Source organism: Carcharodon carcharias, unplaced genomic scaffold (genome assembly GCF_017639515.1).
Source record: "Carcharodon carcharias isolate sCarCar2 unplaced genomic scaffold, sCarCar2.pri scaffold_885_ctg1, whole genome shotgun sequence".
In the NCBI taxonomy this organism is placed as follows: Eukaryota; Metazoa; Chordata; class Chondrichthyes; order Lamniformes; family Lamnidae; genus Carcharodon; species Carcharodon carcharias.
Window position 1 is genome coordinate 80 of NW_024471144.1, and position 71,672 is coordinate 71,751.

The following is a 71,672-nucleotide window of genomic DNA, read 5'->3' on the forward strand; positions in this document are numbered from 1 at the left end:
CTCTCCCAGACCCCCGATGTTTAGCACCGTCTGCGCACACCTCTCTCCCAGACCCCCGATGTTTAGCACCGTCTGCACCCTTCTCTCTCCCAGGCCCCCGATGTTTAGCACCGTCTGCACCCTTCTCTCCCAGACCCCCGATGTTTAGTACCGTCTGCACCCTTCTCTCTCCCAGACCCCCAATGTTTAGCACCGTCTGCACCCTTCTCTCCCAGACCCCCGATGTTTAGCACCGTCTGCGCACACCTCTCTCCCAGACCCCCGATGTTTAGCACCGTCTGCACCCTTCTCTCTCCCAGACCCCCGATGTTTAGCACCGTCTGCATCCCCTCTCTCCCAGACCCCCGATGTTTAGCACCGTCTGCATCCCCTCTCTCCCAGACCCCCGATGTTTAGCACCGTCTGCACCCTTCTCTCTCCCAGACCCCCGATGTTTAGCACCGTCTGCGCACACCTCTCTCCCAGACCCCCGATGTTTAGCACCGTCTGCATCCCCTCTCTCCCAGACCCCCGATGTTTAGCACCGTCTGCATCCCCTCTCTCCCAGACCCCCGATGTTTAGCACCGTCTGCATCCCCTCTCTCCCAGACCCCCGATGTTTAGCACCGTCTGCATCCCCTCTCTCTCCCAGACCCCCGATGTTTAGCACCGTCTGCATCCCCTCTCTCCCAGACCCCCGATGTTTAGCACCGTCTGCACCCTTCTCTCCCAGACCCCCGATGTTTAGCACCGTCTTCACCCCCTCTCTCCCAGACCCCCGATGTTTAGCACCGTCTGCGCACACCTCTCTCCCAGACCCCCGATGTTTAGCACCGTCTGCGCACACCTCTCTCCCAGACCCCCGATGTTTAGCACCGTCTGCACCCTTCTCTCTCCCAGACTCCCGATGTTTAGCACCGTCTGCATCCCCTCTCTCCCAGACACCCGATGTTTAGCACCGTCTGCACCCTCTCTCTCCCAGACCCCCGATGTTTAGCACTGTCTGCACCCTTCTCTCTCCCAGACCCCCGATGTTTAGCACCGTCTGCACCCTCTCTCTCCCAGACCCCTGATGTTTAGCACCGTCTGCGCACACCTCTCTCCCAGACCCCCGATGTTTAGCACCGTCTGCACCCCCTCTCTCCCAGACCCCCGATGTTTAGCACCGTCTGCGCACACCTCTCTCCCAGACCCCCGATGTTTAGCACCGTCTGCACACCCCTCTCTCCTGGACCCTGGCTCGGGGTCGAGTGTTCTCAGGAATGTTCCTGTGAAGACCCTCAGGACGTCTCGGTGCGTTACAGGTGCTATATAAATTCAGGTTGTCTTCCTGGAGGCGAGTGATTTGTAAACCGTGGACACGCTGACACGAGTTTGCACTCGTGACTCCAGCTGACCTTTCCCATTTAGCCCCCTCCCTGCATTTGGGAGACTCCAGAGTGAGTTGTGTGCACTTGGTATGAGGGAGGCCTAACAGCTCCCAGGCCAGGATATCCACCCGGGGTTTCCAGTCAGGTTGGACGGCTGCTGTTGACGGGTGGATATGTGCCACATGGTTTAGCGGCCTTGCTTCCTGCTGCAGCGTGTTCCACAGGTGACCACGTTCTGTCGCCGTGTATTGATACATCGATATAATGAGGCGAGTTCATGGACTGGCTCTTCTGCGCGGTTTGCTAGAACTCAGGAGCGCGGGCTGTTCGCCTGTGGAGGCGGCACTGACTCACACTGGCCGGTGTGTTCCCTCTGCTTAGTCCACAGACGCAGACTACGAGTCGGTTCCCGTGGGTGCGTACGGCCTGGCCATGCTGCGGGGCATGGGCTGGAAGGAGGAGGAGGGCATCGGGCGCACGTTCAAGCAGTGAGTGCTGCGCGGGGGGGTGGGGTGTCCCTGCCTGTGGGAGGAGGGAGAAGGTTTGCCCCCCCCCCCCCCCCCCCCCCCCCCCGTGTTGAGAGGGGGAGGGGTCCCTGTGTCGAGAGGGGGAGGGGTCCCTGTGTCGAGAGGGGGAGGGGGCCCTGTGTCGAGAGTGGGGGGGAGGGGGCCCTGTGTCGAGAGTGGGGGGGAGGGGGCCCTGTGTCGAGAGGGTGAGGGAGGGGTCCCTGTGTCGAGAGGTGGGGAGGGGGCCCTGTGTCGAGAGGGGGAGGGAGGGGTCCCTGTGTCGAGAGGTGGGGGAGGGGGCCCTGTGTCGAGAGGGGGAGGGGGCCCTGTGTCGAGAGTGGGGGGGAGGGGGCCCTGTGTCGAGAGTGGGGGGGAGGGGGCCCTGTGTCGAGAGGGTGAGGGAGGGGTCCCTGTGTCGAGAGGTGGGGAGGGGGCCCTGTGTCGAGAGGGTGAGGGAGGGGTCCCTGTGTCGAGAGGTGGGGAGGGGGCCCTGTGTCGAGAGGGTGAGGGAGGGGTCCCTGTGTCGAGAGGTGGGGAGGGGGCCCTGTGTCGAGAGGGGGAGGGGGCCCTGTGTCGAGAGGGTGAGGGAGGGGTCCCTGTGTCGAGAGGTGGGGAGGGGGCCCTGTGTCGAGAGGGGGAGGGGGCCCTGTGTCGAGAGGGGGAGGGGGCCCTGTGTCGAGAGGGTGAGGGAGGGGTCCCTGTGTCGAGAGGTGGGGAGGGGGCCCTGTGTCGAGAGGGGGAGGGGGCCCTGTGTCGAGAGGTGGGGAGGGGGCCCTGTGTCGAGAGGGTGAGGGAGGGGTCCCTGTGTCGAGAGGTGGGGAGGGGGCCCTGTGTCGAGAGGGGGAGGGGGAGGGGGAGGGTTCCCTGTGTTGCAAGAGGGGGAGGGGGAAGGGGGTCCATGTGTTGAGAGGGGGATGGGTCCCTGTGCGTTGGTGGAGTGAGTGGGGTAGACACATAGAAAATGGTAGCAGGAGTAGGCCATTCGGCCCTTCGAGCCTGTTCCGCCATTCAGTATGATCATGGCTGATCCTCTATCTCAACACCATACTCCTGCTTTCTCCCCATACCCATTAATGCCCCCAATATCGAAAACATCTTCAGTTCCTTTCTTGAATACACTCAGTGACCCGGCCTCCACAGCCTCTGTGGTAGAGAATTCCACAGATTGACCATCCTCTGAATGAAGAAATGTTTCCTCATCTCAGTCCTAAATGACCTGCCCCATATCCTGAGACTGTAGCCCCTGGTTCCAGACCCTCCAACCAGGGGAAACACCCTCCCTGCATCCAGTCTGTCCAGCTCTGTTAGAATTGTAAATGTTTCAATCAGATCCCCTCTCATTCTTCTAAACTCTAGTGAACACAGGCCCAGTCAAACCAATCTCTCCTCATACGACAGTCCTGCCATCCCCGGTATCAGCCTAGTGAACCTTCGCTACACTCCCTCTGTGCCAAATATATCCTTTCTTAGGTAGGGAGACCAAAACTACACACAATGCTCCAGGTGTGGTCTCACCAAGGCCCTGTAAAACTGCAGCAAGACACCCCTACTTCTGAACTCAAATCCTCTTGCAATGAAGTCCAACATACCATTTGCCTTCCCAATTGCTTGCTGCACCTGTCTGTTTACTTTCAGTGACTGGTGTACAAGGAAAACCAGATCCTTTTGTACATCCATATTTGCCAATTTATCACCATTTGAATAATACTCTGCCTTTCTGTTTTTCACACTGAAGCGCATAACTTCACCTTTATCCATGTTATACTGCATCGGCCAAGTGTTTGCCCACACACACACACACAACTTGTCTGAATCACCCTGAAGCCTCCTTGCATCCTCCTCACAACCCCACCCAGTTTGGTGTCATCAGCAAACTTGGAAATATTGCATTTGATTTCCTCATCCAAGTCATTTATATATATTGTGAAGAGCCGGGGTCCGAGCACTGATCCCTGCGGTACACCACTAGTCACCGCCTGCCATCCGGAAAAAGACCCATTTATTCCCACTCTCTGTTTCCGGTCTGTCAACCAATTCTCAATCCACGTCAGTATATTACCCCCGATCCCATGTGCTTTAATTTTGCCCAGTAGACTCTCATGTGGGACCTTATCAAAAGCCTTCTTGAAATCCAAATACACCACATCCACTGGGTCTCCCTTATCTATTCTACTAGTTACATTCTCATAAAACTCCAGTAGATTAGTTAAGTTAAGCATGATTTCCCTTTCATAAACCCGTGCTGACTTAGTCTAATCCCGTTAATGCTTTCCAAGTGTTCTGTCACCATGGCCTTTTATAATAGACTCTCACGTTTTCCCCACTACTAATGTTGGACTAACTGGTCTGTAATTCTCTGTTTTTTCTCTCCCTCCTTTTCTAAATAGAGGGGTTATATTTGGCACCCTCCAATCTGTAGGAACTGCACCAGAACCTATAGAGTTTTGAAAGATGACCACCAATGCATCCAATATTTCCAGGGCCACTTCCTTTAGCACTCTGGGATGTAGGTTATCAGGCCCTGGGGATTTTTCAGCCTTTAACCCCGTTAATATCTCTAGCACCATTTTTTTTTTTTACCAATACTGACTTTCTTCAATTGCTTCCTCTCACTCGACCCTTGGTTCTCTAACATTTTTGCCCCATAATGATTTATTTCAATTCAAAGTACCCTATAAAATGGCAAGTTCTTTGTCTAAAACGTGGGTTGAAAATCTTGCCTTCAATGAGATTCGCCTGCTAGAGACCCTGACATGCCCCTCAGTTGGGGGGGGTGTCACCGATCGGAGTTTGAGGTGCCTGGTTTGGTGCAATGTGTCCAGCCTGTGGGACAGATCCCCTGTTTGGGGAGGGGGATTCTCCTGTGTGTGTGTGTGGGAGGGGGGTCGGTGTCTGTTCCCTTTGGGAGGTATTCCATTCTGTGGTGGCAGGGGTCAGGGTGGGGGTTGGCAGGGTCCCCTATTGGAGAAGCTTGTTGCCCGGGGAGTGTGGGGAGTCGGCTTTGTAACGGAGCCCCATCTTAACCACCTGTCACTCCCTGTTCAGGAATGTGAAACCTCTGGAGCACCAGCTGAGGCCCAAAGGCCTGGGACTGGGTGCCGACAGGTCACTGATCCGAGATCTCGAGGAACCTCGTCCTCAGAGAGCGCTGAAGCCGGGTGAGGAGCGGAGGGTGGAGGAGCCAACAGGCCTAGTCTCGGGGAGTTTGGTTCAGATCGTCAACGGACCACACCAGGGCCTTTATGGCAAGGTAGGCATCGTGACATCCATTGCTGTGTATCAGCAAAGGCCGGTTATATCTCCCGGTGATCTCTCTGTCTCGCTGAGAGATGGTGTAAATTCCCCGGTTATATCTCCCGGTGATCTCTCTGTCTCGCTGAGAGATGGTGTAAATTCCCCGGTTATATCTCCCGGTGATCTCTCTGTCTTGCTGAGAGATGGTGTAAATTCCCCGGTTATATCTCCCGGTGATCTCTCTGTCTCGCTGAGAGATGGTGTAAATTCCCCGGTTATATCTCCCGGAGATATCTCTGTCTGGCTGAGAGATGGTGTAAATTCCCCGGTTATATCTCCCGGTGATCTCTCTGTCTCGCTGAGAGATGGTGTAAATTCCCCGGTTATATCTCCCAGTGATCTCTCTGTCTCGCTGAGAGATGGTGTAAATTCACCGGTTATATCTCCCGGAGATCTCTCTGTCTCGCTGAGAGTTGGTGTAAATTCCCCGGTTATATCTCCCGGTGATCTCTCTGTCTCGCTGAGAGATGGTGTAAATTCCCCGGTTATATCTCCCGGTGATCTCTCTGTCTCGCTGAGAGATGGTGTAAATTCCCCGGTTATATCTCCCGGTGATCTCTCTGTCTCGCTGAGAGATGGTATAAATTCCCCGGTTATATCTCCAGGTGATCTCTCTGTCTCGCTGAGAGATGGTGTAAATTCCCCGGTTATATCTCCCGGAGATATCTCTGTCTCGCTAAGAGATGGTGTAAATTCCCCGGTTATATCTCCCGGTGATCTCTCTGTCTCACTGAGAGTTGGTGTAAATTCCCCGGTTATATCTGCTGTCTCTGGCCTTGTTCTGACGATCCTGTCCTGTATCCCTCAGATTGAAGGGCTGGACCCAGACAACGCCAGGGTGTTGGTGAAACTGGCTCTTGGAGGCAAGGTTGTGACGGTCAGCCAGTACAACATCCAGTTCACCAACAAGAAGGAGTACGAGCGATACAGCAAGGACCTGAGTGAGTGCTTCCCTTTACACCACACCACAGCCAACTCAACCAACACTCATCACTCGCCACTCCCCCAACATGTCCACCTCCAGCTCCCTCCCTCTCTCTCTCTCTCTCTCTCTAAAACTCTCTCCCTCTCACCATCTCTCTCTCTCTCACCCTCTCTCCCACGCTCTCTCGCCGTCTCACCATTTCTCTCTCTCACCCTCTCTCTCGCCCTCTCTCTCTCGCCCTCTCTCTCTCGCCCTCTCTCTCTCTCTCGCCCTCTCTCTCTCTCGCCCTCTCTCTCTCTCGCCCTCTCTCTCTCGCCCTCTCTCTCTCACCCTCTCTCTCTCTCGCCCTCTCTCGCCCTCTCTCTCTCTCTCTCGCCCTCTCTCTCTCTCTCTCGCCCTCTCTCTCTCTCTCTCGCCCTCTCTCTCTCTCTCACCCTCTCTCTCTCTCTCGCCCTCCCTCTCTCTCTCACCCTCCCTCTCTCTCGCGCGCTCTGTCTCTCTCTCGCGCGCTCTGTCTCTCTCTCGCGCGCTCTGTCTCTCTCTCGCGCGCTCTGTCTCTCTCTCGCGCGCTCTGTCTCTCTCTCGCGCGCTCTGTCTCTCTCTCGCGCGCTCTGTCTCTCTCTCGCGCGCTCTGTCTCTCTCTCGCGCGCTCTGTCTCTCTCTCGCGCGCTCTGTCTCTCTCTCGCGCGCTCTGTCTCTCTCTCGCGCGCTCTGTCTCTCTCTCGCGCGCTCTGTCTCTCTCTCGCGCGCTCTGTCTCTCTCTCTCTCTCTCTCGCGCGCTCTGTCTCTCTCTCGCGCGCTCTGTCTCTCTCTCGCGCGTTCTGTCTCTCTCTCGCGCGTTCTGTCTCTCTCTCGCGCGTTCTGTCTCTCTCTCGCGTGTTCTGTCTCTCTCTCGCGCGCTCTGTCTCGCTCTCTCTCGCGCGCTGTGACTCCCTCTCTCTCGCGCTGTGACTCCCTCTCTCTCGCGCTGTGTCTCCCTCTCTCTCGCGCTGTGTCTCCCTCTCTCTCGCGCTGTGTCTCCCTCTCTCTCGCGCTGTGTCTCCCTCTCTCTCGCGCTGTGTCTCCCTCTCTCTCGCGCTGTGTCTCCCTCTCTCTCGCGCTGTGTCTCCCTCTCTCTCGCGCTGTGTCTCCCTCTCTCTCGCGCTGTGTCTCCCTCTCTCTCGCGCTGTGTCTCCCTCTCTCTCGCGCTGTGTCTCCCTCTCTCTCGCGCTGTGTCTCCCTCTCTCTCGCGCTGTGTCTCCCTCTCTCTCGCGCTGTGTCTCCCTCTCTCTCGCGCTGTGTCTCCCTCTCTCTCGCGCTGTGTCTCCCTCTCTCTCGCGCTGTGTCTCCCTCTCTCTCGCGCTGTGTCTCCCTCTCTCTCGCGCTGTGTCTCCCTCTCTCTCGCGCTGTGTCTCCCTCTCTCTCGCGCTGTGTCTCCCTCTCTCTCGCGCTGTGTCTCCCTCTCTCTCGCGCTGTGTCTCCCTCTCTCTCGCGCTGTGTCTCCCTCTCTCTCGCGCTGTGTCTCCCTCTCTCGCGCTGTGTCTCCCTCTCTCTCGCGCTGTGTCTCCCTCTCTCTCGCGCTGTGTCTCCCTCGCTCTCGCGCTGTGTCTCCCTCTCTCTCGCGCTGTGTCTCCCTCTCTCTCGCGCTGTGTCTCCCTCTCTCTCGCGCTGTGTCTCCCTCTCTCTCGCGCTGTGTCTCCCTCTCTCTCGCGCTGTGTCTCCCTCTCTCTCGCGCTGTGTCTCCCTCTCTCTCGCGCTGTGTCTCCCTCTCTCTCGCGCTGTGTCTCCCTCTCTCTCGCGCTGTGTCTCCCTCTCTCTCGCGCTGTGTCTCCCTCTCTCTCGCGCTGTGTCTCCCTCTCTCTCGCGCTGTGTCTCCCTCTCTCTCGCGCTGTGTCTCCCTCTCTCTCGCGCTGTGTCTCCCTCTCTCTCGCGCTGTGTCTCCCTCTCTCTCGCGCTGTGTCTCCCTCTCTCTCGCGCTGTGTCTCCCTCTCTCTCGCGCTGTGTCTCCCTCTCTCTCGCGCTGTGTCTCCCTCTCTCTCGCGCTGTGTCTCCCTCTCTCTCGCGCTGTGTCTCCCTCTCTCTCGCGCTGTGTCTCCCTCTCTCTCGCGCTGTGTCTCCCTCTCTCTCGCGCTGTGTCTCCCTCTCTCTCGCGCTGTGTCTCCCTCTCTCTCGCGCTGTGTCTCCCTCTCTCTCGCGCTGTGTCTCCCTCTCTCTCGCGCTGTGTCTCCCTCTCTCTCGCGCTGTGTCTCCCTCTCTCTCGCGCTGTGTCTCCCTCTCTCTCGCGCTGTGTCTCCCTCTCTCTCGCGCTGTGTCTCCCTCTCTCTCGCGCTGTGTCTCCCTCTCTCTCGCGCTGTGTCTCCCTCTCTCTCGCGCTGTGTCCCCTCTCTCTCGCGCTGGTCTCCCTCTCCTCTCGCGCTGTGTCTCCCTCTCTCTCGCGCTGTGTCTCCCTCTCTCATCGCGCTGTGTCCTCCTCGCGCTGTGTCTCCCTCTCTCTCGCGCTGTGTCTCCCTCTCTCTCGCGCTGTGTCTCCCTCTCTCTCGCGCTGTGTCCTCCCTCTCTCTCGCGCTGTGTCTCCCTCTCTCTCGCGCTGTGTCTCCCTCTCTCTCGCGCTGGTGTCTCCCTCTCTCTCGCGCTGTGTCTCCCTCTCTCTCGCGCTGTGTCTCCCTCTCTCTCGCGCTGTGTCTCCCTCTCTCTCGCGCTGTGTCTCCCTCTCTCTCGCGCTGTGTCTCCCTCTCTCTCGCGCTGTGTCTCCCTCTCTCTCGCGCTGTGGTCTCCCTCTCTCTCGCGCTGTGTCTCCCTCTCTCTCGCGCTGTGTCTCCCTCTCTCTCGCGCTGTGTCTCGCGCTGTGTCTCCCTCTCTCGCGCTGTGTCTCCCTCTCTCTCGCGCTGTGTCTCCCTCTCTCTCTCGCTGTGTCTCCCTCTCTCTCTCTCGCGCTGTGTCTCCCTCTCTCTCGCGCTGTGTCTCTCTCTCTCTCGCGCGCGCTGTGTCTCCCTCTCTCTCTCGCGCGCGCTGTGTCTCCCTCTCTCTCTCGCGCGCGCTGTGTCTCCCTCTCTCTCTCGCGCGCGCTGTGTCTCCCTCTCTCTCTCGCGCGCGCTGTGTCTCCCTCTCTCTCTCGCGCCGTGTGTCCCTCTCTCTCTCGCGCCGTGTGTCCCTCTCTCTCTCGCGCCGTGTGTCCCTCTCTCTCTCGCGCGCGCTGTGTGTCCCTCTCTCTCTCGCGCGCGCTGTGTGTCCCTCTCTCTCTCGCGCCGTGTGTCCCTCTCTCTCTCGCGCCGTGTGTCCCTCTCTCTCTCGCGCCGTGTCCCTCTCTCTCTCGCGCCGTGTGTCCCTCTCTCTCTCGCGCCGTGTCCCTCTCTCTCTCGCGCCGTGTGTCCCTCTCTCTCTCGCGCCGTGTGTCCCTCTCTCTCTCGCGCGCGCTGTGTGTCCCTCTCTCTCTCGCGCCGTGTGTCCCTCTCTCTCTCGCGCGCTGTGTCCCTCTCTCTCGCGCGCGCTGTGTCCCTCTCTCTCGCGCGCGCTGTGTCCCTCTCTCTCGCGCGCGCTGTGTCCCTCTCTCTCTCGCGCCGTGTGTCCCTCTCTCTCTCGCGCCGTGTGTCCCTCTCTCTCTCGCGCGCTGTGTCCCTCTCTCTCTCGCGCGCTGTGTCCCTCTCTCTCTCGCGCGCTGTGTCCCTCTCTCTCTCGCGCGCTGTGTCCCTCTCTCTCTCGCGCGCTGTGTCCCTCTCTCTCTCGCGCGCTGTGTCCCTCTCTCTCTCGCGCGCTGTGTCCCTCTCTCTCTCGCGCGCTGTGTCCCTCTCTCTCTCGCGCGCTGTGTCCCTCTCTCTCTCGCGCGCTGTGTCCCTCTCTCTCTCGCGCGCTGTGTCCCTCTCTCTCTCGCGCGCTGTGTCCCTCTCTCTCTCGCGCGCTGTGTCCCTCTCTCTCTCGCGCGCTGTGTCCCTCTCTCTCTCGCGCGCTGTGTCCCTCTCTCTCTCGCGCGCTGTGTCCCTCTCTCTCTCGCGCGCTGTGTCCCTCTCTCTCTCGCGCGCTGTGTGTCCCTCTCTCTCTCTCGCGCGCTGTGTGTCCCTCTCTCTCTCTCGCGCGCTGTGTGTCCCTCTCTCTCTCTCGCGCGCTGTGTGTCCCTCTCTCTCTCTCGCGCGCTGTGTGTCCCTCTCTCTCTCTCGCGCGCTGTGTGTCCCTCTCTCTCTCTCGCGCGCTGTGTGTCCCTCTCTCTCTCTCGCGCGCTGTGTGTCCCTCTCTCTCTCTCGCGCGCTGTGTGTCCCTCTCTCTCTCTCGCGCGCTGTGTGTCCCTCTCTCTCTCTCGCGCGCTGTGTGTCCCTCTCTCTCTCTCGCGCGCTGTGTGTCCCTCTCTCTCTCTCGCGCGCTGTGTGTCCCTCTCTCTCTCTCGCGCGCTGTGTGTCCCTCTCTCTCTCTCGCGCGCTGTGTGTCCCTCTCTCTCTCTCGCGCGCTGTGTGTCCCTCTCTCTCTCTCGCGCGCTGTGTGTCCCTCTCTCTCTCTCGCGCGCTGTGTGTCCCTCTCTCTCTCGCGCGCGCTGTGTGTCCCTCTCTCTCTCTCGCGCGCGCTGTGTGTCCCTCTCTCTCTCTCGCGCGCGCTGTGTGTCCCTCTCTCTCTCTCGCGCGCGCTGTGTGTCCCTCTCTCTCTCGCGCGCGCTGTGTGTCCCTCTCTCTCTCTCGCGCGCTGTGTGTCCCTCTCTCTCTCTCGCGCGCTGTGTGTCCCTCTCTCTCTCTCGCGCGCTGTGTGTCCTCTCTCTCTCGCGCGCGCTGTGTGTCCCTCTCTCTCTCGCGCGCGCTGTGTGTCCCTCTCTCTCTCGCGCGCGCTGTGTGTCCCTCTCTCTCTCGCGCGCTGCTGTGTGTCCCTCTCTCTCTCGCGCGCGCTGTGTGTCCCTCTCTCTCTCGCGCGCGCTGTGTGTCCCTCTCTCTCTCGCGCGCGCTGTGTGTCCCTCTCTCTCTCGCGCGCGCTGTGTGTCGCTCTCTCTCTCGCGCGCGCGCTGTGTGTCCCTCTCTCTCTCGCGCGCTCTGTGTGTCCCTCTCTCTCTCGCGCGCGCTGTGTGTCCCTCTCTCTCTCGCGCGCGCTGTGTGTCCCTCTCTCTCTCGCGCGCGCTGTGTGTCCCTCTCTCTCTCGCGCGCAGCTGTGTGTCCCTCTCTCTCTCGCGCGCGCTGTGTGTCCCTCTCTCTCTCGCGCGCGCTGTGTGTCCCTCTCTCTCTCGCGCGCGCTGTGTGTCCCTCTCTCTCTCGCGCGCGCTGTGTGTCCCTCTCTCTCTCGCGCGCGCTGTGTGTCCCTCTCTCTCTCGCGCGCGCTGTGTGTCCCTCTCTCTCTCGCGCGCGCTGTGTGTCCCTCTCTCTCATCGCGCGCGCTGTGTGTCCCTCTCTCTCTCGCGCGCGCTGTGTGTCCCTCTCTCTCTCGCGCGCAGCTGTGTGTCCCTCTCTCTCTCGCGCGCGCTGTGTGTCCCTCTCTCTCTCGCGCGCGCTGTGTGTCCCTCTCTCTCTCGCGCGCGCTGTGTGTCCCTCTCTCTCTCGCGCGCGCTGTGTGTCCCTCTCTCTCTCGCGCGCGCTGTGTGTCCCTCTCTCTCTCGCGCGCGCTGTGTGTGTCTCTCTCTCTCTCTCGCCCTCTCTGTCTGTCTCTCTCTCTCTCTCGCCCCCTCTGTCTGTCTCTCTCTCTCTCTCGCCCCCTCTGTCTGTCTCTCTCTCTCTCTCGCCCTCTCTGTCACTCACTCTCTCTCTCGCCCTCTCTCTCTCTTGCTCGCACTCCCGATGTCCCTGACTGGGCCCAGAGAGCAGGGCCTGGGACAGTAACCGTCTCGATGTCCCTCACTGGGCCCACAGAGCAGGGTCCCGGACAGTAACCCTCCCGATGTCCCTCACTGGGCCCACAGAGCAGGGTCCCGGACAGTAACCCTCCCGTTGTCCCTCACTGGGCCCAGAGAGCAGTAATCCTCCCGGGACAGGAAGCTGAGGGGGCTGAGTGTATTTGGAAGACGAGGGTTATCGGAGAGGGAACTTTGGGAGGGTGGGTAGGGAACTCTTCTGTCGAGTGTCTGAGCCCCCAGAGGGTATGGAGCGGGCAGTGGAGGGGGGACTGACATTCAGCAGGGGGTGTGGAGCAGGCAGTGGAGGGGGGACTGACATTCAGCAGAGGGTGTGGAGGGGGAACTGACATTCAGCAGCTCCTTATCCCAACAGGCAGACTGAGCACAGCTCACAGAGACAGCCAGCAGAGGGAGGAGGAACAGGCAGCAGCACACACACAGCCCCTGGAACAGCAGGACAAGGAGGCCGAGAGCAGCAGCGGCCAGGAGAGGAGGCGAGAGGGAGCTCACAAGGATCGGGACCGGGGTCAGCGGCAAAAACACCACAGGAAGAGGAAGCACCAGGCCCAATCCGACAAGTAAGCAGCCCTGTGTCTCCCAGCAACCCCCCACCCCACCCCCAGACCCCAACCCCACCCCCAGACCCCAGACCCAACCCCACCCCCCACCCCCAGACCCTCACCCCACCCCCAGACCCCCACCCCACCCCCAGGCCCCAACCCCACCCCCAGACCCCAACCCCACCCCCAGACCCCCCACCCCCAGACCCCCCACCCCACCCCCAGACCCCCCACCCCCAGAACCACACCCCACCCCCAGACCCTCACACCCCACCCCCAGACCCCCACCCCACCCCCAGACCCCCACCCCACCCCCAGACCCCACCCCCAGAACCACACCCCACCCCCAGACCCTCACACCCCACCCCCAGACCCCCACCCCACCCCCAGACCCCCACCCCACCCCCAGACCCCCCACCCCCAGACCCCCCACCCCACCCCCAGACCCCCCACCCCCAGAACCACACCCCACCCCCAGACCCCCCACCCCACCCCCAGACCCCCCACCCCCAGACCCCCCACCCCCAGACCCCCCACCCCCAGACCCTCACCCCCAGACCCCCCACCCCACCCCCAGACCCCACACCCCACCCCCAGACCCCAACCCCACCCCCAGACCCCAACCCCACCCCCAGACCCCCCACCCCCAGACCCCCCACCCCACCCCCAGACCCCCCACCCCCAGAACCACACCCCACCCCCAGACCCTCACACCCCACCCCCAGACCCCCACCCCACCCCCAGACCCCCACCCCACCCACAGACCCCCACCCCCAGAACCACACCCCACCCCCAGACCCTCACACCCCACCCCCAGACCCCCACCCCACCCCCAGACCCCCACCCCACCCCCAGACCCCCCACCCCCAGACCCCCACCCCACCCCCAGACCCCCCACCCCCAGAACCACACCCCACCCCCAGACCCCCCACCCCACCCCCAGACCCCCCACCCCCAGACCCCCCACCCCCAGACCCCCCACCCCCAGACCCCCCACCCCACCCCCAGACCCCCCACCCCACCCCCAGACCCCCCACCCCACCCCCAGACCCCAACCCCACCCCCAGACCCCAACCCCACCCCCAGACCCCCCACCCCCAGACCCCCCACCCCACCCCCAGACCCCCCACCCCCAGAACCACACCCCACCCCCAGACCCTCACACCCCACCCCCAGACCCTCACACCCCACCCCCAGACCCCCACCCCACCCCCAGACCCCCACCCCACCCCCAGACCCCCACCCCACCCCCAGACCCCCCACCCCCAGAACCACACCCCACCCCCAGACCCCCACCCCACCCCCAGACCCCCACCCCACCCCCAGACCCCCCACCCCCAGACCCCCCACCCCACCCCCAGACCCCCCACCCCCAGAACCACACCCCAGCCCCAGACCCCCCACCCCACCCCCAGACCCCCCAACCCCCAGACCCCCCACCCCACCCCCAGACCCCCCACCCCCAGACCCCCCACCCCCAGACCCCCCACCCCCAGACCCCCCACCCCACCCCCAGAACCACACCCCACCGCCAGACCCTCACACCCCACCCCCAGACCCCCACCCCCAGACCCCAACCCCACCCCCAGACCCCAACCCCACCCCCAGACCCCAACCCCACCCCCAGACCCCAACCCCACCCCCAGACCCCAACCCCACCCCCAGACCCCACCCCCAGACCCCACCCCACCCCCAGACCCCCACCCCACCCCCAGACCCCAACCCCACCCCCAGACCCCACCCCCAGACCCCCACCCCACCCCCAGACCCCCACCCCACCCCCAGACCCCAACCCCACCCCCAGACCCCAACCCCACCCCCAGACCCCAACCCCACCCCCAGACCCCAACCCCACCCCCAGACCCTCACCCCCCACCCCTAGACCCCAGACCCCCACCCCACCCCCAGACCCCCACCCCACCCCCAGACCCCCACCCCACCCCCAGACCCCCACCCCACCCCCAGACCCCAACCCCACCCCCAGACCCCAACCCCACCCCCAGACCCCCCACCCCCAGACCCCCCACCCCCAGACCCCCCACCCCACCCCCAGACCCCCCACCCCCAGAACCACACCCCACCCCCAGACCCTCACACCCCACCCCCAGACCCCCACCCCCACCCCCAGACCCCCCACCCCCACCCCCAGACCCTCACCCCCCACCCCTAGACCCCAGACCCCAACCCCACCCCCAGACCCCAACCCCACCCCCAGACCCCAACCCCACCCCCAGACCCTCACCCCCAGACCCTCACCCCCCACCCCCAGACCCCAACCCCACCCCCAGACCCTCACCCCCAGACCCTCACCCCACCCCCAGACCCCAACCCCACCCCCAGACCCCCACCCCCAGACCCTCACCCCCCACCCCCAGACCCCCCACCCCCAGACCCTCACCCCACCCCCATCCCCACCCCCAGACCCCACCCCCACCCCCAGACCCCAACCCCACCCCCAGACCCCCCACCCCCAGACCCCCCACCCCCAGACCCTCACCCCACCCCCAACCCCACCCCCAGAACCCACCCCCACCCCCACCCCCAGACCCCACCCCCACCCCCAGACCCCCAGACCCCACCCCCAGACCCCACCCCCACCCCCAGACCCCAACCCCACCCCCAGACCCCACCCCCACCCCCAGACCCCAACCCCACCCCCAGACCCCCACCCCAACCCCACCCCCCACCCCCAGACCCTCACCCCACCCCCAGACCCCCACCCCACCCCCAGACCCCCACCCCACCCCCAGACCCCCACCCCACCCCCAGACCCCAACCCCACCCCCAGACCCCAACCCCACCCCCAGACCCCAACCCCACCCCAAGACCCCCCACCCCCAGACCCCCCACCCCACCCCCAGACCCCACACCCCCAGAACCACACCGCACCCCCAGACCCTCACACCCCACCCCCAGACCCCCACCCCACCCCCAGACCCCCACCCCACCCCCAGACCCCCACCCCACCCCCAGACCCCCCACCCCCAGAACCACACCCCACCCCCAGACCCTCACACCCCACCCCCAGACCCTCACACCCCACCCCCAGACCCCCACCCCACCCCCAGTCCCCCCACCCCCAGACCCCCCACCCCCAGACCCTCACACCCCACCCCCAGACCCCCACCCCACCCCCAGAACCCCCACCCCCAGACCCCCCACCCCCAGACCCCCCACCCCACCCCCAGACCCCCCACCCCCAGAACCACACCCCACCCCCAGACCCCCCACCCCACCCCCAGACCCCCCACCCCCAGACCCCCCACCCCCAGACCCCCCCACCCCCAGACCCCCCCACCCCCAGACCCCCCACCCCACCCCCAGACCCCCCACCCCACCGCCAGACCCTCACACCCCACCCCCAGACCCCCACCCCCAGACCCCAACCCCACCCCCAGACCCCAACCCCACCCCTAGACCCCACCCCCAGACCCCACCCCACCCCCAGACCCCCACCCCACCCCCAGACCCCAACCCCACCCCCAGACCCCAACCCCACCCCCAGACCCCAACCCCACCCCCAGACCCCCACCCCACCCCCAGACCCCAACCACACCCCCAGACCCCCCACCCCCAGACCCCAACCCCACCCCCAGACCCCAACCCCACCCCCAGACCCTCACCCCCCACCCCCAGACCCTCACCCCCCACCCCTAGACCCCAGACCCCCACCCCACCCCCAGACCCCCACCCCACCCCCAGACCCCAACCCCACCCCCAGACCCCAACCCCACCCCCAGACCCCCACCCCCAGACCCCCACCCCCAGACCCCCCACCCCCAGACCCCCCACCCCCAGACCCCCCACCCCCAGACCCCCCACCCCACCCCCAGACCCCCCACCCCCAGAACCACACCCCACCCCCAGACCCTCACACCCCACCCCCAGACCCCCACCCCCACCCCCAGACCCTCACCCCCCCACCCCTAGACCCCAGACCCCAACCCCACCCCCAGACCCCAACCCCACCCCCAGACCCTCACCCCCAGACCCTCACCCCCCACCCCCAGACCCCAACCCCACCCCCAGACCCTCACCCCCCACCCCCAGACCCCCCACCCCCAGACCCTCACCCCACCCCCACCCCCAGACCCCACCCCCACCCCCAGACCCCAACCCCACCCCCAGACCCCCCACCCCCAGACCCTCACCCCACCCCCAGACCCCCACCCCCAACCCCACCCCCAGAACCCACCCCCAACCCCACCCCCAGACCCCACCCCCACCCCCAGACCCCACCCCCACCCCCAGACCCCAACCCCACCCCCAGACCCCACCCCCACCCCCAGACCCCAACCCCACCCCCAGACCCCCACCCCAACCCCACCCCCCACCCCCAGACCCTCACCCCACCCCCAGACCCCCACCCCACCCCCAGACCCCACCCCCAGACCCCAACCCCACCCCCCACCCCCCCCAGACCCCCACCCCACCCCCAGACCCCACCCCCACCCCCAGACCCCAACCCCACCCGCCACCCCCCCCAGACCCCCACACCCAGACCCCACCCCCACCCCCAGACCCCAACCCCACCCCCCACCCCCCCCAGACCCCCACCCCCAGTCCCCAACCCCACCCCCAGACCCCACCCCCGGACCCACCCTCACACCCCAACCCCACCCCCACCCCCAGACCCCAACCCCACCCCCAGACCTACCCTCACCCCCCAACCCCACCCTCACCCCCAACCCCACCCTCACCCCCCAACCCCACCTCCACCCCCTAACCCCACCCTCACCCCCTAACCCCACCCCAGACCTACCCTCACCCCCCAACCCTACCCAACCCCCACCCCACACCCCCAACCCCCACCCTGCATCCCACCCCCACCCAAACCCCCGGCACCCAAACCCCCACCCTGCATCCCCATCCCCACGCAATCCACACACCCCCAACCCTCACCCAACCACCCCCCAACACCCACCCCCACCCAACTCGCACCCTGCACCCCAATGCCCAACCCCCTGCACCCCAACCCCCTGCACCCCACCCCCTGCACCCCAACCCCCTGCACCCATACCCCCAGCACCCAAACCCCCACCCAACACCCAAACCCCCTGCACCCATACCCCCAGCACCCAAACCCCCACCCAACAGCCAAACCCCCAGCACCCAAACCCCCAGCACCCAAACCCACACCCAACACCCCCCAGCATCCAAACCCCGCCCCCAGTGCCAAAACCCCCAGGCACCCGACCCCCCAGCACCCGACCCCTCAGCACCCGACCCCCCACCCACCCAACACCCCCGCAGCAACCAACCCGCAGCAACCAACCCGCAGCACCCAAACCCTCAACCCCCCCACCCTCAACCATCCACTCCCCAACTCCACACCCACCCTGCACCCAAACCTCAACCCCACACCCCAACCCCACCCGCACCCCACACCCCAACCAACCCCCCCAGCACCCAAACTCCCAGCACCCACACCCAATCCCACAGCACCCAAACACCCACCCCCAGCAACACCCACCCCACCGTACCCAATCCCCCAGCACCCCCACCTCCACCCCCACCCACACCCCACACCCAAACCCCCACCCAACACCCCCCTGCACCCAATCCCCCAGCATTGCCAGCTCCACACCCACCCAACCCACCCCACATCCAAATCCCCAGCACCCAAACCCCCGCCCACACCCAACACACCCCACCATGCAAACCAACCCCTCCAAACCCGCCACCCGCAGCACGCCCCACCCAACACCCCCAACCCACACTCTCTCTTACCCTCTCTCCCTCTCTCTCGCCCTCTCTCTCTCTCTCTCTCTCACTCTCTCCCTCTCTCTCTCGCCCTCCCTCTCTCTCTCTCGCCCTCCCTCTCTCTCTCTCGCCCTCCCTCTCTCTCTCTCGCCCTCCCTCTCTCTCTCTCGCCCTCCCTCTCTCTCTCTCGCCCTCCCTCTCTCTCTCTCGCCCTCCCTCTCTCTCTCTCGCCCTCCCTCTCTCTCGCCCTCCCTCTCTCTCTCTCGCCCTCCCTCTCTCTCTCTCTCGCCCTCCCTTCTCTCTCTTCTCGCCCTCCCTCTCTCTCTCTCGCCCTCACCCTCCCTCTCTCTCGCCCTCACCCTCCCTCTCTCTCTCGCCCTCCCTCTCTCTCTCTCGCCCTCCCTCTCTCTCTCTCGCCCTCCCTCTCTCTCTCTCACCCTCCCTCTCTCTCTCTCGCCCTCCCTCTCTCTCTCTCTCTCACCCTCCCTCTCTCTCTCTCGCCCTCTCTCTCTCTCTCTCTCGCCCTCCCTCTCTCTCTCTCGCCCTCCCTCTCTCTCTCTCGCCACCGCCCTCTCTCTCTCTCGCCCTCCCTCTGTCTCTCTCTCGCCCTCCCCTTCTCTCGCCCTCCCCTTCTCTCGCCCTCCCCTTCTCTCGCCCTCCCCTTCTCTCGCCCTCCCCTTCTCTCGGCCCTCCCCCTTCTCTCGCCCTCCCCTTCTCTCGCCCTCCCCTTCTCTCGCCCTCCCCTTCTCTCGCCCTCCCCTTCTCTCGCCCTCCCCTTCTCTCGCCCTCCCCTTCTCTCGCCCTCCCCTTCTCTCGCCCTCCCCTTCTCTCGCCCTCCCCTTCTCTCGCCCTCCCCTTCTCTCGCCCTCCCCTTCTCTCGCCCTCCCCTTCTCTCGCCCTCCCCCTTCTCTCGCCCTCCCCTTCTCTCGCCCTCCCCTTCTCTCGCCCTCCCCTTCTCTCGCCCTCCCCTTCTCTCGCCCTCCCCTTCTCTCGCCCTCCCCCTCTCTCGCCCTCCCTCTCTCTCGTCCTCCCTCTCTCTCGTCCTCCCTCTCTCTCGTCCTCCCTCTCTCTCGCCCTCCCTCTCTCTCGCCCTCCCTCTCTCTCGCCCTCCCTCTCTCTCGCCCTCCCTCTCTCTCGCCCTCCCTCTCTCTCGCCCTCCCTCTCTCTCGCCCTCCCTCTCTCTCGCCCTCCCTCTCTCTCGCCCTCCCTCTCTCTCGCCCTCCCTCTCTCTCTCTCGCCCTCCCACTCTCTCTCTCGCCCTCCCACTCACTCTCTCGCCCTCCCACTCTCTCTCTCGCCCTCCCTCTCTCTCTCTCGCCCTCCCTCTCTCTCTCTTGCCCTCCCTCTCACTCTCTCGCCCTCCCTCTCTCTCTCTCGCTCTCCCTCTCGCCCTCCCTCTCGCCCTCCCTCTCGCTCTCTCGCCCTCCCTCTCTCTCTCTCGCCCTCCCTCTCTCTCTCTCGCCCTCCCTCTCTCTCTCTCGCCCTCCCCCTCTCTCTCTCTCGCCCTCCCTCTCTCTCTCTCGCCCTCCCTCTCTCTCGCCCTCCCTCTCTCTCTCTCGCCCTCCCTCTCTCTCTCTCGCCCTCCCTCTCTCTCTCTCGCCCTCCCTCTCTCTCTCTCGCCCTCCCTCTCTCTCTCTCGCCCTCCCTCTCTCTCTCTCGCCCTCCCTCTCTCTCTCTCGCCCTCCCTCTCTCTCTCTCGCCCTCCCTCTCTCTCTCTCGCCCTCCCTCTCTCTCTCTCGCCCTCCCTCTCTCTCTCTCTCGCCCTCCCTCTCTCTCTCACGCCCTCCCTCTCTCTCTCTCGCCCTCCCTCTCTCTCTCTCGCCCTCCCTCTCTCTCTCTCGCCCTCCCTCTCTCTCTCTCGCCCTCCCTCTCTCTCTCTCGCCACCGCCCTCTCTGTCTCTCTCGCCCTCCCTCTCTCTCTCGCCCTCCCTCTCTCTCTCGCCCTCCCTCTCTCTCTCTCTCTCGCCCTCCCTCTCTCTCTCTCTCGCCCTCCCTCTCTCTCTCTCTCGCCCTCCCTCTCTCTCTCTCTCGCCCTCCCTCTCTCTCTCTCTCGCCCTCCCTCTCTCTCTCTCTCGCCCTCCCTCTCTCTCTCTCGTCACCGCCCTCTCTCTCGCCCTCCCTCTGTCTCTCTCTCGCCCTCCCCTTCTCTCGCCCTCCCCTTCTCTCGCCCTCCCCTTCTCTCGCCCTCCCCTTCTCTCGCCCTCCCCTTCTCTCGCCCTCCCCTTCTCTCGCCCTCCCCTTCTCTCGCCCTCCCCTTCTCTCGCCCTCCCCTTCTCTCGCCCTCCCCTTCTCTCGCCCTCCCCTTCTCTCGCCTTCCCCTTCTCTCGCCCTCCCCTTCTCTCGCCCTCCCCTTCTCTCGCCCTCCCCTTCTCTCGCCCTCCCCTTCTCTCGCCCTCCCCTTCTCTCGCCCTCCCCTTCTCTCGCCCTCCCCTTCTCTCGCCCTCCCCTTCTCTCGCCCTCCCCTTCTCTCGCCCTCCCCTTCTCTCGCCCTCCCCTTCTCTCGCCCTCCCCTTCTCTCGCCCTCCCCTTCTCTCGCCCTCCCCTTCTCTCGCCCTCCCCTTCTCTCGCCCTCCCTCCCTCTCGCCCTCCCTCCCTCTCGCCCTCCCTCCCTCTCGCCCTCCCTCTCTCTCGCCCTCCCTCTCTCTCGCCCTCCCTCTCTCTCGCCCTCCCTCTCTCTCGCCCTCCCTCTCTCTCGCCCTCCCTCTCTCTCGCCCTCCCTCTCTCTCGCCCTCCCTCTCTCTCGCCCTCCCCTCTCGCCCTCCCTCTCTCCCTCCCCCCTCGCCCTCCCTCTCTCTCGCCCTCCCTCTCTCTCGCCCTCCCTCTCTCTCGCCCTCCCTCTCTCTCGCCCTCCCTCTCTCTCGCCCTCCCTCTCTCTCGCCCTCCCTCTCTCTCGCCCTCCCTCTCTCTCGCCCTCTCTCTCTCTCGCCCTCCCTCTCTTTCTCGCCCTCCCTCTCTCTCTTGCCCTCCCTCTCTTTCTCGCACTCCCTCTCTCTCTCGCCCTCTCCCTCTCTCGCCCTCCCTCCTTCTCTCTCGCCCTCCCTCTCTGTCTCTCGCCACCGCCCTCTCTCTCTCTCGCCCTCCCTCTCTCTCTCTCGCCCTCCCTCTCTCTCTCTCGCCCTCCCTCTCTCTCTCTCGCCCTCCCTCTCTCGCCCTCCCTCTCTCTCTCTCGCCCTCCCTCTCTCTCTCTCGCCCTCCCTCTCTCTCTCTCGCCCTCCCTCTCTCTCTCTCGCCCTCCCTCTCTTTCTCTCGCCCTCCCTCTCTCTCTCTCGCCCTCCCTCTCTCTCTCTCGCCCTCCCTCTCTCTCTCTCGCCCTCCCTCTCTGCCTCTCGCCACCGCCCTCTCTGTCTCTCTCGCCCTCCCTCTCTCTCTCTCGCCACCGCCCTCTCTCTCGCCACCGCTTTCTCTATCTCTCGCCACTGCTCTTTAAACCCATCTCCCCACTGCCTGAGGGCGGTGGGGAGGGTTTGAGATAGGGCGTGTGGGAGGAGTTGTCTGCAGGAAGGGAGTTGGATTTATTGCCTCCAGCAGCCTCCCCACAGCTGATCTGCTCTCTCTTCCCTCAGGGAATCACAAAAAAGCAAAGAGAGGAAGAGTTTGAACGGTTCCAGTGAGGCTGCCCTTCGAGAGTCCTGCTGGCTCAGGAGAGACCTGTACGTTCGATTCATCGACAAGCAGTATAAAAATGGAAAATATTACAACTCAAAGGTAACCCCCTCACTCTAGACGGAGGAGAGTAACATACCCTCAGTCCACATCAAGGGAGCTGCCACAACCCCACCCTGTGCTGTACCTGTCCTGGGAGTGTTTGATGGGGACAGTGTAGAGCGAGATTTACTCTGTATCTAACCCTGTGCTGTACCTGTCCTGGGAGTGTTTGATGGGGACTGTGTAGAGGGAGCTTTACTCTGTATCTAACCCCGTGCTGTAACTGTCCTGGGAGTGTTTGATGGGGACAGTGTAGAGGGAGATTTACTTTGTATCTAACCCCATGCTGTACCTGTTTTGGGAGTGTTTGATGGGCACATTGTAGAGGGAGCTTAACTCTGTATCTAAACCGTGCTGTACCTGTCCTGGGAGTGTTTGATGCGGACAGTGTAGAGGGAGCTTTACTCTGTATCTAACCCCGTGCTGTACCTGTCCTGGGAGTGTTGGATGGGGACAGTGTAGAGGGAGCCTAACTCTGTATCTAACGCCGTGCTGTACCTGTCCTGGGAGTGTTTGATGGGGACATTGTAGAGGGAGCTTTACTCAGTATCTAACCCCGTGCTGTACCTGTCCTGGGAGTGTTTGATGGGGACAGTGTAGAGGGAGTTTTACTCTGTATCTAACCCCGTGCTGTTCCTGTCCTGGGAGTGTTTGATGGGGACAGTGTAGAGGGAGCTTTCCTCTGTATCTTACCCTTGGTGCCACATTGTCCTATGGAATATCTTTTATTGCCCAGAATGGATATTCCTTCGCACATTCAGAGCAGGAATTGGCTGAGTTGTGGGATCCCTGTGACTAACTGTATCAATCGCCTCCAGGTGACAATTGAGGACGTACTCAGCTACGATTCATGTGTGTGCAGGACGGAGGAAGGGCGACTTCTTGAAGGTACCGTTCCCCTCTCTGCTTCCCCTTCATTTACACCGAGTGAGTTGGGACTGAGCTCAGCCATGCGGGAATTCACCACTGAGAATAATACCAGGGCGGGCAAGGGGCAATGAACACCGAGGGAGCAGAAGGAATCTGCATGTCGTTTGCATGTGATTTGCATATCCTTTGCATGTGATTTGCATATCCTTTGCATGTTGTTTGCATATCCTTTGCATGTGATTTGCATATGTTTTACATGTGATTTGCATATGTTTTACATGTGATTTGCATATGTTTTACATGTGATTTGCATATGTTTTACATGTGAATTCATGCACAAGAACCCACAGGTATTTGGAGCAGGAGTAGGCCATTCGGCCCCTCGAGCCTGCTCCGCCAGTCGATGAGCTCATGGCTGGTCTTAATTCCGTTTTTCTCTCTGTCCCCCTTAACCCTCGCCCACTTGTTGTTACTCAGCCTTGAATAAATTCATCCACTGCTCTCCGTGGAAGACAGTTCCACAGAGTGACGACTCTCCGAGAGGAAAATCAATTCTCCTCATCTCCGTCTTCAATGGGAGACCCCTTATCTTTCAACTGTGCCCCCCTCATTCCAGATTCCCCCACCAGGAGTTGGGGTGGGGGGGGGGACATCCTCTCAGCATGCACCCTGTCAAGCCCACGCCCTCCCTCAGAATCTGATATCGTTCCATAAGATCACCTCTCATTCTCCTAAACTCCAATGGGTACACGCCCAACCTGCTCTGCCTTTGCTCATAAAACAGACTCTACATCCCAGGAATCGGCCACCTGAACCTTCTCTCAGCTGCTTCAAATACAATTAAATCCTTTCTTCAGTCAGGAGACCACAAATGTACACAGTGCCCAGCATAGTGCCTCACCAAGGCCCTGTGTAACTGCACTGGATTATAACCCTTTACACTCCACCCCCCTCGCCATATACACCAACAATCCAGCTGTCTTCCTAAACACTTGCTGGACCTGCTTCCCCACTTTTTTTGATTCATGTACCAGGACACCCAGATCCCTCTGCACCTCACAGTTCTGTAATCTCTCTCCTCCTAAATAATATTCTGCTTTTCTATTCTTCCTGCCAACATGGGCAGTTGATATTTTCCCACATTATCCTCCATCTGCCACATCTTTTCTCAATCACTTCATCTTCCTATATCCCTTTACAAGCTCTCTCCCTCCTCTTTACAACTTGTCTACCTTTCTTTGTCAAGAGCAAGTTTCACTCATTGATGTAGATTGTAAATAACTGAGACCCCAGCGCTGATCCCTGTGGCAGTCCACTAGTTACAGGGGGTCTGCGCTGTCGGAGGGTCAGTGCTGAGGGAGTGCTGCACTGTCGGGGGGTCAGTGCTGAGGGAGTGCTGCACTGTCAGAGGGTCAGTGCTGAGGGAGTGCTGCACTGTGGGAGGGTCAGTGCTGAGGGAGTGCTGCACTGTCGGAGGGTCAGTGCTGAGGGAGTGCTGCACTGTCGGAGGGTCAGTGCTGAGGGAGCGCTGCACTGTCGGAGGGTCAGTGCTGAGGGAGTGCTGCACTGTCAGAGGGTCAGTACTGAGGGAGTGCCGCACTGTCAGAGGGTCAGTGCTGAGGGAGTGCTGCACTGTCGGAGGGTCAGTGCTGAGGGAGCGCTGCACTGCTGGAGGGTCAGTGCTGAGGGACGCTGCACTGTCGGAGGGTCAGTGCTGAGGGAGTGCTGCACTGTGGGAGGGTCAGTGCTGAGGGAGTGCTGCACTGTCGGAGGGTCAGTGCTGAGGGAGTGCTGCACTGTTGGAGTGTCCCCACTCCAAACTCCGTCCCTGAGCTACTGACTCCATCCCTCCCCGTATCAGCAGTTTGAGATTAATTCAGTGTGGGGCGGGTGGGGGGAGCAGGGTGCCACGTTTGACCCCAGGGTGACCCCTGAGCACATATCTGCGCCATCACTAAGACCACCTAATTGCAAACCCGTCACTTGCCTCCCCACCCCCCCCACCCCCCCCCCCCCCCCCCCCGCCGGGCATCAGCTCTTCCACTGCTGAAGCCCACGTCCGGTGTCTAGTGGAGTTCCGCAGGGGTCAGTGTTGGGACCATAACTTTTCACTTTATACATTAATGATCTGGATGAAGGAACTGAGGGCATCCTGGCTAAGTTTGCAGATGATACAAAGATAGGTGGAGGGACAGGTAGTATTGAGGAGGCGGGGAGGCTGCAGAAGGATTTGGACAGGTTAGGAGAATGGGCAAAGAAGTGGCAGATGGAATACAAAGTGGGGAAGTGTGAGGTCATGCACTTTGGTAGGAAGAATAGAGGCATAGACTATTTTCTCAATGGGGAGAGAATTCAGAAATCTGGAGTGCAAAGGGACTTGGAAGTCCTAGTCCAGGATTCTATCAAGGTTAACTTGCAGGTTGAGTCGGTAATTAGGAAGGCAAATGCAATGTTGGCTTTTATTTCGAGAGGACTAGAATATAAAAGCTGGGATGTGCTGCTGAGGCTTTATAAGGCTCTGGTCAGACCACATTTAGAATATTGTGAGCAATTTTGGGCCCTCAGGAAGGATGTGCTGGCCCTGGAGACGGTCCAGAGGAGGTTCACAAGAACGATCCCAGGAATGAAAGGCTTAACATATGAGGAAGGTTTGAGGACTCTGGGTCTACACTCGATGGAGTTTAGAAGGATGAGGGGGGATCTGATTGAAACTTACAGAATACTGAAAGGCCTGGATAGAGTGGACGTGGGAAGATGTTTCCATTAGTAGGAGAGACTAGGACCCGAGGGCACAGCCTCAGAGTAAAGGGAAGACCTTTTAGAACAGAGATGAGGAGAAACTTCTTTAGCCAGAGAGTGGTGAATCTATGGAATTCATTGCCACAAAGGGCTGTGGAGGCCAGGTCATTGAGTGTATTTAAGAGAGAGGTAGAGAGATTCTTGATTGGTAAGGGGATCAAAGGTTACGGGGAGAAGGCGGGAGAATGGGGTTGAGAAACTTATCAGCCATGATTGAATGGCGGAGCAGACTCGATGGGCCGAATGGCCTGATTTCTGCTCCTATGTCTTATGGTCCATGCCTTGCTACCCCTAGTCTTGATTCTCCCACCCCTGACTGCTCTCCCACGTTGGGAGCTGTGTATACTTGATTTTATTGGAAACTCTGCTGTCTGGGCCCTAACTCACCGTGAGCCCCATTCCCCTGTGTGGCCAGTACTCGCTAACCTGCAGTGGCTCCCAGTCCATCAGCCTCCTGATCTTTAACATGTCCACCCTTGTTTACAAACCTCCCTCTGACCTCACCACTCCTGATCTCTCTCGTCTCTCTGACCCCCTGGTACCCTTCTCTAATCCTGGCCTCTTAAACATCTCCAAACATAATAGCTCCCCCATTGCCCGCAGTTTGTACTGGGCTGAGACTCTGGAACTCACTGCCTACCCCTCTCCGTCTCTCTCCCTGTTGAAGACACCTTTTCAAAGCTGAGCTGATTGTCCGAGGGCCTTGGTCACCTGATCTAATGTCTGCTTATCTGGCTGTGACTTCTGGAAGCCTCCGCGAAGCACTGTGGGATCGCGCACTGTGTTCCAGGCACTATATAATGGCAGGTGAGCCCCGTCTTCCCAGCCCAATGAACGTCAGTGTGAGTTTCCTACAGTTGAACTCCTGGCCTGTGTCCGTGTAACCCCCTCTCACTGAAGCCGGCTTCCTCTTTCCCACATGTCCGATCGCGCTCCGTGTGGAACTGTTCCCCACTGCGAATCCCGCTGCAAACGTGGAGAAGGGGAGTCTCCAATGTAAACAGTTGCTGGTCACGCTGCACTTGTCAGCTCTGGTCTGGAGGCCCCGGGGTGGTTGTGTTGTACAGTATCCTGTCAGATACAGGGGTCAATGCTACAGCACCATCTTATCGCAACCCTTTTACTTTCCCTTCCCATGTCCCCCCTCTCCGCACCCCCAAACCCTTCCTCCTGCAGGGATCAGACAGTCGATGCTGGAAACAGTAATTCCCAAGAGGGATTCTGAACATGTCCTGGTTGTCCTGGGTCGGCACAAGGGGCAGGTGAGTAAGCACACGGGATCAGAGCTTTAATATCCCACTCTCCCCCTCACTGACCGCAACCCTTCATATCCCACCCTCCCCCTCACTCCCCGCACCCCTTCATATCCCACCCTCCCCCTCACTCCCCGCGCCCCTTCATATCCCACCCTCCCCCTCACTCCCCGCACCCCTTCATATCCCACCCTCCCCCTCACTCCCCACACCCCCTCATATCCCACCCTCCCCCTCACTCCCCACATCCCTTCATATCCCACCCTCCCCCTCACTCCCCACACCCCTTCATATCCCACCCTCCCCCTCACTCCCCGCAGCCCTTCATATCCCACTCACCCCCTCACTCCCCGCACCCCTTCATATCCCACCCTCCCCCTCACTCCCCGCACCCCTTCATATCCCACCCTCCCCCTCACTCCCCGCACCCCTTCATATCCCACCCTCCCCCTCACTCCCCACACCCCTTCATATCCCACCATCCCCCTCACTCCCCGCAGCCCTTCATATCCCACTCACCCCCTCACTCCCCGCACCCCTTCATATCCCACCCTCCCCCTCACTCCCCGCGCCCCTTCATATCCCACCCTCCCCCTCACTCCCCGCACCCCCTCATATCCCACCCTCCCCCTCACTCCCCACATCCCTTCATATCCCACCCTCCCCCTCACTCCCCACACCCCTTCATATCCCACCCTCCCCCTCACTCCCCGCAGCCCTTCATATCCCACTCACCCCCTCACTCCCCACACCCCTTCATATCCCACCCTCCCCCTCACTCGCCACACCCCTTCATATCCCACCCTCCCCCTCACTCCCCACACCCCTTCATATCCCACCCTCCCCCCTCACTCCCCACACCCCTTCATATCCCACCCTCCCCCTCACTCCCCACACCCTTTCATATCCCACCCTCCCCCCCACTCCCCGCACCCCTTCATATCCCACCCTCCCCCTCACTCCCCTCACCCCTTCATATCCCACCCTCCCCCTCACTCCCCACACCCCTTCATATCCCACCCTCCCCCTCACTCCCCGCACCCCTTCATATCCCACCCTCCCCCTCACTCCCCGCACCCCTTCATATCCCACTCTCCCCCTCACTCCCCACACCCCTTCATATCCCACCCTCCCCCTCACTCCCCGCACCCCTTCATATCCCACCCTCCCCCTCACTCCCTGCACCCCTTCATATCCCACCCTCCGCCTCACTCCCCACACTCCTTCATATCCCACCCTCCCCCTCACTCCCCGCACCCCTTCATATCCCACCCTCCCCCTCACTCCCCGCACCCCTTCATATCCCACCCTCCCCCTCACTCGCCGCACCCCTTCATATCCCACCCTCCCCCTCACTCCCCGCAACCCTTCATATCCCACCCTCCCCCTCACTCCCCGCACCCCTTCATATCCCACCCTCCCCCTCACTCCCCACACCCCTTCATATCCCACCCTCCCCCTCACTCCCCGCACCCCTTCATATCCCACCCTCCCCCTCACTCCCCGCACCCCTTCATAGCCCACCCTCCCCCTCACTCCCTGCACCCCTTCATATCCCACCCTCCCCCTCACTCCCCGCGCCCCTTCATATCCCACCCTCCCCCTCACTCCCCGCACCCCTTCATATCCCACCCTCCCACTCACTCCCCGCAGCCCTTCATATCCCACTCACCCCCTCACTCCCCGCACCCCTTCATATCCCACCCTCCCCCTCACTCCCCACACCCCTTCATATCCCACCCTCCCCCTCACTCCCCACACCCCTTCATATCCCACCCTCCCCCTCACTCCCCACACCCCTTCATATCTCACCCTCCCCCTCACTCCCCGCACCCCTTCATATCCCACCCTCCCCCCCACTCCCCGCACGCCTTCATATCCCACCCTCCCCCTCACTCCCCGCACCCCTTCATATCCCACCCTCCCCCTCACTCCCCACACCCCTTCATATCCCACCCTCCCCCTCACTCCCCACACCCCTTCATATCCCACCATCCCCCTCACTCCCCGCACCCCTTCATATCCCACCCTCCCCCTCACTCCCCACACCCCTTCATATCCCACCCTCCCCCGCACTCCCCGCAACCCTTCATATCCCACCCTCCCCCTCACTCCCCGCAACCCTTCATATCCCACTCACCCCCTCACTCCCCGCACCCCTTCATATCCCACCCTCCCCCTCACTCCCCACACCCCTTCATATCCCACCCTCCCCCTCACTCCCCACACCCCTTCATATCCCACCCTCCCCATCACTCCCCACACCCCTTCATATCCCACCCTCCCCCTCACTCCCCGCACCCCTTTATATCCCACCCTCCCCCTCACTCCCCGCACCCCTTCATATCCCACTCTCCCCCTCACTCCCTGCACCCCTTCATATCCCACCCTCCCCCTCACTCCCTGCACCCCTTCATATCCCACCCTCCCCCTCACTCCCCGCACCCCTTCATATCCCACTCTCCCCCTCACTCCCCGCACCCCGTCATATCCCACCCTCCCCCTCACTCCCCACACCCCTTCATATCCCACCCTCCCCCTCACTCCCCTCACCCCTTCATATCCCACCATCCCCCTCACTCCCCGCAGCCCTTCATATCCCACTCACCCCCTCACTCCCCGCACCCCTTCATATCCCACCCTCCCCCTCACTGCCTGCACCCCTTCATATCCCACCCTCCCCCTCACTCCCCACATCCCTTCATATCCCACCCTCCCCCTCACTCCCCACACCCCTTCATATCCCACCCTCCCCCTCACTCCCCACACCCCTTCATATCCCACCCTCCCCCTCACTCCCCGCAGCCCTTCATATCCCACTCACCCCCTCACTCCCCGCACCCCTTCATATCCCACCCTCCCCCTCACTCCCCACACCCCTTCATATCCCACCCTCCCCCTCACTCCCCACACCCCTTCATATCCCACCCTCCCCCTCACTCCCCGCAGCCCTTCATATCCCACTCACCCCCTCACTCCCCCACACCCCTTCATATCCCACCCTCCCCCTCACTCCCCGCACCCCTTCATATCCCACCCTCCCCCTCACTCCCCGCACCCCTTCATATCCCACCCTCCCCCTCACTCCCCGCAACCCTTCATATCCCACCCTCCCCCTCACTCCCCACACCCCTTCATATCCCACCCTCCCCCTCACTCCCCACACCCCTTCATATCCCACCCTCCCCCTCACTCCCCACACCCCTTCATATCCCACTCTCCCCCTCACTCCCCACACCCCTTCATATCCCACCCTCCCCCTCACTCCCCACACCCCTTCATATCCCACCCTCCCCCTCACTCCACGCACCCCTTCATATCCCACCCTCCCCCTCACTCCCCGCACCCCTTCATATCCCACCCTCCCCCCCCACTCCCCGCACCCCTTCATATCCCACCCTCCCCCCCCACTCCCCGCACCCCTTCATATCCCACCCTCCCACTCACTCCCCGCAGCCCTTCATATCCCACTCACCCCCTCACTCCCCGCACCCCTTCATATCCCACCCTCCCCCTCACTCCCCGCACCCCTTCATATCCCACCCTCCCCCTCACTCCCCGCACCCCTTCATATCCCACCCTCCCCCTCACTCCCCACACCCCTTCATATCCCACCCTCCCCCTCACTCCCCACACCCCTTCATATCCCACCCTCCCCCTCACTCCCCGCAGCGCCTTCATATCCCACTCACCCCCTCACTCCCCGCACCCCTTCATATCCCACCCTCCCCCTCACTCCCCACACCCCTTCATATCCCACCCTCCCCCTCACTCACCGCACCCCTTCATATCCCACCCTCCCCCTCACTCCCCACACCCCTTCATATCCCACTCTCCCCCTCACTCCCCACACCCCTTCATATCCCACCCTCCCCCTCAATCCCCACACCCCTTCATATCTCACCCTCCCCCTCACTCCCCGCACCCCTTCATATCCCACCCTCCCCCCCACTCCCCGCACCCCTTCATATCCCACCCTCCCCCTCACTCCCCACACCCCTTCATATCCCACCCTCCCCCTCACTCCCCACACCCCTTCATATCCCACCCTCCCCCTCACTCCCCGCACCCCTTCATATCCCACCCTCCCCCTCACTCCCCGCAACCCTTCATATCCCACCCTCCCCCTCACTCCCCGCACCCCTTCATATCCCACCCTCCCCCTCACTCCCCGCACCCCTTCATATCCCACCCTCCCCCTCACTCCCCACACGCCTTCATATCCGACCCTCCCCCTCACTCCCCGCACCCCTTCATATCCCACCCTCCCCCTCACTCCCCACACGCCTTCATATCCGACCCTCCCCCTCACTCCCCGCACCCCTTCATATCCCACCCTCCCACTCACTCCCCACACCCCTTCATATCCCACCCTCCCCCTCACTCCCCGCCCCCCTTCATATCCCACCCTCCCCCTCACTCCCCGCAACCCTTCATATCCCACCCTCCCCCTCACTCCCCGCACCCCTTCATATCCCACCCTCCCCCTCACTCCCCGCAGCCCTTCATATCCCACTCACCCCCTCACTCCCCACACCCCTTCATATCCCACCCTCCCCCTCACTCCCCACACCCCTTCATATCCCACCCTCCCTCTCACTCCCCACACCCCTTCATATCTCACCCTCCCCCTCACTCCCCGCACCCCTTCATATCCCACCCTCCCCCTCACTCCCCGCACCCCTTCATATCCCACCCTCCCCCCCACTCCCCGCACGCCTTCATATCCCACCCTCCCCCTCACTCCCCGCACCCCTTCATATCCCACCCTCCCCCTCACTCCCCACACCCCTTCATATCCCACCCTCCCCCTCACTCCCCACACCCCTTCATATCCCACCCTCCCCCTCACTCCCCACACCCCTTCATATCCCACCCTCCCCCTCACTCCCCGCACCCCTTCATATCCCACCCTCCCCCTCACTCCCCGCACCCCTTCATATCCCACTCTCCCCCTCACTCCCTGCACCCCTTCATATCCCACCCTCCCCCTCACTCCCTGCACCCCTTCATATCCCACCCTCCCCCTCACTCCCCGCACCCCTTCATATCTCACCCTCCCCCTCACTCCCCACACCCCTTCATATCCCACCCTCCCCCTCACTCCCCGCACCCCTTCATATCCCACCCTCCCCCTCACTCCCCGCACCCCTTCATATCCCACCCTCCCCCTCACTCCCCGCACCCCTTCATATCCCACCCTCCCCCCTCACTCCCCACACCCCTTCATATCCCACCCTCCCCCCTCACTCCCCGCACCCCTTCATATCCCACCCTCCCCCTCACTCCCCGCACCCCTTCATATCCCACTCACCCCCTCACTCCCCGCACCCCTTCATATCCCACCCTCCCCCCCCCACTCCCGGCACCCCTTCATATCCCACTCTCCCCGTCACTCCCCCACACCCCTTCATATCCCACCCTCCCCCTCACTCCCCACACCCCTTCATATCCCACCCTCCCCCTCACTCCCCACACCCCTTCATTTCCCACCCTCCCCCTCACTCCCCGCACCCCTTCATATCCCACCCTCCCCCTCACTCCCCACACCCCTTCATATCCCACCCTCCCCCTCACTCCCCACACCCCTTCATATCCCACCCTCCCCCTCACTCCCCACACCCCTTCATATCCCACCCTCCCCCTCACTCCCCGCACCCCTTCATATCCCACCCTCCCCCTCACTCCCCACACCCCTTCATATCCCACTCTCCCCCTCACTCCCTGCACCCCTTCATATCCCACCCTCCCCCTCACTCCCTGCACCCCTTCATATCCCACCCTCCCCCTCACTCCCCGCACCCCTTCATATCTCACCCTCCCCCTCACTCCCCACACCCCTTCATATCCCACCCTCCCCCTCACTCCCCGCACCCCTTCATATCCCACCCTCCCCCTCACTCCCCGCACCCCTTCATATCCCACCCTCCCCCCTCACTCCCCGCACCCCTTCATATCCCACCCTCCCCCTCACTCCCCACACCCCTTCATATCCCACCCTCCCCCTCACTCCCCGCACCCCTTCATATCCCACCCTCCCCCTCACTCCCCGCACCCCTTCATATCCCACTCACCCCCTCACTCCCCGCACCCCTTCATATCCCACCCTCCCCCCCCACTCCCGGCACCCCTTCATATCCCACTCTCCCCGTCACTCCCCACACCCCTTCATATCCCACCCTCCCCCTCACTCCCCACACCCCTTCATATCCCACCCTCCCCCTCACTCCCCACACCCCTTCATTTCCCACCCTCCCCCTCACTCACCGCACCCCTTCATATCCCACCCTCCCTCTCACTCCCCGCACCCCTTCATATCCCACCCTCCCCCCCACTCCCGGCACCCCTTCATATCCCACCCTCCCCATCACTCCCCACACCCCTTCATATCCCACTCTCCCCCTCACTCCCCGCACCCCTTCATATCCCACCCTCCCCATCACTCCCCGTACCCCTTCATATCCCACCCTCCCCATCACTCCCCACACCCCTTCATATCCCACCCTCCCCCTCACTCCCCACACCCCTTCATATCCCACCCTCCCCCTCACTCCCCGCCCCCCTTCATATCCCACCCTCCCCCTCACTCCCCACACCCCTTCATAACCCACCCTCCCTCTCACTCCCCACACCCCTTCATATCCCACCCAGTCTAATCCCACTCTCCCCCTCACTCCCCGCACCCTTTAATATCCCACCCAGTCTAATCCCACTCACCCCCTCACTCCCCGCACCCTTTAATATCCCACCCTGTGCAGTGCTGTGGGCGTCTCTCCGCTTGGTCAGCCAGAGTCCCTGGGCCTGTGCAGCGGGGGTCCCAGCGGTCAGGGTTTGGGCCTGGGTGTAATTCTCCTGGTTGATGCCCCTCTCTCTCTCTCTCTCTCTGCTGTAGGTTGGGCGTGTTCTCCGTCGAGATAAGGATCACTGTCAGGCTGTGATCCAGTTACAGAGGGGTGATGAACAGGTCCTGCAAATCGACTACGACTCCATCTGTCAGTACGTGGGAGGCACAGACAATGACTGAGGGATGTCCCTCTGGCCCCCTCCTCCCTGGGAGAGCCAGCGGTGTCCGTATCCAGCACATTCCCGCAGTGTTTCACAGCTCGGAGCTGGAATTCCCCCTTCAAGATGCTGATCCTAGGATAGTCCCAGCTCACAGCTGCTGTTCCAACGTCCCCATGATTCCGCACTTGTCCGACTTCTACCGATCCCGGAATGGGCTGTTCCCCTTCCTGAGCTTTGGGGTAATAACACAGGGAGAAGGAGGGGTGGGGTCTGTGAACCCCGAGCGACAGGTCTGTACCTGTGTGGGTATTGGGGAGGGGGAGGGGGGGGGGCAGGCCTGGATATGGGGGAGGGGGAGGGCAGGCCTGCCCCAGAAGGTGGACAGGGAGCATTGTCAACGCTCCCCCTCTCTGCAACCCCCCCGCCTCTGCTCTTCCCACCGCCCCCCCCCCCCACCCCAGATCATTCCCTTGAAGCGAGCTGGAGAAAGAAGTGGAGCAGCCTCAGCCTGGTCTGTCTCCTTAAAGCTGGAGTGTGTTCTGTTCTGTGACTCCTCTCAGTAATTCGGGCCTTTCATTCCTCTCGGGCCTGGTGTCTTCATTCTGCTGCCCAGGTCTGCGGCTCCCAGGGGCTCACCCTGCCTCGTCTCCGTGGGCAGAGGCTGCAGCCAAGGAAGCAGGCGCTAATCTGCTGCTACCGCTGGCCTGGTAACCCAGAGGCCCAGCCGAATGCTGTGGGGGACCTGGGCAGCTGGTGGAATATAAATCCCGTAAAACTCCGAAACTCCTCTGACTGTGAGGCCCTCATCGATGAACCTGTCTGGGCCACTCTTGCCCCTTCAGGGAAGGAAATCGGCTCTCCTTACCCAGTCTGGCCTACATGTGACTCCAGACCCCACAGCAATGGGGTTGACTCTTAACTGGCCCCCCTGAACCAGGGCAGTTAGGGACGGGCAATCAGCCAGCGAGGCCCACATCCTCTGAGTGAATAGAAATAAAAATATCTCGGCTGATCCTCTATCTCAGGAGGTTCCGTGGTTAAATCTGGTTAAATATCACAGTGTTTCCGAGCATCACCGAGCTGCACCAGTTAAATGGTTAAGCCCGGTTAACAATCCGTAGAACCATGGGAAAGTTACAGCACAGAAGGAGGCCATTCGGCCCAGCTCGTCCGTGCCAGCCCCAGGACACCCAGGTGCCCTTTCTAACCCAGCTCCGTTGCGCGATGGTGTCACCCCACCACCTGCTGGGCTTGGAACCACCGCTTGCAGATGCCAGGCTGGGAGGGAAAACACCTTCCACTCGGACACCCCGAAGAAACCGGATCTGGACATTCCTGGGATACTCGCATTCACCGGCCAGGTGAAGGTCAGGAGAAAAGGGGGAACGGGGATCGATCATCCTCCTTCGACTGAGCAGGAAGCAGCTGGAGCCGGGACCTGGGCCCTGTTGCACCTATTGTCAGCCCCCGCCCCCCACTCCCCCCTCTCCTGTCAGCTTTGGCCGCTTTGCAGCGCACAGAAACACAAGAAACTAGCCCCAGGCTGAGCACCTCGGCCCACAGCCGTGTTGGCATATCAGTCCCACTTGGGCCTCAGCTGAGATGTAAACACGTGAGCACCCTGGCAGACCACATTTGGCTAGAACTGCAACTGGAACTGTTCCGAGGCCCAGTTGTCAGTGAACATGCTAAATATAGCTGAGGCTTGACTACGTTCAAGTCTGAATGTTCTGACACGCCAAGTGCTCATCCAGCTACTTTGTAAAGGATGTGAGGCAACCCGCCTCCACCACCCTCCCAGGCAGCGCATTCCAGACCCTCACCACCCTCTGGGTAAACAGGTTTTTCCTCACATCCCCCCCTAAACCTCCTGCCCCTCACCTTGAACTTATGCCCCCTCGTGACTGACCCTTCGACAAAGGGGAACAGCTGCTCCCTATCCAGCCTCTCACCAGATTTAACTCGGCATTCAATACTAGAGAAGCAAAAATGGAACTGGCAATGCTAAAAGCATTTCTTGTGACAAGGACCATACTGTGATCAAAGCTGCACTGAGCTCCATAACCGACACCTGAGAAACAGAATCAGGTTACAGAAAAGTCACTGCTTGGAGAATCGGTCCGGTTTACAAGAGTCCCATTCAGAAAGCATCAATTAATGAGATAACCCTTCTGTCCCTGCGCTAGTCAAAACTCAGTATCAGAATTAATATTAGCTGATATAAAATGGTCGGTATATTCAAGTAAGTCTGATGTTAAACCTGTGTATTAAAAAGCTAAAGTATTGTGGGATATGCTACAGATATTGTTAATACGAATGTAATTATAATAACATGTTTTAAAATGATGTACACTGCTTTAGGAATAATTTCCAATGTGTCCTGGTTTTGACTTTGGGAAAGCTGCAAGCCTTTACACAGACACTGTGCACCACCCCCGCCCCCCCCCCCACCCCCGGTTCGTCGCCCTGTCTCAGAGGGTTTACAGCTCACCCTCCTACACTGTAGGTGCCCTGTGGTAATGCTGCTCTGGGCTTCTACCTTCACTGCCCCTGGAGTGAGACTCTCTGTCACTGTGAGCGGAGGGTCAGGGTATCTGGGGAACACAGGCCGGGGCTGAGGGGAGATGGGGAGAGGGGGCAGTGGAGGGCCCCGTGTTTAACGTGCAAACAGCAAATCCCTTTGCATGCTTGAGTTCCCTGTCTGTCCTGCCAGGAGTTGCATGGAGGCCGGGGGGGGGCGGGTGGTGGTGATGTTGTACCCGCCCCAGAAGTAATGCGAGAATACTGGGGACCACTGGAGGAGGGCGTTACAGACTGACAATGCCACCCTTATCTCAACTCATGGACGTTTACAGCACAGAAGGAGGCCACTCAGCCCATCATGTCCATGCTGGTCAACAGAGACCTGACTGCACTAACCCCATCCACCTCTTGGCCCATAGCCCTGGAGGCTATGGCAACACAAGTGAATATCTAAATATTTCTTCAACGTTACAAGAGTTTCAGGCTCAACCACCCTTTCAGGCAGTGAGTCCCAGACTCCCACCACCCTCTGGGTGAAAAAATTTCTCTACTCCCCTCTTAGCCTTCTACCTCTTAGCTGCACTCTTCTCCCTCCTGCTGCTCTCTGCTTCCCCCCCCCCCCCCCCCCACTCCACCTCCCCACAGGCTTTATTTGCTGAGTTCAGCTTTGACAAGATAATAAAGATGGCCACACCTCAGTGGGATTAGTTTGGGGATTGATACAGGGCTATGGGGAGAGAGCGGGGCAGTGGGATTAGTTTGGGATTGATACAGGGCTATGGGGAGAGAGCGGGGCAGTGGGATTAGTTTGGGATTGATACAGGGCTATGGGGAGAGAGCGGGGCAGTGGGATTAGTTTGGGATTGATACAGGGCTATGGGAGAGAGTGGGACAGTGGGATTAGTTTGGGATTGATACAGGGCTATGGGGAGAGAGTGGGACAGTGGGATTAGTTTGGGATTGATACAGGGCTATGGGGAGAGAGTGGGGCAGTGGGATTAGTTTGGGATTGATACAGGGCTATGGGGAGAGAGCGGGGCAGTGAGATTAGTTTGGGATTGATACAGGGCTATGGGGTGAGAGCGGGGCAGTGGGATTAGTTTGGGGATTGATACAGGGCTATGGGGAGAGAGGGGGACAGTGGGATTAGTTTGGGATTGATACAGGGCTATGGGGAGAGAGGGGGGCAGTGGGATTAGTTTGGGATTGATACAGGGCTATGAGGAGAGAGCGGGGCAGTGGGATTAGTTTGGGATTGATGAGCCCTTAAAGCAGCGTGGAGTTCAGAGAGTGAAATTTTCATTCGGGCATGCAGTGTGGAGCATTGGGTGCGCTGGAAGCTACATTCACAGGGCCCTGTTCTTTGCAGACAGAACATGTACACACATTGTGATAAAAACAAAAAACTGTGGGTGCTGGAAATCCAAAACAAAACCAGAATTACCTGGAAAAACTCAGCAGGTCTGGCAGCATCAATGTTCTGTTGAAGGGTCATGAGGACTCGAAACGTCAACTCTTTTATTCTCCGCCGATGCTGCCAGACCTGCTGAGTTTTTCCAGGAAATTCTGTTTTTGTTATGTACACACATTGTGCCTGTTTCAGTGAAACAGAATAGGTGACAGCCATTCACTGGTTCATTCCTCAGGGTAATGCCTTGACCAATCAGAATCAAGCTGCCAGGTTTAAAATTTCAAACAATGCTTGGCAGTTAACAAAAATAGAACATGCTGGAAAAACTCAGCAGGTCTAACAGCATCTGTGGAGAGAGGAACAGAGTTAACATTTCGAGTCTGTATGACTTCTTCAGAGCTCTGATTCAGAGGGCTGTTGGGAGAGAGGAAGGCAGTGGGATTAGTTTAATCCCTTAAGGTAGCAAGGAGTTGAGAGAGAGCAAGAGCCCGTAAAGCAGAGTTCTGAAGAATAGTTATACGGACTCAAACTGTTAACTGTTTTTCTCTCCACAGATGCTGTTAGACCTGCTGAGTTTTTCCAAAACCTTCTGTTTTTGTTTCAGATTTCCAGCATCCACTGTATTTTGCTTTTATCTTTGGCAGTTAACTACCAGTCATCATTAACTGGTGCATTTTCCATGGCAACGCCTCCACCAATCAGAGTCCACTTGTCAACCAATGTATATTCTCTTCTCATACAGTATAACGTTGTTGCTCCCACTGACATTGGTATTCTTGTCATTGTCCTGATGAGTGCAAGAGGAAAAGACTTGACAAAATGTCTTTTTTCAGCAGTAAGTAACAATAGCAGGGTAGGTGTCATGTTGCCGCTGTGGAATGTGGGAGCTTTTGAATACCAAGGTGATCCAGGACATACAAGTTCTACAGAAGGTGTAAGCAGCTAGAGTAGTTCCAGATCAGGGTTATTGATCTGGAAGTCGAACTGCAGATGCTCTGCAACATAAGGGAAGGGGACATTATAGAGAGGGGGATTGACACTGCAAAGAGCGAGAATCCAGACGACTATGTTGCCTGCTCATTGCCAGGGTTCGGGACATCCGCTCAGGGCTGGAGAGGAACTTGCAGTGGGAGGGGAAGGATCCAGTTGCAAGGGTCCATGTAAGTACCAATGACGTAGGCAGGACAAGGGGAGAGGCTCTGCGTAGTCAGTGTGCAGAGCTAAGTATCAAATTAAGAAGCAGAATCTCAAAGGTAACAATCGCTGGATTATTACCTGAGTACAAATTGGCAAAGGGCAAATAACATTTCAAAGATAAATGTGTGGTTCAAAGATTGGTGTGGGAGAAGTGGGTTCCAGTTTGTGGGGCACTGGCACCAGTATTGGGGAAAGTGGGATCCATTGGGACTGTCTACACCTGAACTGTGCTGGGACCGGTGTCCTTGCAAGCTGCATAACTAAGGAAGTAGAGAGGATTTTAAACTAAATAGTGGGGAAAATGAATGAAATGTGGTAAACCAAAGAGCAGAGACGAGGTAGGAGAGGAAAGTTATTAATATTGGAAATGACAGACTATGACAGGAAGGGACAGAGTGCCAGTCTAAGAGTGAACCAACAGATAAGGCTAGAAGTTACAAAAATAATAAAAGGACAAAGCCAAAGGCTCTGTATCTGAATGCACGTAGCATTTAAAACAAAACAGATGAACCGATAGCGCAAACAGAAATAAATAAGTACGATCTGACAGCTATTACAGAGGCATGACTACAGGGTGACATTGATCGGGACCTGAATGTGAAGGATACATGACATTTAGGAAGGACAGGCAGTTAGGGAAAGGTGGAGCAGCAGTTCTGTTAATTGAAGGTATTAGCATAATAGAGAGGGATGACCTAAGTTCAGGAAACCAGGATAGAGAAGCGGTTTGAGTTGAGATGAGGAATGATAAAAGCTCCCACTTGTGGGAGTTGTGTACAGACCCCCGAACAGTAATCACACAGGACAGGGTAGCCAAGAAGTAAAAGTGGGAGCTTGTCAGAAAGGTACGGCAATTATCATAGGGGATTTTAATCTAAATATAGACTACCAGATGGGCAAAGGTAGCATAGATGACAAATTCACAGAATGTTTTCAGGATAATTTAGATCAGCATATGTGGAGCCAACCAGAGAGCAGGCTGTACTGGACCTGGTGTTGAGCAACTGGATAGGATTAATTAATGTCCTTCTAGTGAAGATGCCCCTAGGTAGCAGTGATCATTATATGATTGGATTTTACATTCAGTTTGAGAGAGAGAAGAGTGGGTCTAAGACCATTATTTTAAACTTAAATAAGGGCAATTATGAGGGCATGAAAGCAGAGCTAGTGAAAGTGAGCTGGCAAATGAGGTTAATAGATCAATGGAGATTGAGTGGCACATGTTTTAAGGTGATATTTCAGAATAGCTACATTCCAATGAGAAAGAACAATTCCAAGGGGAGGGTCCACTGTCAGTGGTTAACTAACAAAGTTAAAGACAGTATCAAACTGATACAGGGCTATGGGGAAAGAGCAGGGTGGTGGGATTAGTGTGGGACTGATACAGGGCTATGGGGAGAGAGCAGGGTGGTGGGATTAGTGCGGGACTGATACAGGGCTATGGGGAGAGAGCAGGGTGGTGGGATTAGTATGGGACTGATACAGGGCTATGGAGAGAGAGCAGGGTGGTGGGATTAGTGTGGGACTGATACAGGGCTATGGGGAGAAATCAGGGCAGTGGGATTAGTTTGGGATTGACACTGGGCTATGGAGAGGGATGGGCAGTGGCTGGTTTTCCCACAAGTATTATATACAAAGTAAGCCTATCACATACCTCTCTATCTCAGAGGTTCCCCTTATACAAGTCAGTAACCTTCGTTTATATAGCAGGCAAGGTTGAGTGTTGAACTGAGGAAATAGTTTAGACAAAGCTCCAGCGAAGTGGGTGATATAAAGGGACTGCAGGAAACGTAGAATGTGGTAGAGAAATAGAACAAAACAATTACGAGGTGCAGAAAGAGAATACAGAAAAATTAATTTTGAAGTCATATAGGCTTGGCCACTTGACCTGTCATACGTGTGATAGCTTCTCAAAAAGAGCTGCTGAACCCATTGCTTTTTCGACAGAGTCCCGAAGCCAATCCCCTTTGAGAATAGCTTGTGACAAGCTGCTGTAGTCTCTGCTTCCACCACCCTTTCAGACAGTGTGTTGCAGGCATTTAACAGTCTCTCTGTCTCTCTTTCTGTCTGTGCATGTGTGGAAAGGATTTCCCCTCATAATGTATGCTTCTAGAAGTCATGTCCAAATCCGAGCTCATTGTCGAACAACTGCTGGAAATCAAACACCAGGAATGGGCTGGTCTGAAAACACTAACCCGGAATGGTCAAGGCTGCCCAAGTGAGAAATGGTTCCATCTCTGCACATCTCTGTTGTGATGATGTGTCATACGGACTCGAAACATTAACTCTGTCTTCCTCTCCACAGATGCTGTCATTTTACTTGTTACTTTTGCTCCATCTCTGCACTGTCTGTCGCTCTCTCTCTCTCTGGGTGTCCCAAAGCACTGCACATCCAGGGAAAGGTTTTTGGAATGTAGGAAAGACAGCAGCCAATTGGTGCACCCAGATGCCACAAACCATGATGCATCGTGGCCACATCAATGTTGTTTCTCAATGATGTTCATTGAAGGATAAATATTGGGGCCTGTTCCCCCTCTTCCACCTGAGAGAGCAGATGGAAGCCTCTTAACATCTCATCCAAAGGACGGCACCTCTGACAGTGTGGCGCTCCCTCAGCGCTGACCCTCCAACAGTGCGGCACTCCCTCAGCATTGACCCTAAGACAGTGCGGCGCTCCCTCAGACACAAGAATGCACCAGGGAACAACTATGTAGCCTAAAAGTCCCAGTGACTGGTGAACCATATCGAACAGCAAGTACCTTCAACAAAATGAGTACTTACTGTACCCAACCAGCCTGTGTTGGCATAACTCATAATGTCGAACATTAAAACATGACTCTGTAATTGGACAGCACCTACTGACCAATCCCAAGTGTGCTAAGAGTCACACTAATAGCCGATTTAAGATTATTCATCGGGCTTGCAATGTAGCTCACTTACCCCTGCTACAAGCTCCATAGATTCTTATGTAGGGATCTATCTTCTTTGGGAAAGAGAAACATGTCCAGGCATTGTGTCTGTTTTGAAATCAACAAAGCCTCCCTTTCAACATTACAAGAACACAAGATATTGGACCAGGAGTAGCCCATTCAGCCCATCGAGCCTGCTCTGCCGTTGAATGTGATCATGGCTGATTTTGGGCTTCAACTGCATTTTTCCACCTGCTCCCCCTATCCTGTAATTTCCTGAGAGACCAAAAATCTGTCTATCCCAGCCTTAAATGTATTCAATGATGGATTATCCACAACCTTGTGAGGTAGAAAATTCCCAAGATTCATAACCCTTTGACTGAAGAAATTTCTCCTCATCTCAGTCCTGAATGATGAGCCCCTTATCCTGAGACTGTGCCCCTATCTTTTAGATTCCTTGGTGTCCACCCTATCAAACCCCCCCTTTTCAATGAGATTACCTATCATTCTTCTGAACTCCAGACAAACTAAGTCCAATTAACTCAGCCTCTCATCATTGGACAACCCCCTCATCCCAGGGACCATTTGAGAAAATGTAATTCATTCCTTTGTGCATTCTCCATGGCAACTGCTCAGAGTTGGCTTGCCAACCAATCAGCAACTATTTTCTCATGCAGTATAAATTGTTGTTCCCTTTGGAATTTGGTATTCTTGCATCTGTCCTGATGAGTGCAAGGTGCCAAGTTTGGACAGTGTGTGTCTTTGTTCAGCAATACTCAGGTTTTTTTTTTATTCTTTTATGGGTTGTGGTTGTTGGTGGCAAGACCTACGTTTATTGCTTATCCCCCATTGCCCTTTGAGAAGGCTGGGGCAAAATTCCTTTGTGATTATGACTGAGTGGCCTGCTCAGGCTTCTTCAGAGGACAGTTTAAAGTCAACCACATTGTGAGGGTCTGGAGTCACATGTAGGCCAGACCAGCTAAGGACAGCGGATTTCCTTCCCTAAAGGACACTACTGAACCGGATGGGTTTTTAATGATAATTGATGGTAATTTCTGGTCACCATTACTGACACTAGCTTTTTTTTCCACAGCTACTTAATTAATTGAATTTAAATTGTTCAGTTGTTGTAACAGGGCTACATGGCTAATTCCTAAAATATTAAAACTGGGCTGTGATCCTTTAAAATGACTGAAGCTGTGCCAGGCTGTGACCCTAAACAAAAGAGCTACCTGGGTGGTATTGCAGAGACCTCCACCTCGTTGTCTCTGAAGAAGCACTAATGACTCCCGCGGACTTCAGAGACCAAATTCAAAAGGAATGAAACAAAGGCCATCTGCATTTAATAAGCCAGGCCTGGCCAATTGGAGCTGAGTCATCTGATAGGACGCAGGACCCTGCAACCTCCTATTGAGACTTAATGGTTGGAAGATTAACAATCACTGGAATCTAAACAAAGGAACATACACTCTTGTCAAAGGCAAAGTGGAGAGACGGGAGTCATGTGACTTGCCCACCTTCCCACCACCGCACCCCCCAGCTGACAGTTAAACTTGCTGAACTGCAAAGCTCAGTCTGCCATCTTCCATCTACTAAGCAGCAGCACAGAAAAGGGCTCTGTCCAGGTTTGAATGGCTAGACCCATCTACACTCTTTCTATTGGAACTTCAAAACTTCCATACCATCTCAAGACTGATACATCCCTGTGGGCTATCTCATGGTGGAAGTCAACTCTGCTGGAAATGTCAATTATTCAGCATCAGCCTTCAACCTGCTGACCTTCGTGAAGGAATACACCATTGGACTTTTGATTCTGGACTCACGTGAAACAATAATTCTTTGCTCTGTGGTCTTTGCCCTGAAAATGTTCCTTTCCCTATCCCACTTTTATTGTATGAATGCGCAGTGGGCTACATAGCAACACCCTCTCCCATATTTGTGTGTGTACAAATAAATTAACCCTCTGAGTTTATCCTATCTTGAGTTTTCTGTGGGGTTATTAATAGAAATTGGATCACACCAAAAGCTAGGGGTCGGGGAATATGCTGCCGCTTTTAAAGTGTGGGAAGAAAATCAAAAACACCTTTCTGTTTATGGATGGGTGGCGAGAGGAGAAATTGGGGCTTTTTAAATTAAACACCCTCCTGTCCATAACAGAAATTGGGAACTCAAGTTTGGGATCACCCATCTGAATTTGACCAGAGTCCAAGTTAAGACATGATGTAAAAGAGCCAATTGGAAGCCAAATGGGGAGAACTTGGTGGCTGGAATGCAGTTTAAAACACAGTAACTTACCACAACAACTTCCTTTTCCCTGACACTAAGAAAATGGCAACTTTTGATGCCCAGATGTGGGTCAAACAAGGGAACTTGATCGGTGAAACATGAGCATCCCTGAGCACAGAGCAACTGAAAGCTGCTGCCCGGGGTCTCCAGTTAGAATTGCGCAGTGAAGCGATGAGAGAAGTGAACTGATCCAGTTGTTGGTGGAACATTTGGATCTCACCTCACTGACAGAGCGGGTCAGTGTAGAGCTCAGCTGTGACTCCGGATCCCCTCCCCTAGCCACCTCCGAGCTGAAAAAGCTCAGAATGCAGCTCGAATTTAAGGAGAGAGAGAAAGGGAAGGAAAGAAGAAAAGAGAACCATAGAACACTACAGCACAGAAAACAGGTCATTCAGCCCTTCTAGTCTGTGCTGAAATATTATTCCGCTAGTCCCATTGACCTGCACCCAGTCCATAACCCTCCAGACCTCTCCCATCCATGTATCTATCTAATTTATTCTTAAAACTTAACAGTGAGCCACATTTACCACGTCAGATGGTAGCTCGTTCCACACTCTCACCGCTCTCTGAGTGAAGAAGTTCCCCCTAATGTTCCCCCTAAACCTTTCCCCTTTCACCCTAAAGCCATGTCCTCTCGTGTTTATTTCTCTTAATCTAAGTGGAAAGAGCCTATTCACATTTACTCTGTCTATACCCCTCATAATCTTGTAAACTTCTATCATATCTCCCCTCATTCTTCTACGCTCCAAGGAATAAAGTCCTAACCTGTTTAATCTTTCCCTGTAACTCAACTCCTGAAGACCCGGCAACATCCTAGTAAATCTTCTCTGCACTCTCTCAATCTTACTGATATCCTTCCTGTAGTTAGGCGACCAGAACTGCACACAATACTCCAAAGTTGGCCTCACCAATGTCTTATACAACCTCACCATAACATCCCAACTCTTATACTCAATACTTTGATTTATGAAGGCCAGTATGCCAAAAGCTTTCTTTACAACCCTGTCTACCTGTGATGCCACTTTCAGGGAACTATGTATCTGAACTCCCAGATCCCTTTGTTCCTCTGCACTCCTCAGTGCCCTACCATTTACTGTGTATATCCTACCTTGGTTTGTCCTTCCAAAATGTAACACCAAGAGAGAGCAAGATAACAAGAAAGAGAACTGCAGCTCCGAACATTGGAAATGGAGCGAGCAGCTCAAAGTGAGAGAGAGAGAGAGACCAGACAGCTGGAACCTGTGAGGGGGAAATGTCCCTGGGCCCAGTAGCACCCTCTATCTCCCTAACTCAGAAACGCTCTCCAAGGTCCTCAAGTGTGCTAGATTCATTCCCAAATTCGCAGGGAGTGACGTGGAGTCATTTTAGCCACTTTTGCGAAAGTAGCAGGACAGCTAAAATGGTTCTCTGCTGTGAGAGGCTGTGCTTCACCACCCCACAGTCCTTCGGGGGGGAGGGGGGAACGACTCACGTGAATCCCCACTTGGCCAACTGGCTGCCGTGGAATCTCCGGCGTCCGGGCCTATTTTGTTGCAATGGGAACATTCCGGCCTCCGGGAATTCTCCTTTCGGGCTGTAGGATGGTGTGAGGGGGAGGGGGAGGGGGTGGGGGGTTTCTCACACCCTCTTTTTCAGAGGCAGCTGTCAGGGAGAGGCCTACTCCATGCTGGCTCCTGACGTGTGCCGGAATTATGAGCAGACCAAGGCTGCCGTCGAGTTAGTCCTGGAGACAGATGGCCAGCAATTCAGGAATGCTCGTAAGAATCCCCCACCGCCCTACACCGTGTTTGAACGGCTGAAGCGATTGGCGTTGGACCGATAGGTACGATCCCTAACAATCCCACACACCAACCAGGGGCTGCGTTGGGAGGAATTCAAAACTTGCCGACCCTCTGAATCCATCTGGAAGAGCAGAGAGTCCTCAGAGCCAGGAGGTGTGGCTCAGTTACAGCTGCCACCCCACCCACAGGCCTCCAAACTCAGGCAGGTCCTGTCCAAACTGCAGCCGCGGGGCACTGGAAGGAGAAGCAGGGCCGATCCAGACAGGAGAGGCTCTCCCCGCTACCTAGAAAAGGGAAGCCCTCCCCTTCCAACCCCCCCCTGAAAACACAGAAGAGGGTGTGAGAAACCCCCCACCCCCTCCCCCTCCCCCTCACACCATCCTACAGCCCGAAAGGAGAATTCCCGGAGGCCGGAATGTTCCCATTGCAACAAAATAGGCCCGGACGCCGGAGATTCCACGGCAGCCAGTTGGCCAAGTGGGGATTCACGTGAGTCGTTCCCCCCTCCCCCCCGAAGGACTGTGGGGTGGTGAAGCACAGCCTCTCACAGCAGAAACGTACCCATCGGAGGGCCCGGCGCTCCGAGTGTCCGAGCCGGACTAACTCCCAGAGAGATCCCGCAGCCTTGTCCTTTCAGGAACAGTGTCCCCACCGAGCTCGCCCAAAATCCAGGACACAGAGGGCTCCCAGTCCTTCAAGTTGCAGGGAACCCTCCACCTTCCCTCACTCCCACCCCGAACCCTCCCCCCCCAAAGGCCAAAGCCCTGAGAGGTGGAGTGGGAGGAGGGTCTGTGTTTGTCCCCCTCACCCCCAGAGCGTGAGCTGGTTTGGGGCCACTGTCACATCAGGAATTGTCCCGAAGCTCCCGGCTGCAGGAATCGCTTCCCTCCCCAGGAACCATCTGACCGGCAGCAGCGTCTTAACCAGCGGGAGAGAAGAGGCCGACGTCAGCCGGCAGAGACCTGCAGGAGGGCAGGAAGCTGGGGAAGGCCCGGAGGCCCCAGGGAGTGGGACAGCACCCACTGGCCCCGAGACAGAGCTGCTCGGGTCACAAGGCCAAGCCCGGGCCCAGTCAAGTTAGAAGAGGTGCAGGAAAGGCCACCAGAATCTGCAATAGATTCACAGAGCACCCCAGGGTTAAACAGGGAGCAGGGAAGCCCCAGGGCAGAGAAAGAGATGGGGAGGAAGATGCCCCACATAGTCGAAGGGCCTGAAGGAAGGCAAGCTTTTAAACCAGGAAAGGAACAGGTTAAGGAATTGCCCAAAATAAGGCTGGCGGAAACCTTTTGAACAAATTTAAAGAAGGACAAGCAGATATTAACCACTAGAACGTGTGGCTGGAACTGCACATCCGCTCCAAGGCAGGGGTGCTCCAGGGGACATGAACACATCAGGAGAGCAGACCCTCCAAAGCCAAAGGCCCCAGCAAGGAGGCCCACGATCGGTTCAGCCAATAGCTTTGGCCCAGAAGGAGTGAGGGTGATGCCTCACTTGGTCGATGAGGCACAGTGAGAGCTGACCATCCACCAGAGGGCAGTAGTGTCCCAAAAGACAGGGAGCTGACCACCCAACTGACCAGCTTTGGCGGGGGTGGGGGGTGGGGAGTGGGGGGGTGGATCCCAACCAGATTGGACCCCCTACTCACCCACCTCAATGCAGAATCACAAGGTGATCTGACAGGCTGACCCCTGCAGCTGAAATGATCCATAATAAGCCGGCAGGTACAGCACCGCAGTCCTGCCCGGGATGGATGGGGGTGGGTGAGGGGGGGGAGGCACCTCCCCTCCAGGCGGCCAGCTTCCTGTCATCGAGACCCAGAAAGGCTGGTCCCCATTCAGGAGTGGGCTGCCTGCCTGTTCCTGTGCCAACCCAAAGCGCCTAGTGACCGAAACTGGGGCACTGAATGGGACTCCCCGTAGAGGCCAAAGTAACCTTCAAAACACCCCAGTCCCCTGACGACCAGCCTAACCACCGTCCCTGGGTAGGAACAGCTGGACCCACAGGTTACCATGAGCAGCTCAGCCCTCCCTGGCACTCACAGGGTGAGATGCCCAGCACTCCCCTGGCCAGAGCAGCTTGACTAGCACTCGCTCCCCCCCCTCCCCCCCCCCCCCCGAGTGCTAACCACCCTGTAACGCTCCCAGACCCTTTAGAGGACACTTACTCAGGAGTCAGATGACCAATGGCTTTGCTTAGGCCTGATGCCCAGCAGAGGAAACTCAGAGCTGACTACGCCTCCCTGGAGATGAAGTTCAAATCTTCCCAAGTCACTGAAACTGTCCACGTCCCATGGCAGGATGGTGCCCTTGCTGGTTCATTCACCCAGGTTGAAACCTCAGAAGGAAATGGAATAGTGGACCACCATAACCCGTGCCAGCTGTGTGTCTGGTGTGCCCATGTGAACGAGAGAGTGAATGCACAGGTCATTACTTCCTATTCATCCTTAATAACATCTCACATATAATAAATAAGAAAGAGGATATTTTTTTCTCTCCAAGACTGCAAGGGATGTAAGGGGACTCAGACCTCATGCTGTATTTTTATGGAACATTGTATAACCATCATGGCTAACACCTAAACTGTTAAAACCGGACAATGACCTTTTCAAATGACTGAAGTCATGTCTGGCTGTGACCCTACACAAAAGAGGCAATATCACAGAGACTTGTGCCTCGCTATCTCTGAACAGACACAAACAACCCCTGTGGGCTCCAGAGACCAAATCCAAAGGGAATTATACAAAGGTCATCAACGTTTCAGAAGCCAGGCCTGGCCAGCTGGAGCTGAGTTGTCTGCTAGGACAACGGACCCTGCAATCTTCCTTTCAAATTCTTAATAGTTGGAACAATCTCAGAAATATTAACACTTTGCCAAGCCAAAGTGGAGAGGTGGGAGTCATGTGACGTGAACCTACCTGCCACCGCCCCACCCACCCGCCGGCCCCCAAAGCTGGGGGAACCAGTTATACTGGCTCGTTTTTCTGTGCTGCACAGCTCAGTCTGCCATCTTCCATCTACCAAGCAGCAGCACAGAAGAAGGACTCTGTCCAGGTTTGAATGCCTGCCCCCATCGACACTGTTTCTACTGGAATTTCTGAGCTTCCATACCATTGCTAATAAGACAGATTCATCTCTGTGTGCCTTTATCATCAAGGAGGTCAACTCTACTGGAAAAGTGAGTTAACCAGCATCAGCCTTTGACCTGCTGACCTCTGTGAAGGAATTCATTATCGGACATTGATTCTGGACTCACATGAAACAATAATTCTTTGCTCTGTGGTCTTTACCCTGCAAATCTCTCTTACTCCATCCCAATTTTATCACCTGAACACAGAGGGGGCTATGTAGTCACACCCCCTCCTACCTTTTGAGATTGTGCAAATAAACTAACCCTCTAAGTTTACCCTATCATGAGTTTGCTGTGGGCTTATTAATAGAAATAGGATCACACCAAACTGAGGGGTTGGAAAATACACCATTGTCTGTAAAGGGAGAAATCAAAATCCAAACACCTTTCTATTTGTGGACGGATGATGAGGGGAGAAATAAGGGCTGTTTCAATTCAACCTCTTCCTGTTCGTAATCGTTGTGCAGGGATTTAAGCCGATGCCTTTCAATTACTCATTCAGAAACAAGGCCACCTGGTTATTGGACCACAATAGGAGGAGCACAGAGACAGGGAGGGTTGTAGGGGCTGGAGCAGGTTACAGAGATAGGGAGGGGTGTAGGGGCTGGAGGAGGTTACAGAATAGGGAGGGTTGTAGGAGCTGGAGGAGGTTACAGAGATAGGGAGGGTTTTAACGTTCTGAAATATCCCACATCCCTCTGTAACGTTCTGATATATCCCACACCCCTCACTGTAACACTCTGATATATCCCACACCCCTCACTGTAACGCTCCGATAAATCCCACACCCCTCACTGTAACACTCTGATATATCCCACACACCTCACTGTAACGCTCTGATATAGCCCACACCCCTCACTGTAACACACTGATATACCCCACACCCCTCACTGTTACACTCTGATATATACCACACCCCTCACTGTAACACTCTGATATATCCCTCACCCCTCACTGTAACACTCTGATACACCCCAAACTGTAACAATCTGATATATGCCACACCCCTCACTGTAACACTCTGATATACCCCACACCCACCGCACACTATAATAGTCTGATAAACCCCACACCCCTCACTGTAACTCTGATATATCCCACACCCTTCACTGTAACACTCTGAAATATCCCATTCCCCTCAGGGTAATACTCTGATATATCCCACACCCCTCACTGTAACACTCTGATATACCCCACACCCCTCGCTGTAACACTTTTGATATATTCCACTCCCCTCACTGTAACATTCTGATATACCCCACAACACTCACTGTAACACTGTGATATACCCCACACCCTTCACTGTAACACTCTGAAATACCCCACACCCCTCACTGTAACAATCTGATATATCCCACACGCCTCACTGTAACACTGATACATCCCACACCCCTCACTGTAACACTCTGATATAACCCACACCCCTCACTGTAACACTCTAAAATATCCCACACCCCTCACTGTAACACTCTGACATACCCCACACCCCTCACTGTAACACTCTGATATATCCCACACCCCTCACTGTAACACTCTGATATACCCCACACCCCTCACTGTAACACTCTGATATATCCCACACCCCTCACTGTAACACTCTGATATATCCCAAACCCCTCACTGTAACACTCTGATATATCCCACACCCCTCACTGTAAAACTCTGATATACCCCACACCCCTCACTGTAACACACTGATATACCCCACACCCCTCACTGTAACACTCCGATATACCCCATAACCCTAACTGTAACACTCTGATATACCCCACACCACTCACTGTATAACTCTGATATACCCCACACCCCTCACTGTAACACTGATATATCCCACACCCCTCACTATAACACTCTGATATACCCCACACCCCTCACTGTACAATTCTGATTTATCCCACACCCCTCACTGTAACACTCTGATATAACCCGCACCCCTCACTGTAAAAGTCGGATACATCCCACAACCCTCACTGTAATACTCTGATATAACCCACACCCCTCACTGTAACACTCTGATATACCCTACACCCCTCACTGTAAAACACTGATATACCCCACACCCCTCACTGTAACACTCTGACATAACCCACACCCCTCACTGTAACACTCTGATATACCCACCACTCACTGTACAACTTTGATATACCCCACACCCCTCACTGTAACACTGATATGTCCCACACGCCTCGCTGTAACACTCTGATATATCCCACACCCCTCACTGTACAACTCTGATATACCCCACACCCCTCACTGTAACACTCTGATATACCCTACACCCCTCACTGTAACACACTGATATATCCCACACCCCTCACTGTAACACTCTGATATACCCCACACCCCTCACTGTAACACTCTGATATATCTCACACCCCTCACTGTAACAAACTGAAATATCCCACACCCCTCACTGTAACACTGATATATCCCACACCCCTCACTGTAACACTCTGATATACCCCACACCCCTCACTGTACAACTCTGATTTACCACACACCCCTCACTGTAACACTCTGATATATCCCACACCCCTCACTGTAACACTCTGATATACCCCACACCCCTCACTGTAACACTCTGATATATCCCACACCCCTCAATGTAACACTCTGATATATCCCACACCCCTTACTGTAAAACTCTGATATACCCCACACCCCTCACTGTAACACTCTGACATAACCCACACCCCTCACTGTAACACTCTGATATATCCCACACCCCTCACTGTAACACTCTGATATATCCCACACCCCTCACTGTAACACTCAGATATATCCCGCACCCCTCACTGTAACACTGGGATATACCCCACACCCCTCACTGTAACACTCTGATATATCCCAAACCCCACACTGTAACACACTGATATATCCCACACCCCTCACTGTAACACTCTGATAAATCCCACACCCCTCACTGTAACACACTGATATACCCCACACCCCTCACTGTAACACTGATATACCCCACACCCCTCACTGTAACACTCGGATATACCCCACACCCCTCTCTGTAACACTCTGATATATCCCACACCCCTCTCTGTAACACACTGATATATCCCACACCCCTCACTGTAACACCCTGATATACCCCACACCCCTCACTGTAACACTGTGATATATCCCACACCCCTCTCTGTAACACTCTGATATATCCCACACCACTCACTGTTACACTCTGATATACCCCGTACCCCTCAAAGTAACACTCTGATGTACCCCACACACCTCACTGTAACACTCTGATATATCCCACACCCCTCACTGTAACACTGATATATCCCACACCCCTCACTGTAACACTCTGATATACCCCGCACCCCTCACTGTAACACCCTGATATATCCCACACCCCTCACTGTAACACTCTGATGTACCCCACACACCTCACTGTAACACTCAGATATACCCCACACCCCTCACTGTAACACTCAGATATATCCCACTCCCCTCAATGTAACACTGATATATCCCACACCCCTCACTGTAACACTCTGATATACCCCGCACCCCTCACTGTAACACCCTGATATATCCCACACCCCTCACTGTAACACTCTGATATACCCCACACCCCTCACTGTAACACTCTGATATACCCCACACCCCTCACTGTAACACTCTGATATACCCCACACACCTCACTGTAACACTCTGATATACCCCACACACCTCACTGTAACACTCTGATATACCCCACACCCCTCACTGTAACACTCTGATATACCCCACACCCCTCACTGTAACACTCTGATATATCCCACACACCTCACTGTAACACTCTGATATACCCCACACCCCTCACTGTAACACTCTGATATACCCCACACACCTCACTGTAACACTCTGATATACCCCACACCCCTCACTGTAACACTCTGATATACCCCACACCCTCACTGTAACACTCTGATATAGCCCACACCCCTCACTGTAACACACTGATATATCCCACACCCTCACTGTAACACTCTGATATAGCCCACACCCCTCACTGTAACACTGATATATCCCACACCCCTCACTGTAACACACTGATATACCCCACACCCCTCACTGTAACACTCGGATATATCCCACACCCCTCACTGTAACACTCTGATATACCCCACACCCCTCACTGTAACACTCGGATATATCCCACACCCCTCACTGTAACACTCTGATATACCCCACACCCCTCACTGTAACACTCGGATATATCCCACACCCCTCACTGTACAACTCTGATATACCCCACACCCCTCACTGTAACACTCTGATATACCCTACACCCCTCACTGTAACACACTGATATATCCCACACCCCTCACTGTAACACTCTGATATACCCCACACCCCTCACTGTAACACTCTGATATATCTCACACCCCTCACTGTAACAAACTGAAATATCCCACACCCCTCACTGTAACACTGATATATCCCACACCCCTCACTGTAACACTCTGATATACCCCACACCCCTCACTGTACAACTCTGATTTACCACACACCCCTTACTGTGACACTCGGATATATCCCACACCCCTCACCGTATCACTCTGATATACCCCACACCCCTCACTGTAACACTCTGATATATCCCACAACCCTCAATGTAACACTCTGATATATCCCACACCCCTTACTGTAACACTCTGATATATCCCACACCCCTCACTGTAATACTCTGACATAACCCACACCCCTCACTGTAACACTCTGATATATCCCACACCCCTCACTGTAACACTCTGATATATCCCACACCCCTCACTGTAACACTCAGATATATCCCGCACCCCTCACTGTAACACTGGGATATACCCCACACCCCTCACTGTAACACTCTGATATACCCCACTCCCCACACTGTAACACACTGATATATCCCACACCCCTCACTGTAACACTCTGATAAATCCCACACCCCTCACTGTAACACACTGATATACCCCACACCCCTCACTGTAACACTGATATACCCCACACCCCTCACTGTAACACTCGGATATACCCCACACCCCTCTCTGTAACACTCTGATATATCCCACACCCCTCTCTGTAACACACTGATATATCCCACACCCCTCACTGTAACACCCTGATATACCCCACACCCCTCACTGTAACACTGTGATATATCCCACACCCCTCTCTGTAACACTCTGATATATCCCACACCACTCACTGTTACACTCTGATATACCCCACACCCCTCACTGTAACACTCTGATATACCCCACTCCCCTCACTGTAACACTCTGATATATCCCACATCCCTCACTGTAACACTCATATATCCCACACCCCGTCACTGTAGCTCACTGTTATACCCCACACCCCCTCACTGTAATACACTGATATATCCCACACCCCTCACTGTAACACTCTGATATATCCCACACCCCTCACTGTAACACTCTGTGATACCCCACACCCCTCACTGTAACACTCAGATATATCCCACTCCCCTCAATGTAACACTGATATATCCCACACCCCTCACTGTAACACTCTGATATACCCCGCACCCCTCACTGTAACACCCTGATATATCCCACACCCCTCACTGTAACACTCTGATATACCCCACACCCCTCACTGTAACACTCTGATATACCCCCCACCCCTCACTGTAACACTCTGATATACCCCACACACCTCACTGTAACACTCTGATATACCCCACACACCTCACTGTAACACTCTGATATACCCCACACCCCTCACTGTAACACTCTGATATACCCCACACCCCTCACTGTAACACTCTGATATATCCCACACACCTCACTGTAACACTCTGATATACCCCACACCCCTCACTGTAACACTCTGATATACCCCACACACCTCACTGTAACACTCTGATATACCCCACACCCCTCACTGTAACACTCTGATATACCCCACACCCTCACTGTAACACTCTGATATAGCCCACACCCCTCACTGTAACACACTGATATATCCCACACCCTCACTGTAACACTCTGATATAGCCCACACCCCTCACTGTAACACTGATATATCCCACACCCCTCACTGTAACACACTGATATACCCCACACCCCTCACTGTAACACTCGGATATATCCCACACCCCTCACTGTAACACTCTGATATACCCCACACCCCTCACTGTAACACTCGGATATATCCCACACCCCTCACTGTAACACTCTGATATACCCCACACCCCTCACTGTAACACTCGGATATATCCCACACCCCTCACTGTAACATGCTGATATACCCCACACCCTTCATCCCGCATTCTGGCCAACGGACATAAAACAAACTCGATGTTCGACCTTGGAGCAGGTGTTGCAGTTCTTTCAGGCTCAGAACATTTCTTGAGGATGTCCATTACTCCATGAATCACAACATTTCTAGCAGCAACAACACAGAGCATTCATTTTGCTTCCGAAGGGACAGGCCTCAGCTGAAAAATGTGGTCAAACACGGGAATACAACATCGAACGCTGGCTGGAATACGCTCCGAATAATCCCATTCTCAAACAATACTTCCGTGGAGGGCTTGCTGATTCCTGATGAGAGGTTGTTCTTGCCACGATCTCAGAATCGTGATTCAGCAGGGAGGATACCTGGGCCCCCTTTGCTTTATAAAGTATTGTGCCCGATTGCAAAGCTCTCTTTGGTGGGGAGGGATCTCAGAACCATTATTATAAACAGCATCACCCACGTAATCCATCAACAGGAACGGAGGGAAATATCGATTCGGCCCAGATACGGGGAAAATCTGGGAACGGACCAGAGTCCCAGGTCAGGAAGACGGCCAGGAGTCAGAGACAGTCGTCTATGATGATTCACACCCTGCTCTGCCGGCTGCAAGAGAGGGCATGGAGAACGTGAATCGTTCACATCCTCTGACAGAGAGGAGAACAAGGTCGGGGAAATTGGTAAAACTATCATGATGGTTTTCTCTGTGAAGCGCAAGTTAAGGCAGAGGCTTCAGGTGGGGGAGATGTAGTATAATGTAAATAATGTGCTGAGTAGAGTCAGATACATGGGGGGAGATGTAGTATAATGTAACCAATGTGCTGAGTAGAGTCAGATACATGGGGGAGATGTAGTATAATGTAACCAATGTGCTGTGTAGAGTCAGATACATGGGGGAGATGTAGTATAATGTAACCAATGTGCTGAGTAGAGTCAGATACATGGGGGGAGATGTAGTATAATGTAACCAATGTGCTGAGTAGAGTCAGATACATGGGGGGGAGATGTAGTGTAATGTAACCAATGTGCTGAGTAGAGTCAGATACATGGGGGGGAGATGTAGTATAATGTAACCAATGTGCTGAGTAGAGTCAGATACATGGGGAAGATGTAGTATAATGTAACCAATGTGTTGAGTAGAGTCAGAGACATGGGAGAGATTTGGGAGAATGTAAATCATGGGTGGGGTTGATGCTGTCAGACCTGCTGAGTTTTTCCAGCATTTTCTGTTTTTATTTCCGATTTGCAGCATCTGCATGATTTTGCCTTTATCTGAGGGGGGAGATGTCGTGTAAAGGATTCAAGTTAAATATGTAAGTGTCTAGGGTACATCATCAGTGATGCAGGATCACACAAGGAAGCAGAGGAATGGTTTAATGTAAAGCCTTGTGCTCAGCCTTATCCTGCATCTGCTGTTTCTGATGTTAGATGAAAGGTAAAGTTGACCAACAGCAGTCTGTGTCCATCCTGACCAAGGACAACGGAAACTAAGGCCCTCAGCAACCATAACAGAGCTGCTACCACCACCCAACCTTAATCCCGCCCCCCACCCCCTAGCACCCGGCTCCTACACCCACCCCCGGCTCCCACACCCACCCCCGGCTCCCACGCCCACCTCCGGCTCCCACACTCACCCCCGGCTCCCACCCACCTTGCCCTGGGACCCCACCCCTCTCCCCACCCAGCTCCCACCCCACCTCGTCCCGGGACCCTACCCGGCTCCTACCCCTCTCCTCTGCCCCCCACCACACCCCCACCAGCTCCTACCCCACTCGCCCCCGGGACCCCACCCTGTTCCTGCCTCTATCCCTCCCCTGGACTGTGGGCGAGATCAGTAGCCTGGGCACCAGCTGGAGATGGAGTCTGGGGCCTCTCCTGGTGAGTGAGTGTGAGACTTGAGATCTGGTGATTTTAAACAGAAATCCTTTATTGTGGAGGTGCCCCCTCGCCCCCTCCATCCCCCAGGGTCTGTCCCCTCCCAGGAGCTCCAAGCAGTGGAGATTCAATTCGCAATGGCTCCATCAGCAGAAAGTGTTTCACAGTCAAAGTGCGCAAAGCGGATACTCCGGCCTCGATCTCAGGGTCCGACACCGGTCACTGATGCTGGGCTGAGTCCACCAGCTCCTGTCAGACCCCCCCTCTCTCTCACTCCCTCTCTCCCTCTGTATGGTTACTGGTACTGACCGTAGCCCCTGTATCGCGATGATGGCTCCTTCGGAGGTAGCTGGCTGGGGTCCTCCATGAAGGGGCTCGCTGGAAGGGAGTAGAAAGGGGTGATTCAGCCAATGGCACATTCCGCCCCCCCAATCTCTAACCTATCCCACCCCAATCCACCCCCCACCCCTTCCACAAAGGGGTGAAATTTGGAGGGCAGGTTACTCAGGCTGGGCTTGTGCTCCCTCTGGGGAAGGTTCAGGGCCGATCGGATCGAGGGGTTTGCGATGATTCAATACAGTCTCTCTCTCTGTTCCCTCTGGTGGGGGGGTGGGGGGGACGGGACTGAGGGGGGGAGACGCGAGGGGGGGAGACGAGGGCGCGGGGGGGAGACGAGGGCGCGGGGGGGGAGACGAGGGCGAGGGGGGGAGACGCAAGGGGGGGAGACGAGGGCGAGGGGGGGAGACGCGAGGGGGGGAGACGCGAGGGGGGGGAGACGAGGGCGAGGGGAGGACACGCGATGGGGGGAGACGAGGGCGAGGGGGGGAGACGCGAGGGGGGGAGACGCGAGGGGGGGGAGACGAGGTCGCGGGGGGAGACGAGGGCGAGGGGAGGACACGCGAGGGGGGAGACGAGGGCGAGGGGGGGAGACGCAAGGGGGGGAGACGAGGGCGAGGGGGGGAGACGCGAGGGGGGGAGACGAGGTCGCGGGGGGGAGACGAGGGCGAGGGGGGGGGGAGACGAGGTCGCGGGGGGGGGGGGGAGACGAGGTCGCGGGGGGGGGCGAAGGATGTTGGGGGGTGGTACGAGGTTGAGGGGGGGAGGGGAGTTAGATTTGGAGCCAGGCCGTTGAGGGTTGATGAGGACAGTGGAAATCTACAACTCTCTCTCCCTCCACAAAAAGTTGTTGAGGCTGTAGGGGAGGTGATGGTAGGGGGAGGGGGTGTGGGGGTTGGGGGTAGGGGGGTGGAGGGGAGGGAGTGGGGTTGGGGAGGGGGGTGGAGGGGAGGGAGTGGGGTTGGGGAGGGGGGTGGAGGGGAGAGGATGGGGGTTGGGGGTAGGGGGTGGGGGGAGGGGGGTAAGTGGGAGGGGGTGGGGTTGGGGGAGGGTTGGGGGTGGGGGTAAGGGGGAGGGGGTGGGGGTTGGGGGGTGGGGGTAAGGGGGAGCGGGTGGGGGTTGGGGGTAGGGGGTGGGGGTAAGGGGGAGGGGGTGGGGGTTGGGGGGTAGGGGTAAGGGGGAGGGGGTGGGGGTTGGGGGGTAGGGGGGTGGGGGTAAGGGGGAGCGGGTGGGGGTTGGGGGGTAGGGAGTGGGGGTAAGGGGGAGGGGTGGGGGTTGGGGGGTAGGGGGGTAGGGCGTGGTGTAAGGGGGAGGGGGTGGGGGTAAGGGAGAGGGGGTGGGGGTTGGGGGGTAGGGGGTGGGGGGTAAGGGGAGGGGGTGGGGTTGGGGGGGTAGGGGGTGGGGGTAAGGGAGGGGGTGGGGGTGGGGGGTAGGGGGTGGGGGTAAGGGGGAGGGGGTGGGGGTTGGGGGGTAGGGGGTGGGGGTAAGGGGGAGGGGGTGGGGGGTAGGGGGTAGGGGGTGGGGGTAAGGGGGAGGGGGTGGGGGTTGGGGGGTAGGGGGTGGGGGTAAGGGGGAGGGGGTGGGGGTTGGGGGGTAGGGGGTAAGGGGGAGGGGGTGGGGGTTGGGGGTAGGGGGTGGGGGTAAGGGGGAGGGGGTGGGGGTTGGGGGGTAGGGGGTGGGGGTACGGCGGGGGGTCAGTTGAGAATATCCAAACTGGGGGGAAGGAATATTAAGGGTTAAAGCCCAAGGTGGATTGTGGGATTTAAGATACAGATCGGCCACAATCTGATTGGTGCAACAAGCTCGAGGGGCTGAATGGCCTCCTCCTGTTCCCTGCATTGGTTCTGAGAAAGGGGGAGAGTGGGGCCTGGGGGGGAAGGGAGAGGGGGCTGACTGGATTGGGGGAGGGGGTGAACGGTAGTGGTTGGGGGGGGGGAAGGGAGGTGGAAAGGGAGAGAGAAGGGAAGGGAAGGGGTAGGGTGGGGAGGGGAAGATGAAAGCGATGGGGGGGTGTGAATGTGGGGTGAAGGGGAAGGGAAGAGGAAGAGGTGAATGGAAGAGGGCGTTGAAGGGGAGGGGGGGTTAAGGGAGAGGGGGTGAAGGGAGGGTGAGAATGGGAGGGTGGAGGTGGGTGAAGGAGAGAGGGAGAAGGGGCGCAGGGGAGGGGGAAAGAGGAGGGGGAGAGGGTGAAGGGAAGAGGGGACGGAGGGATGGGGGGAGAGGGGTTTGAAGAGGGGAGTGGGGAGGGGGAGGGGGGGTTTGAAGAGGGGAGTGGGGAGGGGGAGGGGGGGTTTGAAGAGGGGAGTGGGGAGGGGGTTTGAAGAGGGGAGTGGGGAGGGGGAGGGGGGTTTGAAGAGGGGAGTGGGGAGGGGGAGGGGGGTTTGAAGAGGGGAGTGGGGAGGGGGAGGGGGTTTGAAGAGGGGGAGTGGGGAGGGGGGTTTGAAGAGGGGAGTGGGGAGGGGGAGGGGGGTTTGAAGAGGGGAGTGGGGAGGGGGAGGGGGGTTGAAGAGGGGAGTGGGGAGGGGGAGGGGGGTTTGAAGAGGGAGTGGGGAGGGGGGTTTGAAGAGGGGAGTGGGGAGGGGGGTTTGAAGAGGGGAGTGGGGAGGGGGGTTTGAAGAGGGGAGTGGGGAGGGGGAGGGGGGTTTGAAGAGGGGAGTGGGGAGGGGGGGTTTGAAGAGGGGAGTGGGGAGGGGGAGGGGGGTTTGAAGAGGGGAGAGTGGGGAGGGGAGGGGGGTTTGAAGAGGGGAGTGGGGAGGGGGAGGGGGGTTTGAAGAGGGGAGTGGGGAGGGGGAGGGGGGTTTGAAGAGGGGAGTGGGGAGGGGGGTTTGAAGAGGGGAGTGGGGAGGGGGAGGGGGGTTTGAAGAGGGGAGTGGGGAGGGGGAGGGGGTTTGAAGAGGGGAGTGGGGAGGGGGAGGGGGGTTTGAAGAGGGGAGTGGGGAGGGGGAGGGGGGTTTGAAGAGGGGAGTGGGGAGGGGGAGGGGGGTTTGAAGAGGGGAGTGGGGAGGGGGAGGGGGGTTTGAAGAGGGGAGTGGGGAGGGGGAGGGGGGTTTGAAGAGGGGAGTGGGGAGGGGGAGGGGGGTTTGAAGAGGGGAGTGGGGAGGGGGGTTTGAAGAGGGGAGTGGGGAGGGGGAGGGGGGTTTGAAGAGGGGAGTGGGGAGGGGGAGGGGGGTTTGAAGAGGGGAGTGGGGAGGGGGAGGGGGGTTTGAAGAGGGGAGTGGGGAGGGGGAGAGGCTGATCAAGGTTCGGGAGGACGACAGTGCAGCTTTGTCAGGTACTCACGGTTCTGGAATTGCTGAGCTGTGTATCTGGTGAGCAAGATCCCAACCCCTTCGATCAGGGCGAGAAGAATCCCCCCCATCATGGCAGAACCCACCATCGCCAGAGGACCACCTGAGAACAGAGAGAGAGAGAGAGGGAGAGAGAGAGGGGGACAGAGACAGAGAGAGAGAGAGAGACAGAGGCAGAGAGAGAGAGACAGAGGCAGAGAGAGAGAGAGACAGAAAGAGGCAGAGAGAGAGGGGGCAGAGAGGGGAGAGAGAGAGGGGGTAGAGAGGGGGAGAGAGAGAGGGGGAGAGAGAGAGGGGGAAAGAGAGAGGGGGAGAGAGAGAGGGGGAGAGAGAGAGGGGGAGAGAGAGAGGGGGAGAGAGAGAGAGAGGGAGAGACAGAGAGAGAGAGAGAGACAGAAAGAGGCGGAGAGAGAGAGGGGGAGAAAGAGGGGGGAGAGAGAGGGGAAGGCAGAGAGGGGGAGAGAGCGAGGGGGGGACAGAGAGGGGGAGAAAGACACAGGGAGAGCGAGAGAGAGAGAGCGAGAGAGAAGGAGGGAAAGACATAGAGAGAGAAAAGTTAGATAAAGGAAGCCCTGAAGCTGATGAAAGCACGCGAGCCTGGTGACCTCTGGGTCACCCCAGGTGTACAGGGCACTGAACTACCAGCTTATACAGCATTCAGCCCATCCAGGCTCTGTCACCATTCACCAACCGGGAAAGAAGAAACTTGTCCACTCAACAGAGCTGGCACCTGTACCCACTGGGGGGGGGGGGGGGGGGGGGGGGGGACAGATAGACAGAGAGAGAGAGCACGAGAGATAGAGAGAGAGAGGGAGATAGAGAGGGAGAGAGAGAGAGATAGAGAGAGAGAGAGGGACAGAGAGCGAGAGAGATAGAGAGAGAGAGAGAGAGAGAGAGGGAGAGACAGAGAGAGATAGAGATAGAGAGAGAGAGTGCAAGAGATAGAGAGAGAGGGAGAGATAGAGAGAGATATAGAGAGAGACAGAGAGAGCTGGCACCTGTACCCACTCTGAGATAGAGAGAGAAAGACAGAGAGCTGGTACCTGTACCCACACTGGGAGTGAGAGAGAGAGATAGAGAGAGAGAGAGGGAGAGACAGAGAGAGAGAGCGCAAGAGATAGAGAGAGAGGGAGAGAGATAGAGAGAGAGAGAGAGAGCTGACACATGTACCCATACTGGGAGTGAGAGAGAGAGAGAGAGAGAGGGATGGCACCTGTACCCACTCTGGGAGTGAGAGAGAGAGAGAGAGAGAGAGAGGGAGAGACAGAAAGAGATAGAGAGAGAGAGAGCGCAAGAGATAGAGAGAGAGGGAGAGAGATAGAGAGAGAGAGAGAGAGGGATGGCACCTGTACCCACTCTGGGAGTGAGAGAGAGAGAGAGAGAGAGAGGGAGAGACAGAAAGAGATAGAGAGAGAGAGAGCGCAAGAGATAGAGAGAGAGGGAGAGAGATAGAGAGAGAGGGAGAGAGATAGAGAGAGCTGGCACCTGTACCCACACTGAGATAGAGAGAGAGAGAGAGAGAGCGAGCGCAAGAGATAGAGAGAGAGGGAGAGAGATAGAGAGAGAGCTGACACATGTACCCACACTGGGAGTGAGAGAGAGAGAGAGAGAGAGAGAGAGGGATGGCACCTGTACCCACTCTGGGAGTGAGAGAGAGAGAGAGAGAGAGAGAGGGAGAGACAGAGAGCGCAAGAGATAGAGAGAGAGAGAGAGATAGAGAGAGCTGGCACCTGTACCCACACTGGGAATGAGAGAGAGAGAGAGAGGGAGAGCTGGTGCCTAGAGTGGGTGAATTACTTACTTCTGGAAGCCAGCACTGCCCCTGTGAGTGCCCCACTGGTAATGGAGTTCCAGGGATCCTCTTTGCCACGGAGTTTGACCAGGCCACAGTCGATAGTGGAGAAGAGACCGCCCCACACGGCAAAACTACCTGGAAGGCAATCCAGGAGCGTACAGGTTAAATACTGAGGCTGTCCCATAAACACCGGGACAGGGGGCTGGGTATGGGGGAGGAGAAACCCAATCACTCAGCTGGACTCAATTGTGAAGGGTGGGCGTTACAGGTCGGGCCATAGGTGAGAGGCCGGATTAGATGTTACAGGCTAGGTCAGGCACTACAAGCTGGATCGGGGGTTACTGGCCAGCTCAAACATTACAGGCCAGGTCAAACATTACAGGCCAGGTCAAACATTACAGGCCAGGTCAAACATTACTGGCCAGCTCAAACATTACAGGCCAGGTCAAACATTACAGGCCAGGTCAAACATTACAGGCCAGGTCAAACATTACAGGCCGGGTCAAACATTACAGGTCGGGTCAAACATTACAGGCCAGGTCAAACATTACAGGCCAGGTCAAACATTACAGGCCGGGTCAAACATTACAGGTCGGGTCAAACATTACAGGTCGGGTCAAACATTACAGGTCGGGTCAAACATTACAGGCCAGGTCAAACATTACAGGCCAGGTCAAACATTACAGGCCAGGTCAAACATTACAGGTCGGGTCAAACATTACAGGCCAGGTCAAACATTACAGGCCAGGTCAAACATTACAGGTCAGGTCAAACATTGCAGGCCAGGTCAAACATTACAGGCCAGGTCAAACATTACAGGCCAGGTCAAACATTACAGGTCGGGTCAAACATTACAGGTCGGGTCAAACATTACAGGCCGGGTCAAACATTACAGGCCAGGTCAAACATTACAGGCCAGGTCAAACATTACAGGCCAGGTCAAACATTACAGGTCGGGTCAAACATTACAGGATGGGGCAAATATTACAGGCCAGGTCAAACATTACAGGCCAGGTCAAACATTACAGGCCAGGTCAAACATTACAGGATGGGTCAAACATTACAAGCCAGGTCAAACATTACAGGCCGGGTCAAACATTACAGGATGGGTCAAACATTACAAGATAGGTCAGACATCACAGGCCGGGTCAAGAATTACAGGCCGGGCCGGACATTACAGGACGGGTCAAATATTACAGGATGGGTCAAGTATTATAGGATGGGTCAAACATGATAAGCTAGGTCAGACATCACCGGCCGGGTCGGACATTACAGGCCGGGTCAAACATTACAGGATGGGTCAAACATTACAAGATAGGTCAGACATCACAGGCCGGGTCAAGAATTACAGGCCGGGCCGGACATTACAGGACGGGTCAAATATTACAGGATGGGTCAAGTATTATAGGATGGGTCAAACATGATAAGCTAGGTCAGACATCACCGGCCGGGTCGGACATTACAGGCCGGATCAAAGGCTGTGGGCCAATTAGAGGGTGACAGGTTGGGAGGTGGTCAGAAGTCAAGTTAGGAGTTAAGTGCCAGGAGTCGGGGTCAATGCTGGGATGACAGGACAGGGGAACATTACAGGTCACCTCAGGAATCACAGACTGTGTGGGAGGTAACAGCTAGCATCTTGTGTCACAAGCTGGTATTGAGCTAATGAGCTGAGTCCAAGCTCACAGGGTGGCTCAGAGGAGACAGGAGGAGTTGGGGATTACAGGTTCCAGGTGGTATTTCTCCAGTCAGGGACCAGTGGAGAGGGTCATAGCCCTGGGAGGGGGTGGGGGTGGGTGTGGGGGGGGGTGGTGTTACAGGGTGGAAGCTGTGTGTCTCACTCACCGCCTATCTGAGGCGCTCTGATCCTCACAGCATTGACACTTCCCCTGAACCGGTGTCTCACCCCCTAATCAGTGAAATCAGAGAGACAAACACATTAATTATATATATGATATAGAGAGAGAGGGAAAGAGATTCATAGAGAGAGAGAGAGAGAGAGAAACAGCTTTATAGAGAGAGAGGGAGGGAGAGAAAACAGATTTGTAGGGAGTGAGAGAGAAACACATCTATAGAGAGAGACGGAGAGAAAAACACATCTGTAGAGACAGAGAGAAAGAGAAAAACAGATTTGCAGAGAGAGAGGGAGAGAGATGGACAGAAGAAAGGATTCATAGAGAGAGAGAAACAGATTTGTAGAGAGGGAGAGAAACAGATTTATTGAGAGAGAAAGAAAGACAGATTTAAAGAGAGAGAGAGAAAAAACAGATTTATAGAGAGAGAGGAAAAACATAATTGTAGAGAGAGGGAGAGAGGAAGAGAGAGAAAAACAGATTGATAGAAAGAGAGAAAAAAGATTTATAGAGGGAAACAAACTTATAGAGGGAGAGAGAAAGACAAAAATCAGATTTAGAGAGAGAGGAGGGAGAGAAAAAACAAAACTGTAGAGAGAGAGAGGAAGAGAGAGAAAAACAGATTGATAGAGAGAGGAGGAAAAACAGATTTGTAGAGAGAGAGAAAAACAGGTTTAGAGAGGAAGAGAAACCGATTTATAGAGAGGGAGAGAAAGACAAACAGATTTACAGAGAAAGAGAGAAACAGATTTATAGAGAGAGAGAAACAGAATGATAGAGAGAGGGAGAGAGAGATAAAGACAGTTTTATTGAGAGAGAGAGAAACATATTTATAGGGAGAGAAACAGATTTATAGAGAGAGAGAGAAACAGATTGATAGAGAGAGGGAGAGAGAGATAAAGACAGTTTTATTGAGAGAGAGAGAAACAGATTTATAGGGAGAGAAACAGATTTATAGAGAGAGAGAAAAACAGATTGATAGAGAGAGGGAGAGAGAGATAAAGACAGTTTTATTGAGAGAGAGAGAAACAGATTTATAGGGAGAGAAACAGATTTATAGAGAGAGAGAGAAACAGATTGATAGAGAGAGAGAAACAGATTGATAGAGAGAGGGAGAGAGAGATAAAGACAGTTTTATAGAGAGAAACAGATTGATAGAGAGAGAAAAACAGAATTATAGAGAGGGGGAGAGAGAGAGGAGAGTGAGAGAAAAAAAACAGATTTATAGAGAAAAAGAGGGAGAGAGAGAGAGAAAAACAGGCTTATACAGAGAGAAAGAGAAAAACAGATTTATAGAGAAAGAGGGAGAGAGAGAAAAACATGTTTTTGGAGAGAGAGAAAGAGAAAAACAGATTTAGAGAGAGAAGGAAAAACAATTATTGAGTGAAACAGATTGATATATAGAGAGAAACAGATTTATAGAGAGAACAAGAGAGAAACAGATTTATAGAGAAACAGATTTATATAGAGAGAAACAGATTCATAGAGAGAGAAACAGATTCATAGAGAGAGAGAAACAGATTTATATAGAGAAACAGATTGATAGAGAGAGGGAGAGAGAGATAAGGACAGTTTTATTGAGAGAGAGAAACATTTATAGAGAGAGAGACATTTATAAAGACAGAAACAGATTTATAGAGAGACAGGGAAACAGATTTATAGAGAAAGAGAGAGAAACAGATTTATATAGAGAGAAACAGATTGATAGAGAAACAGATTGATAGAGAGAGGGAGAGAGAGATAAGGACAGTTTTATTGAGAGAGAGAAACATTTATAGAGAGAGAGAGACAGATTTATATAGACAGAAACAGATTTATAGAGAGACAAGGAAACAGATTTATAGAGAAAGAGAGAGAAACAGATTTATAGAGAGAGAGAAACAGATTGATAGAGAGACAAAAACAGATTGATAAAGATAAAGACAGTTTTATTGAGAGAGAGAGAAACGGGTTTATAGAGAGAGAGAGAAACAAATTTATAGAGAGAGAGAAACAGATTTATATATATATATGGAGAGAAATAGATTTATATATAAAGAGAAAAACAGATTTATAGAGAGAAAGAAAGAGAAACAGATTTGTAGAGAGAGAAAAACAGGTTTATAGAGAGAGAGAGACAGATTTATAGAGAGAGAGGGAGGGAGGTAAAACAGATTTATAGGGAAAGGGAGAGACACAAAACAGATTTATAGAGAGAGAGGGAGAGAGAGAAAACAGATTTATAGGGAAAGGGAGAAAAACAGATTCATAACCTCACATTTTCCCACATTATATTCCATCTGCCAAGTTTTTGTCCACTCACTAAACCTGTCTATGTCCCTCTGTGGACTCCTTGTATCATCCTCACCACTTGCCTTCCCACCTATTTTTGTGTCATCCGTAAACTTGGCGATAGTACATTCACTGCCCTCATCCAAGTCCTGAACATATTGTAAATAACTGTGGCCCCAGCACTGATCCCTGTGGCACTTCACTAGTTACAGGTTGTCATCCTGAAAATGCCCCCTATATCCCAACTCTCTGTCTTCTATTAGTTAGACCGTCCTCTATCCATGCTAATATACTACCCCCAACACCAAGTAGCCTTATGTGTGGTAACTTATCGAATGCCTTTTGGAAATCCAAATATATTACATCTACTGCTTCCCCTTTATCTATCCTGCTTGTTACTTCCTCAGAGAATTCTAATAAATTTATCAGTCATGATTTCCCCTTCATGAAGCCATACTGACTCTGCTTGATTAGATTATGCATTTCTAAATGCTCTGCTATTACATCCTTTATAATAGACTCTAACATGTTCCCAGTGACAGATGTTAAGCTAATTGGTCGGATAGTTAGCTGCTTTTTGTCTCCCTCCCTTTTTGAATAACGGTGTTACACTGGCTGTTTTCCAATCCTCTGGGACTATTCCAGAATCTAAGGATCCTTGGAAGATTACTACCAGTACATCCACTATCTTTATAGCTACTTCCTTTATTATCGTAGGATGCAACCCATCCAAGGGACTTATCAGCCGTTAGTTTCCCTAGTGCTTTTTCTATCGTGTCTCTCAGGCTGGGGGCTGGATTATAAAGGTTGAGTGTCTGGATTTCAGATCACATCCTGAGACAGACTGAGTGTCTGCTGACACCCACACTGCTGTCTACTGGGCACAAACAGAATGGCGATGTGTAGTACACTGCCACTCTCCCCACCCCAGACATGCCCAAACCCACACTGATCAGGGCTCCACCTGGGGCCTGTGTGGAGTTAGCTGAATCCAGGCCCAAGCAGGGAATAAGCCAACAGTTGGCCTCAGTGCCACTGTGATGGAGGGAAGGCAATTATCAGGCAGTATTCCATAACGAGCATGAGGCACCAGTCAACACTGGACTGGCCCTGGGTGTGATGCTACATGCAGTCGGATAGCTCCCCATCCACCCGCACTCCAACTTTCAACAGAGTAGGATTGTGGTAGGGCAAATAAGAAGGGGCATCTTCCTTGATCAATGTGTGCAACTTACAACTGGAGCATTCCTGAAGCCTTTAATCGACTGGAATATGCCACCTCCAATGGCACCCATAGTGAAGGCACCGCCACAGTCATCGACAATCCGCCAGGGGCTGGAGAGAAGGAGGGGGGTGGGGAGAGTGGGAGCAGAGAGGGAGCGAGGGGTTGGGGAGAGGGGGGCAGAGAGAGAGAGGGGGCGGAGGGGGAGAGAGTGTGCGAAGAGAGAGGGCGGATAGGGAGAGAGAGAGAGAGGGTGTGGAGAGAGGGGGTAGAGAGGGAGAGAGGATGCGGAGAGAGGGGATGGAGAGGGAGAGAAGGCGTGCAGAGAGGGAGCGAGGGGTTGGGGAGAGGGGGGCAGAGAGAGAGAGGGGGCGGAGGGACAGGGAGGATGCAGAGAGGAGAAGAGGGAGAGAGGGAGAGAGTGGGAGAAGAGGGAGAGGGGGGAGAGGGAGGAGGGGGAGAAGAGGGGCAGGTGGAGAGAGAGGGAGGGAGGGTGGGGGAGAGAGACGGAGGGTGGTGGGGGGAGAGAGAGGGTGGGACAGGGTAATGATCATTCCAGAGGGGGGTGTGAGAAGAGGGGGAACGAGGAGGGGTTGAGAAAAAGGGTGTGAGAGGTGGGGAGTGGGGGTGAGAGAGGGGAGGTGGGAAAGGGGGTGAGGGAGGGGGTGACAGGGAGGGGGGTGATAGGGATGGAGTGTGAGGGAGTGAGAGGGAGGGAGTGAGAGGGAGGGAGGGAGTGAGAATGAGAGGCAGAGAGTGTGCGGAAACAGGCAGAGTGATAAAGGGGAGACAGATGAGAGTGAGGGAAGTGAGCAGGGGGTACGGGGTATGGGATGGGTTTGGGGGGTGGGGGGCAGAAAGAAGAAAACAGTTAATTTGTGACAGGGGCTCTGAAATCCTGAAGCCCAGACACAAACAGGTTCTGTAAAGGCTCCAGCCTCACTCTCCCAATGTGTTACCCTCCAAACATCAGCTCATTCAAAACTCTGCCACAATGGGCTCTCCTGTACCGAGTACAGGCAGTGACACACTTCACTGACTGACAGTGTCACCATGTGCTAAACTGCACCGGGTTCAGACAGTGACCCACCTCACTGACTGAAAGTGTCACCGTGTGCTCTCCTGTACCGGGTACAGGCAGTGACCCACCTCACTGACTGACAGTGTCACCGTGTGCTATCCTGTCCTGGGTTCAGACAGTAACCCACCTCACTGACTGACAGTGTCACCGTATGCTAAAATGTACCGAGTACAGGCAGTAACCAACCTCACTGACTGACAGTGTCACTGTGTGCTATCCTGTACCAATTTCAGACAGTAACCTAGCTCACTGACAGTGTCACTGTGTGCTATCCTGAGCCGAGTTTAGACAGTAACCCATCTCACTGACTGAGTGTCACCGTGTACTATCCCGTACCGGGTTCAGACGGTAAGCTAGCTCACTGACAGTGTCACTGTGTGCTATCCTGAGCCGAGTTCAGACACTAACACATCTCACTGACTGAGTGTCACCGTGTACTATCCCGTACCGGGTTCAGACAGTAACCTAGCTCACTGACAGTGTCACTGTGTGCTATCCTGAGCCGAGTTTAGACAGTAACCCATCTCACTGACTGAGTGTCACCGTGAGCTATCCCATACCGGGTTCAGACAGTAACCTAGCTCACTGACAGTGTCACTGTGTGATATCCTGTCCCAAGTACAGGCAGTGACCCACCTCACTGATAGTGTCACCGTGCGCTATCCTGTACCGAGTTCAGACAGTAACCCACCTCACTGACTGACAGTGTTACCGTGTGCTATCCTGTACTGTGTTCAGACAGTAACCTAGCTCACTGATAGTGTCACTCTGTACTATCCTGTACCGAGTTCAGACAGTAACCCACCTCACTGACTGACAGTGTCACCGTGTGCTATCCTGTACTGTGTTCAGACAGTGTCACCATGTGCTATCCTGTACCGAGAATGTTACTTGTCACTTGTCAGCCCAAGCCTGGATATTGTCCAGGTCTTGCTGCATTTGGACATGGACTGCTTCAGTATCTGAGGAGTCGTGAATGGTGCTGAACATTGTACAATCATCAGTGGACAGCCCCACTTCTGACCTTATGATGGAAGGAAGGTCATTGATGAAGCAGCTGAAGATGGTTGGGCCGAGGACACTACCCTGAGGAACTCCTGCAGTGATGTCCTGGAACTGAGATGACTGACCTCCAACAACCACAACCATCTTCCTTTGTGCTTGGTATCACTCCAACCAGCGGAGAGTTTTCCCCCTGATTCCCATTGACAGCACCTTCTAAACCCATTACCGCTACCATCTAGAAGGACAAGGGCAGCAGACACACGGGAACACCACCACCTGGAAGTTCCCCTCCAAGCCAGACACCATCCTGACTTGGAAACATATCACCGTTCCTTCACTGTCGCTGGGTCAAAATCCTGGAACTCCCTCCCTAACAGCACTGTGGGTGTACCTACACCACATGGACAGCAGTGGTTCAAGAAGGCAGCTCACCCCCACCTTCTCAGGGGGCAATTAGGGATGGGCAATAAATGCTGGGCCCAGCCAGCGAAGCCCACATCACATGAATGAATATGAAAAGAACTGGATATAAAATTGACTCAGTGGCAAGAAACAAAGGGTAATTGTTGGATGTCTTTCTGACTGGAAGGCCATTTACACTGGGGTTCCAGAGGGCTTAGTCCTAGTGCCCCTGCTCTCTGCGCTATATATTAATGAAGTGGATGGAAATGTAGGGGGAACGTTCGAGAAGTTTGCAGACGACACAACAATTGGCCGCGTGGTTGATAAGTGAGGAGAGCTGTAGACTGCAGGAAGATATCCATGGACTGGTCAGGTGGGCAGAAAAGTGGCAAATAGAATTTAGCCCAGGCAAGTGTGAGGTGCTGCATTTCAGGAGGTCAAACGGGGCAAAGGAGTACACAATAAACTGGAGGATACTGAGAGATGTCGAGGGAGCGAGAGACCTTGGAGTGAACGTCCCCACAGTTTGCTGAAGGTAGCAGGACAGGTAGATAAGGTGGTTAAGAAGACATTTGGAATCCTTTCCTTTGTTAGCCAAGGCGTGGAATATAAGGGCAGGGAGGTTATGCTGGAGCTGTATAAAACATCAGTTAGGTGGCAACTTGAGGACTGTGTGCAGACTCATTACAGAGAGGATGCACTTGTATAAGAGAGGGTAGAGAGGAGATTTGGGAGGATGTTGCCAGGTCTGGAGAAATGCAGCTATGAGGAAAGATTGGATTGGCTGGGGTGGTCCTCCTTGGAACAAAGGAGGCTGGGGGGAGATTTAATTGGCTCGGGGAGGCTATGGGGAGAATCAATTGGAACAAAAGAGGCTGAAGGGGGATTTGAATGGCTGGGGCGGGGGGGGGAGATGAGATTAGTTCAGGGGAGGCTGCAGGACAATTTGATTGGCTGAGGGGAGATTTCATTGGATTGGAAGGCTGAGGTGAGGTTTGATTGGCTATGGGGAGATTTGATTGGCTGAGGGCAGATTTGACTGACTGAAGGGAGGCTGAGTGGAGATTTGATTGGCTGAGGGAAGGTTCGATTGGAAAGCGGAGGTTTGATTGGCAGAGGGGAGGTTTAATTTGGGTGCAGAGGGTTGTGATGGGGTTTGATTGGGGTTTACTGCGTTGTGATGGGGTTTGATTGGGGATTACTGGGTTGTGATGGGGTTTGATTAGTGTTTACTGGGTTGTGATGGGGTTTGATTGGGGTTTACTGGGTTGTGATGGGGTTTGATTGGGGTTTACTGGGTTGTGATGCAGTTTGATTCGGGTTTACTGGGTTGTGA

General features: G+C 56.4%; 2 protein-coding genes across 2 annotated transcripts in view; one reads left to right on the top strand and one right to left on the bottom strand.

Annotated features, from left to right (window-relative positions):
- Positions 1-1,730: 1,730 nt before the first annotated feature.
- Positions 1,731-34,053, top strand: gpkow (G patch domain and KOW motifs; the record flags this gene model as incomplete). The annotated part of the gene is made up of 8 exons (XM_041182636.1): positions 1,731-1,837; positions 4,901-5,105; positions 5,958-6,090; positions 12,221-12,425; positions 21,674-21,815; positions 22,634-22,703; positions 26,661-26,746; positions 33,630-34,053. Coding segments are annotated over 8 exons (1,080 nt in total), but the record flags the coding sequence as incomplete, so codon positions are not given.
- Positions 34,054-57,158: 23,105 nt separating this feature from the next.
- Positions 57,159-71,672, bottom strand: part of timm17b (translocase of inner mitochondrial membrane 17 homolog B (yeast)) — a 19,660-nt gene continuing 5,146 nt past the window's right edge. Inside the window, exons 2-6 of the mRNA XM_041182637.1 lie at positions 67,862-67,961; positions 64,348-64,411; positions 62,512-62,640; positions 60,703-60,813; positions 57,159-57,465 (exon numbers count right to left, since the gene is read on the bottom strand). Coding sequence (XP_041038571.1) covers positions 57,383-57,465; positions 60,703-60,813; positions 62,512-62,640; positions 64,348-64,411; positions 67,862-67,961 — 487 coding nt within the window. The 3' untranslated portion in view covers positions 57,159-57,382. The remainder of the gene's footprint in view (positions 57,466-60,702; positions 60,814-62,511; positions 62,641-64,347; positions 64,412-67,861; positions 67,962-71,672) is intronic.